Source organism: Erigeron canadensis, chromosome 2, assembly GCF_010389155.1.
Source record: "Erigeron canadensis isolate Cc75 chromosome 2, C_canadensis_v1, whole genome shotgun sequence".
In the NCBI taxonomy this organism is placed as follows: Eukaryota; Viridiplantae; Streptophyta; class Magnoliopsida; order Asterales; family Asteraceae; genus Erigeron; species Erigeron canadensis.
The window spans coordinates 10563964-10636052 of record NC_057762.1 but is presented as its reverse complement, the minus strand read 5'-3'; the positions used below and the strand labels follow the sequence as shown (position 1 = coordinate 10636052).

The window sequence follows — 72089 nt, the reverse complement described above, 5'->3', positions numbered from 1 at the left end:
TAAGTAATCCTTACGAGTATTTCCAAGTTGTTAGATCATTTGTATTTTCAAGCTTGTTTAGATATTACATTTGGGTGTTAATCTTTGTTCTGCAACAAACATTTGTATTTTGTTTAACATAATTAATAAAAAAACATTGGAAAAATACACAATGTCTCAATGCCACATACTTGATATATATATATATTGTATTTATATGGTTTCAGCACTTTACTTTCTTGCATTTACTTTCAGTTGTTTTATCCTAATCTGAATCGTCATTCTTAAGTGGTTACTTTACCAGATCTGAATTGTTTTCAAGTCATTGTTATTGATATTGAGGTATCTTTGGGTAACCCATCACTTTGGGACTTACACTTACATAAAACCAAACATCTTCACATATATTTCATATTTTACGAGTGTCATTTTTCATTAACTATACTATTTTATTATGTCAACTACATTTACATTAATTACCACACCATTAACGCCAACCACACCCGTCGGCGATGCCCTTGCCATCGTATTGCGTCGGGTACTCCTCGTGTGGAAAATGATATATCTATACCAATCTCTTATATACAAATAAAAGAAAATTGTATTAGCTATTATTATTTGTTTATTATATTAATTTTATTGGGTAAAAAGTATAAATTTGTGATGTAAAACAAAAAAGTGTAAATTAAAGTCAAAATTAAAAATAAAAGTCAACTTTAAGAAATTAGGAGTTGTGATTGGTCGATAAGTTATTAGAGCAACTGTATTTTTAATATAATAAAAGATTTAGTTAGTTAGTTTTTAATCATGTATCTACTATTAACCAAACTAAATGTGGTTAGAAATATTAAAATGACAACCGTATTTCACCATCATGGCTTTAGATAAGGTGATAGTATTACCAATATAATACATATTTGGAAAGATTAAGTTAACACATGTGACATAGCATTATTAAATATTATTTTCTTTATAATAAACCTATCGTATAATATATAGGTTAATATACATAATACGGAAATTACGACTAGTTTATCTATATAAAGTGATATATCCTTCTAAGGTCGGAACCAACCCACCTTGTCATGGGCTCGTCAAACCTAGTTGTGGGGGGAGGGGGATGGCATGACCTCATTATTAGGGTCGTGGGAGCCCTTGTCGTATACTTTTCGGGTGAGGAAGTGTGGGTACGTGTAGACCATCGCAAGCGTTTTTTTTCTTTGCTATATTATTACTATATAGATACACATATAGATATATAGATGGATATTTAGGCCCATTCATTTTTACTTAATAAACTTAATAGTTAAAAATAATAATTAAGTCAAATTATATATTTTTTTAATAATAATTAAGTCAAATTATATATTTTTTTAACTTAATAAATAAAAACTTAATAAATAAAAATAACCGTCAATAACCTTTCTTTTAAATAATACTTACATACATTATTTATTCATTCAGCCACTTAACACACTTAACACATACTCTTTCCGTCCCACTAGAAGTGTCATGTTTTGAATTTTCAAAGTCTAACATTTGTAACTTTGACCACAAATAATTTTATTTGTGTTAGATAATATTTGATAAAAGTTATATGAACTGATTGTATTCTAGACGTGTTTTTTAATGGTATAACTTTTATCAACTTTTATATAACACGATAAAATATATTTATAGTTAAAGTTTAAAAATAAAGACTTTAAATATTCAAAGTAGAACACTTTTAGTGGGAGGAGGTTTTAATAACTATAAAAAAAACGAGCCCTTAAAAGAATTATGAATGTTGAGGGATTAAAGAATTATGAGTGTTGAGGGATGGAATGGTTTCCATTCATTTATTTTTATTTTGTGTTTTTTTTGAAATTTTTTATTGAATGTTATACGAAATTTAAATTAGTTTTATAAATTTGTTTAATAAAATGCATGTTTTCTATTGTTTTATTTAACTTTTTTTAATAGTGTGTCTAACATATTATTTTATTTTGTTTTGAAATAAATATAGTTTTTCAATTTCCATGTCATTATTTATTTTGAATTAGTTTATTATAGATAGATATCCATGAATATTGGTAAATATACATATACATATGATTTAAAGATTTTTTTTTTTTTTTGAATTGTTTTTTGTGTGATTATTCGTGGTTGATATGCTTTCTTGTCATTATTTATTTTGGATTTTTATATAACTAGTAATTAATAATAAATAGTACACACTTTTGTCGACAGCCTAACATGAAAAATCGAGTTTCACTGTCTTAGATGGCATGCAACACTATAGTGATGAAAGCCAAGAAAAGCTAATAGAAAAGTTGATCATAATCTAATATTATTTCAATTTCAATTTAAATTCCGAATTTGTTTAGTTAAGATAATATATACAAACTTTGATATCGCTCGATTTAATAAGACATAAGAGATGATTATAATACACAAAGATAACAATACAATACTATAGAACAAGAATGGAGAGCGAATAAATGGACTCGATAAAAGGAAAGAAAGTTAAATTACGCCACATGTTTCATAAGTAGGTTGACATAATATTGCTAGATCAAGTCCTTATTCGCAAACTTAAAGACACCAACATTGCTCTTCTTGGCACGCGGTTAATGGTTATAGAGACACCGTGATGAAAATGTGGTGCTTTTGATAAGGTTATTGATACCTCCCATAACATGAAACGGAGTTTGGACCCACTTTCGATTCACCCCGCTCTCCTACAGGGGTTGTATGTTCAATTAGTAAGGATTTTGTGGCTGGAATGGGTTTAGGCAAAATTTTTAAAGTATTAATGGACAATGGGAGCTTCATCAGGTTCTGGATTGATATATTGGCCTGTAATGAACCACTTAAAGACCGCTTCAATACTCTCTCTTGTTCAAGTTGGAGAAGGAGAAAAAGTGTCGTGTAATGGACCAGTTTTCTCCTGTACTAAAAGATTTGGTGACAATTGTTATTGGGCTCGTAACCTGGCTTATAGTGAAGAGTTAGTTGAATGGGAAGATTTGATGAGTCTGATGGGGAATGTTGTTGTTGATAACAAGCAGGACAATGGGTTTAGAAAGGAGCGTAAGGATGCCATTTTTTATGTTAAAAATGTTAAGAATTTATAAGTTGTTCAATTGAATGTCAGTATGGTGTCTCAAATGCTAACTATTAATCAATAACTCGTTGTTTTTTTAAAAAAAGTAGCTTAGATTACAGTGATAGATTAGTGTTTAAATGGTCAAAACAGGTTATGAAGAAGTATAATATTTTTATGTCGGGAGTTTTTATGAATCGATTGCCTACCATGGATTCTCTCAAAGCAAAAAACTGCTCTTTTGAAAACAATGAATGGCTAGTTAAGTAATGGGGTCGAGGAGACTTTGGAATATCTTGTGCAATTCGGACCTAGCTTTATCAATTTGGTACAGAATTGGGAGTTGGTGCAAGGTACGATCTCTTTTCTTCTTTTTGGTTAAGGACTTGTGTAACAACCGTCTTAGAAATATAGTAAATAACTTTCTCAAATTTCATCTAAGTTCTTGACGTGCTTTAGACTTAAGATATGTGCTCACATGAAGGTCAATTTGATCTTAAACCTTGAATTATAAGACGAGTCTAGGATATAATACGATAAAATACTAGGTTTCAAGTCGAAAACGTTCGTATTTATGAAAGTTCTAGTCCTAAAATATTCACAAATAATCCCTAAACTTATTAAGATCATTTAATAATGGAAAACTATAAATAGAGGGTTAGAGAGAGAGAGCTTCATTCATCATCTTCTCCATCTTTCTTCACTCTCTCTCAAAAACACATAGTGCAACCACCATAAACACACTAAAATCATCTTTTGATTTTGAGTTGTTAAACCAAAATTTCTTGTACTTTTAGCATCCTTGTGATAATCAAAACATACTTCTAGTATCAGATTTCATGTAACAACAACAAATTTTGAGTTTTTGATCAAAATAAAAGTGTACTTTTTTTATGTTCTTGATGATTTGGTCCGATTTTGATATGAAAAACTTGTTAGTAACTAATGGGTTTGTGTCTAAATGTGTTTAGTAATCTTTTTGTGAACAAATTTGGGTCATAACATGCTTTAATCTACAAAACCCATTTTTGAAAATAAGGGAAAACTTGTTCTTGATGTGCCATACCTTAAACATGTTATAGATGGTCTTGAAATCTTTAAAAGTGTTAATGGTTAGTGTTATTATGTATATATGTACTAGTTTGATGTTCAAACAAGTCCCGAAATCGATCTAGATCTTCATGATAATTAAGTTCTTGTTTCAGCTCGTTTGGATGATGAAACGATCTCCCTGGGACGATCTTGTCAAGATCGTCCCGGGCAGCCCCCTTGATTTTTGGTTCTTGCTCGTTTGTTCTTGTGTGATGTTGTGGTGTGTTGGAACGTTTAATGGGTAACCGATCCTTTGGATTGGTTTAGCTCAAACACTTGATCGTGAATCGATCATGAGCCTTGTTCTTGCTCTTGAATCACTTAAAACGATCTTAAGTCCTGTGAACCTAAAACGATCTTGTGAGACGATCTTGGCTGGCAAATGGAACGATTTTGGCATTGAAATCCTAAGACGATCTTGTCCAAAATACTTAAAACGATCTTGAGCCTTTGTTCCCTTAAGACGATCTTGAAGTGCAACCAGGACGATCTTGACCTATTGTCTGCTAAAACGATCTTGCTAAAAGTCCAATGGGACGATCTTGTGTCAGCTAGGACGATCTGGTGCCTCTGAAACCCTAGGACGATCCTGATCAAAACATGATACGATCTTGAGTACTTCCAAACCCTAGAACGACCTTGTGCATTCATTAAACAACTTGTACTCGTTTTATATCATACCACACTTGATCCGTAATCATCAAATCATTTCATAACATCAATATCACACGATTTAATATCACCTAAGGCTATTTCCTAACCTCAAAGCTAGTTCATGAATCGATCTAAAACAACATTGTGCAAACCCTAATTGAGTTCTTAAAGCAAAGGACCATTAATAAAGATATGAAACAACTATTTAACATTTAAAGGTATATATGTGTGAGTTCATAGATGTCCAGTTCATATATTTAAAGTTCATTCAAACTCTTTTTGAGTCAAAACGTTCAAAGATCTTCAATGGACCAAATCATCAGTTCATCAAGGTTATTTCAATGATTAGTTAACCACATGAATTAATATGTGTATGATTTATATTTAGGTTTTCTTCAAGGTGTACTTGGAGTTTGATAGATAAAACCTATCTAGCTTGGTGTTTGTTCTATGTACTTATAAACCGTGCTTGTACCAGATCACTGTGAGTTTCGTAGCCCCTTTTTACTTATATATCAAAATTTGGGGTGAAAGGATACTCGTGCCTTTATGTCTATCATCATTTATGGCTATTTGACTGTACTGTATGATGTGCATCATGATACTTAATGCTTGATACTTGATACTTGATACTTGATGCTTGATACTTATGTTAGAGTTTGAGATGCTTGATACTTGATACTTATGGTGGAGATGGAGGCACCAGTTGAGATACTTGATACTTAATACTTGCACCGTTAGGCCTGGTATACCGTAAGTGCTGGTGGCATAGAGATACTTGATTCTTGCTATTATAAGTAAGTTGATAGCCATATTGCGGTGTGGATCTTGATGATATTTTGACATGGCACCATACTTGACACTTGTTTACAAAACCTACGAACTCACCAACCTTTGTGTTGACGCTTTTGAGTATTTCCTTTCAGGTGAACATGTGAATCGCATTAAAGGAGGTTAAGGAGCTTAGCATGATGTCCTGTAGCAGACCAGGCTAGGATTTTGGTGTTGCATGTGTACTTATGTGTTTGATGGCACATGCCTGACTTCTTCCCCTACGTGGGAGCTTATCTCGTACTTTATTTGATTACATCTAAAACTTAGGGTTGTACGCTATGTTTACTTGTTTGAACTATGTGTTTGTTTATCTCTGTTTAATCTATGCATACATTTAGTTATTTCTATGTAACATCCATGTGCGCGTGTACTTTATCTTGCATCCCGAGTTTTCCGCCTTAGTCGGGGTGTGACAGATTGGTATCAGAGCCGTGGTTATAGGGAATTAGGTGGTTTTGCCTAGACTATAACCTAAGAACCTCATGTAGCATGCATAATAGGAACTATGTGTGCATCTTGTTCATGTAAACTTTATGTGATTTCCTTATGTGACGTATGATGTGATGATTCATGTATTAAGTTGTATGATCTTGTGCATATTAGTACCATGCTACTTAGTCACTTAGGAATCACGGAATGCATTGCTATTTGTGGGAGTTCGTAGGTGTTCTTGTGCCGGTCGAAATCGTGGTTGGATCTTGTGTAGGAGCTGTTGGAGATGGTTACTTATTTATTATTCTTATGTCCCCAGCGAAATGAAGCGTGGTTAGTAACAAAGTATGGTAATATATCATCACAGAAAAGCCTGATCAACTTTTCGCGTGTGGTATATGGCCTATGGAGTTATTGGCAACATTGATCGCGCCCCGATGGTTAGAGTGTGGTAGCAATCCTGGGCTGCTTAATAGGTGTTGGAAGGGTGGAGGGTTAGCCGCTGGTACACCCTGTATACATATCTAACCAGTACCTAGAGAGCATACCAGTACCGTGATCAGACCTTGCATTAGATGTACTAGGGGTGTGGAGGGTTAGCCTCCAGTATACCCTGTATACATACACCGCTAGTGCAACGGATGTAGGTGTTAGATTCAGACCACACTTTAGCTGTTGCAATTTGATCAATGCATCTGATTTACCGGACATGTGGAGGGTTAGCCGCTGGTACACCCTGTATACATACATGAATGGTGGGTTGGATGTAGAGGTTAGATTCGACTTGCCCTTTCTGCTGTGTTAATTCAATGTTTAGTTGTGATGTACCCTTGTACTTCATGATTGACTCTGATGATATTGTTTATATTGGATTGTGATAATTGAATTGCATGCGATAATGAATACCTTAATGTATAGAATTCTAGAAAACTAACACGAGTGTGTTGAGAGTGCGTAAATGACGTCACGAACGACTATTCCCCTTTCTAACGCCGATCACGTCTTTTCCTAATATAGGAAATGGTGCGAACAAGAGCAAACCCAAATGCTGAGGCTCAAGGAGAACAGGGCGGTCGTGGTAATCCAAGAGGCGGCCGAGGAGGGAATCAAGGAAGAGGCCGTGGGAAGGGCCGTGGTGGCCGTGGGGGTCGAGGAGGTGCTAAGGGTCATGTTGAGATCCCTGACATAGCTACTATCTTTGCTGAGCAATTGACCGCTTCTATGCCAACCATTGTGTCACAAGTCACTGCTGCCATGGGTAAACCCCAGAACCCGCCTCAGGGAGGAGCACCAGAAGCTGTACAAGAACCCGTAGCGGTTGAACCAGAGGGAGCTAATCCGGAGTAGGCAGTTCATGAACAAGAAGATTACGATCCAGAGGTTGAGTTTGTTGGAGATGGTGTGTACATTGGTCCGAGACCAAGGAGGGTTGCTCGAGTTCAGGTTGATGATGAGGATGAGACAGTGAAAGGGTGTACTTATAGAGAATTTCGCCATTGTGGAATACAAGACTATGATGGTAAGGGCGGTGCTGTGAAGTTCATCCAGTGGTTGGAGAAAATGGAGTCTGTGATTGATATGAGTGAGTGTGCACCACACCAGAGGGTCAAGTATGTAGTTGGGTACCTCACTGATAAGGCACTGACTTGGTGGAACACTCAGTTGCAAGTTAGAGGAAGGACTGCTGTTGTAGCTATGCCATGGGAAGAGTTTAAGGGATTGATGTTGAAGAAGTTTTGTTCAGAAGTGGAAGTTAGTAGGTTGGAGAGGGAATTCGGAGAACTCAAGATGACTGGAGCTGAGCACGCCAAGTACACTAGCCAATTTGAGGAGTTGTCCCGGCTTGTCCCACATCTAGTGACACCCGACTCCAAGGGCATTCAGAAGTACATCGCAGGCCTGATCCCTTAGATTAGATTGACTATGGCAGGGACGACTCCCACTACCATGCATGAAGCGGCGTTGAGATCAGAAGCTATTACTGATGAGTTGGTTCAGAGTGGAGTTCTAAGTAAATCAAGTGAGAAGAGGAAAGATTTGGGGGAGACAAGCAAATGGTGGGGTGACAAGAAGGATAAGAGGGTCAAGACTGGGAAAGTTTATGCGGCGACTGAGATGGCTCAGAAGAGTTATGTGGGCCCGCACCCCCTATGTGGCAAGTGTAATCTGCACTATTTGCCAACATCACCATGCAAGACTTGTTTCAACTGTCAGAGGTTTGGTCATCTTGCTAGAGATTGTAGAGCACCACGAGCACAAGCAGCCCTACTGAATGTTGCACCGTTGAATGCCATCCCACTTAATGACAGGAATCTTCAAGGTAACCGAGGAACTTGTTATGAGTGTGGAAGTACTGACCACTATCGTAACACATGCCCCCGACTCAACCGACAGCCAGCCCCAGCAAAAGTGAACCATAACCAGCTGCAGATTGCCGGTCCACCTCCACCAAGAGCAAACCAAGATCAGCAAGCCAGAGGTCGAGTCTTTACCCTAAATGTTGTGGAAGCTGCGAATGATCCTAACGTCGTCACTCCTACATTAATTTCATAACAACTCCAAATAAAAAACATAATATCACCACATTTTAATACTACATTTCAGTTTCAACATAGTCAATCTAATATTCGTTGCACAGAACCTGAGGTAAAATGGGCTTTATAAGTGAAAATATTTAGAAAAAAAAGGGGGTAATTTTCCTTTTTTTAAACACAAAATTTATAATATCTAGAACGGCCTATATTAAAAACCAAAAAAACAACTCCAATATCAGAATACTAACGTATGACTTTGTGAAACACATAAGATGGTTCACACATATCTTCAGTTTATTATAAGTTTATAACATATTTAACGAAAATTTTAACATAATTAATTCTCATGATATTCTACTTTATACTTATAAAACAAATTTATAACTGCGCATCTTATATTCCACTATGACATAAAACAATCCCTTCTAATTATTTTCCTGTTGACAACAACTACCACTTACAACTCGGAATATACAATTTTTAATATATAAAAAAAGTAAAAGTGGGAAAAGTTGTACATCCAAGTTGTTTAATTAAACCACAATTAAGCCCAAACAAAACTTTTTCTAAGCCCAAATACTACTATTGTTAACCAGAAAGACGTCCCACATCAACAATTTTAATGACGCCATTACACAATATTGTAGCAATTTTTTTAAAATTTTTTTTTGATAATATGAGTTACCTTGGGCTCATAAATATGTCTATTATACACATTTTTAAACAGATTTAGACCCTAAAAAATTTTACTGTATAAACATCGGCAAGAAAATTGTAACAACTGTCATCTGAGCGTTTACCCTGAATTACCTTTCCGATCATTTTTAGTTGATTCGTTTATGTTCGTCGTTAGACTTTAAGACATATCATGGAATAAGTGGGTTTTTTGTTTTATTTGTGCTTTATGAGCCTTTAGACTTTAGAAAAATTGTACGTGGACTCGAGAATAGGAAGCATACTAGTTGTCTTGTGGAAATGCCAAATTTGATAAAATACCTTAAATTTAATTAAATAAAGATTAAATAAACAAATATAGACATGTTTATATCCGTTTAAAAGCTATTGAAAAGTTACATTTAAATATGTCGTCGAAATGATTTAACGGATATTGAGTTTTCTTAATTGGTCGAGTCAAACGAGTTGTTGGTAGAGTCAAAGGTGGGTTAATTTTCGGTCAAAGCTAGGGAAGAACTAACAAAACCCTAGTTTCTCCTAAACCTAATTTCATTTCCCACACTCCTCTCCCTCTTCTCTTTTCTCTCTTGGTCGTTTCCCCCCTCCCCCTTTTCTCCCTCTCTTTTTTTGCAGCCACGAACCACACGAAACACCACGAACCACCACCGATTTCTTGAATCTTCATATTTTCTTCATCTCTTATTCAAATTTTGGAAAGATTTGTTTAGATCTAAAGTGTAAATGGTCTTCTAACATTAAAAGGTCACGAAAATTTTACATATATACATATATAACTCGGATGTATATATGTATATGTATAATGAATCCAAAATCCTTACAAATATATATATTATAAATCGTTTTCCTTGAAGATTACATATATATATATACATATATTTTTGGTTGGTTTATGGTTATAGATCCGAGTTTCTTATCAAAATATTGTATAAATTCGAATGGTAGGTGACTTTTGTTTAATTATTGGTTAGATCTATCAAAAATCCGGGTTGTAAAAGTGATTGGATCGTAATTTGTGTTTGGATCTAGACTTGTTGATGATTTTTCGGTTCGGTCAAAGTCAGTCAAAGGGACAGATTTGCATTTTTGTCTATTTTGGACTTTTAGATGGTCAAAATTAGGGTTAGGGTATTATTTTGGGAATTTTAGTAAAATTAAAGGTGTTAAATAAATTAAATTATATCTTTTAAATTATTTGAATTTATGTTTAAAGTTAAATCCTATTTTCCATAAATAATTAAATATAAATATATAAAGACTAAATTAATTAGATATATATATATATATGTATACAAAGAATTAAATTGATACGGACATTGGACTTAAGTATATACATATATATACGGATTTATTAAGATGGACAGTTTTTTATATAAATTTATATATACATATATAAATACGAAAATTAATTTGAAACGAAAGGACTTTATAAATAATATATATAAATCATAAAGATTATATATAAATTATACAACTTTTTGAACTCAACACATCTTTATATTAATATTCCATATGAAAACATGACTGGATATAAACGATGTAAGGTGACATTATTAAACGGATTTTTCCCGTTGGACAATTTACAAGGACAACATGACTAATATATATTGATATTTGACGAGACATAATGACATTTCCTAAGATACTAGTATAGGACATAGACATGTACATCTAAGTAAGTGCTTACTGGGTGACTTGTGGACAATGTAGGACTTTTAGGCAGATATTGAGCGTGTTTCAGGTGTACTGACTGTTCCTGTTCTTGATCGTTGACTTAGGGTACTTATACTTGTGCTTCTCCCAGGTGAGTTTCGTAGCCCCTCTTTTTACAAGCTTTGGGGTGGAAAGTATACTTGTTCTTTTTAAACAGTTTAGTCGATTTCTGATTATGTTCAATATTGAGTCGGTGCGTATAGAGTTACTTGTGTCATTTGACGTGCTTCTGTCTTGTTGTATATGTGTGTTTATGTGTTTGTTGTTGTGTTTTATGGCGTGCTTATTTGACGTGTTTTTTGTGTGTATTGGAGACTTGAGACTTTGAGACTTTGGACTAAGGCAGGCACCGTAAGGCCGGATTTTGAGATATGGAGACAATTGGACTTATTATGGTGTAACCCTGCTCGTTATATATTGAACTATTACTTGTTTAGACTTAAAAGAATCGACAAAAGACTTATTTCTTTTATTAGACTATTGACATAAAACCTACGAACTCACCAACCTTTGTGTTGACACGTTTTAGTATACTTTTCAGGTGCTCAGGTTAATCAGGGATAAAGACTGCTATGCTAGGCTAGACTTCGGAGATTAGTACTCTTTATTAATTGTCAGAATTTAAAGTTGCATGCCTTGGATTATTTCTTTATAGACTTGGTTGTAATAAGCTATTTTAGCACTGTTATGACTTTGAACTCATGTTTTTGGGAATATATTTATTATATTCTATTTCATTTAGCAGTTTCTATGTAATTCCATGTCGTGTTGTACTTTTCATGACACCTCATGTTTCCGCCAACGGTGGGGTGTTACAAAAATGCATGCAAACAACGAATTTCACATTCGACGTGCGTAGCACGGGCTTTTGAGCCCTCGTCATTAGCTAAAGTGCATAACAACACTTAAAGCATTAAAATTGAATAAAGCAACACTTTATATTTTAAGAATGATAATGAAATATTTAGGCTCTATAAAATGTGCATTAAAAATATTATTTTTTTTCATATTAAAAGTTCATTTTTTAATGTGCATTAAAAAGTTACATTGTTTTCATATTAAAAGTTCGCTTTTGAATTTTATGATAAATATATAACTATTCAATTCATATTAATGAAAGCCTTAGTGCTCCCATTTAGCAAAACTCTTGTATTTTATACATTTATTTCAAGTGTATCAATATTGATCATATTAATTTATCTTCATTTTTTTGATGATAATAAAAATGTACGTATTTATATCGATTTTTAGTACTTAATTATTTGATATGTAGATACATTATTTATTGACACATAAGATATCATATGGTGTTTTTATCGTTATTGTTTTCGTCAAAGATCACCTAAGATAATCTACGTCGAAGACTTAGATTAATTAAGTAACCAAACTTTCGTTCGTGAGGTTGTGTGCTTGTAAAATGTGTTGAGTTGCAAAGATGCGTTGTTAAGAAAGACTTTTGACAATAGATTATATCGACTAAACAATAAAGAAGGTTAAGATAATCGCAAACTAATGTAAATGATGCAAAATGTGTTAAGATAAACAAGATATCAAGCAAGAATCAAATAAGTAATGCGTAAAATAAAGAGTAAAGAGCAATAACACCGATATTTGTTGACGAGGAAAAGCCCTTAATCCTTAGAGGATCACCGGCATAAAAACCCCGGGAGGAAACAATCGTTCCTGCCTTGTTCTTCATTGATTTGTATTGAAATGATTACAAAGGGTGGAAGTTGGTTGATCGATCTTTTTAAGTGTATAAGCAGCGAAGAAAGTAATATGCAGTATGTGTGAGTACAAGTGAATTATAGCAGATGATCGTAAGTGCCTAGGATTGATCAACCTCCTTCTATTTATAATGCGAGTGCTAAACTAACTATCCGATATTGTAGGGATCTTCCATATCTTCAGTTCTTGAACGTTGGTGAAGATCTTCCCTGTCAAGTGACCGTTATTGTATTTCTCCTCATGCAGAATTGTGACAATCGTCACCTGAGCGTTCGTCTGACTATACTTTTCCATTTGTAGAAGGTCATTAACTATCAATTTAAGTCTTTAGACGTGTGGCTATATGGATTATAGTATGAATAAGACAAGACATGTTTATTGAGTACTAGTGCCTTTAACTTTTTAAGACTTGGAGCAAATGATTGAGAAAGACTAGTTGCCTCATAGAAATGCCAAATAAAGTTAAAATGAACTTTCAAAACATTAAGCGAATCAACGGATATCAATTACCTTTGCCGTATATGGTGTCGTTTTAATTAATTAAACGAGTCGACAACAGAAAAACGTATTGATTTTGTTTTGGTCATAACTTTCAAACCGTAACTCCGTTTTTTACGATTCAAGCGGCCACGTTTTCGTAAAAGAGTATTTTCTAGATTTTGGTCGAGTTTGACCTGGTTGAGGTCGACTTGGTCGAGTTAGACCTGGTTGATTTCGACCATGGTTGAATTCCAACATATTCATGCCTATATATAGTTTGTTCTTTCATTCCATCAAAAGGTTTTACACACATAAGATTTCTCTCTAAGGTTATCTTTGAAAAACATTTTTATCACAAAAATCCAGATTTCATAGACAAGAAGAGAAAAGAGTTTGTCTTTCAAATCCTCTCTTAAATCATTTTCTCGATTTCGGTTCTAAACGCTTTCAATCAATCAAGGCTTCAACCTTTGATCAAGAAACAAGTGAATATCATCATTCTCTTCATCAAAAAATTGTGTAAGTTATGTTCTTAATCTCTCCATTTCGTTTTTATATGTATATATATGTTTACTCTTTCGGTTCTTATCAAAAGCTAAGCGAATCATGTCTTTGATTGTTGATTGTGCAATTTCGGTTACAATTGTGTGTAAGAAACGAATTGAACCTTGATTAAGGCTTTGATTTGATACATTATGCACTCATGTAATTTGGATTTTGTGCAACTACAAAAGTTGAAGATATCCTTTACTTGGCTAAAAGACTCTAAAACTAGTCGATTCCGTATCCAAGATTAAGGTTGTGCAATTGTCGATCACATGATGTATGAAATCGGTCGAACTTCAACCTTTTTGTACTGATTTGTGACACTTTTGTGCAATCAAGACTCATGGGTATGAATTGGCTAGCCTTAGATCTCGTTATTTTAACAAAATCGCGTCAAAATCGTTCGTTTTTGCTTAAATCGCGTATGAATCCGACCCTGGTTAGGCCTAGCTCGACCTAGGCTGGTCTAGCTCGACCTCTGGTGGTCTAGGTTGACCCTATGTTGACTTTTGTCGCTTAAACGTCACGTAAAGTTACTAGTTTGACCCGAAGTGACTTGTTTTAACTCTCGGACCCTTAAGTACTGAGAAGAACTCATTTTGACCTCTGTCCAGATCGAACTAGACATGCCATGGTCGAGTTCAACCACTTCCCAACTCATATAGTCGATTTCATTAGCCTTTCGTGTCCATACGCGCTTATTCGGTTCTTAAACTTGACTAGTTTTCTCAAAAGATGTAGTTTTGGTCCAATTGGCTAATGTATGATTAAAAGATTTTAAAATAACATATTTAGGCTTTAGTTGGTCGAGTTCAACCATTAGGTTGAGCTCAACCTCTACTCGTTTCATTTTCGTAAGCTTTTCGGTTAAAATCTTTGGTTTCGTCTAGTTTTGATTAAATTCGAGTAAAACTTATTTTGGGCTATGTAATGATTTCAAATCAGGTTGTATTGATAAAATAATGTATTTTAAACTTAAGAAAGGTCATTGGTGTCAAATCCAGACTCTTGTTCAGTTTATTCAAATTTTGTCAAATGTCGTTTTAAAAGTTAAATAAAGACATGTGCACTTAAAGGCATTTCTAATAGGCTAAGACTTAAGACCAAAGACTTTCATTGTGACTTGTCATGTATTATTGAAAGGTGTTGGTTGTCGTGGACTTTCATTGTGCTTGTCGTGCTCGTTCGTTATACTTTCATAACACTTTTCAGGTGGGTTTCATAGCCCCTCTTTTTACAAGTTTTGGGATGGAAAGTATACTTATGTTTCAAACAGTTTTGTCGATTTCTGTTTATGTTCAATACGGAGTCTGTGCTTATAGAGTTACATGTGCCATTTGCCGTGCTTGATTTTGTTTATATGTGTGCGATTTATGTGTTTATTGTTGTGATTTATGGTTTGGACGTGCTTATTGTATGAGTTTGAGACTTGGACATGAGACTTGAGACTTGGACTAAGGAAGGTACTGTCAGGCCAGACTTTGAGACATTGAGACTTTGAGACATTGGGTCTTCGAGACATTGAGTCTTTGAGACATCGAGACTTTGAGACATGAGACATGAGGCATGAGACTTTGGACATATTATGGCGTAACTCTGCTCATTATGTATTGAACTAATACTTGTTTAGACTTTAAAGAATCGACAAAAGACTTATTTCTTTGACTAGACTTTTTGACAAAAACCTACAAACTCACCAACCTTTGTGTTGACACGCTTTAGTATACTTTTCAGGTGCTCAAGCTATTCAGGGATAAGGATTTTCATGCTAGGACTGGACTTTGGAGACTAGAGCTCCTTTACTTTTGTCAGACTTTAAGGCTGCATGCCTTGGTTTATTCCTTTTATGGATGTACTTGTAATAAGCTTTCCTAGCATTGTCATGACTTTGAACTCATGTTTTGGGAATACATTCATTATATTCTATTTCATATAGCAGTATCTATGTAATTCCATGTTGTGTTGTACTTTTCATGACACCTCATGTTTCCGCCAACAGTGGGGTGTTACAGAATGGTATCAGAGCCGTGGTTGTAAAGAATTAGGTGGAAAAGCCTAGACTATAACCTAAGAACCCCGTATAGCATTTACGATAGGAATCATAGATGCATTCTAGACGTGTTAACGTCGCTTATATTTTGAGTTCATTTTCTATTGAGACTTATTATCCCTGTGCTTACGTGACTGTGATTGTCATTTAGTGACTATGTACTTTTGGTGACTATGTGCTTTTGGTGTTGTTGTGATTATTTATGTGTATTAGAGCGAAATGAAGTAATGACGCTAACTAGTACGGCATTGCGATATCATAGAAAAGCGTGATCAACTTTTCTATGATTATCGCCATGCTTTGAGACAGTTATTGACATCACAGATTGCACTTGTAGTGAGAGTGTGGTAGCAACCCTGGTCTGCTTAATGGGTGTTGGTTAGGTGGAGGGTTAGCCGCAGGTACACCCTGTATACATACCGAGCCTATAACTAGAGAGCATACCAGTACTGCGATCTGACCTTGCATTAGATGTACTAGGGGTGTGGAGGGTTAGCCGCTGGTACACCCTGTATACATACACCGCTAGTGCAACGAATGTAGGTGTTAGATTCGGACCACATTTTAACTGCGATATAGGATTAAATATTAGTATATATATATGTATATATGTATTGCATTGACATGGACTGCATGAGTAGTTTAAGTTTTAGATAGCATCCCTTAGACCATAAGAAGAGAGAGCTTGCTGAGTGTAACATGTGACATAGGCATTGACATTTTCGAGTGTTTCTTCGCGAATAACGTTCCAAAGATATACTAACATGTGCGGAATAACGGTGAGATGAGAGCTACTGCAAACGGAGACGATTGCCACAATTACTCAAGTCATCAATGATGTCCTGACACGAAATGCGACGAATGAAGGGATGACTTATAATGAAGCTGAGGATGCATAGTATGAGGAAGCAATGAATGAAGAGACTAGTGAATACTATGAAGATGCCGATGAGAGAATTCGTATAGGAAATGTACTAAGAGAGACTAGAAGTGGTGTCAGATGTTTTACTTACAAAATCATCAAGGAATGTGGCATGCAAGATTATGTGGCAGAGGTGGAGCAGAAATATTTATTCAATGATTAGATAGACGGAAGCTGTGATTGACATTAGTGAGTGTACACCTTGTCAAAGGTTCAGTTATAGGGCAATTTATTTACCTTGGATGCGTTATCTTGGTGGAATGGTCAATGTTGAGCCAGAAGCAGAGTAGTGGCCAAAGCGATGTCATGTTAAAATTTTAAGGAGTTGGCGAGAAAGTTCTGCAAGGCAACTGAACTGAAAAGATTATATCGAGAACTTTTGGAGTATAAGATGATTGGTGCTGATCATGTTCGTTACGCTACATGTTTGAGTGAGTTGTCAAGGATGGTTTCACAATTGTTTAATCCGAGAGCAAAGGCATCGAGGAGTATCTTCGTAGGCTGACCCCTTGGGTTAGGTCGATTATGGTTGTTGTTCATCCGCTTACTCTGGAAGAGGCTACATTGAGATACGAGGCTATGACTGATGAGTTGATTTAGTGTGGGACTCTTATGGTTGTTAGGACAAAGATGAAGGAAAGTTGTGGGGCAAGTAGTAGTGAGAAAGTTTGGCAATCTGTTGGTAAAAGGCATAATGGAGGCAAGGCAATGTCAGCAAAAAGCAATATGTGGGTCCTCGCCCTTAGTGTACAAAGTGTAATCTTAACACATGCGGAGAATCAATTTGCATGACATCTTTCAACTGCCATAAGACTAGGCATTTTGCAAGTTACGGTAGGGAATCAAGAATTCAGAGGGCACCGTTCAATGGGTTATCATTGAATCAGAGGAGACTACCCTGAACACATGGCCTCAGAGGCAATCAAGTTCTAGCTGCTAAAGGTCGTGCGTATGCAAAGAATGTGCGAAGACCGAGCAAGAAATGAGTTCAGAGGTCAACAGGGGTTTGAAAGCGAGAATCGAGGTTTTGGACCACACTCTCGATGCCACACAAGAAGAGCTTCGAGTTGCTAGAGAAGAGATGGCAAGAATGAGGCCTATTCTCGACGAGTTGAAGAGTATCAACCCTGATCTTTATTGGGAAATTCATCTGTAGGGATTTTCTATGGGCGATGAAGGATATAATGCAAAGGTCGGAGCCCATACCCTTTTAATATTAGTGATAGGAATCGTTAGGGGTAGTGCTTCGTAGAGAAACAATGTACTAGGAGGGGCGAGATTAATCCGGAGTGATCAATCACGGTTGTAAAAAATTGCTTTTGAGTAGTTTGATGTAAGTTTCTTTTTAAATGAACATTAGTCTTTTGATCCATTTTGATTTTTGTTTAAAAAAACAAAACTGTTAACGAGGGTAAAATAGTAAAATGAGTAATTAATATTACTGCAATGTTTGTCGGGTAATCATGATTTATGACTTACTAGACAATAAATTCAGTAAGTAGTCAAATCAACACAGTGATTAAAGATAAGATATATGCACCTTGTGTGAGCGATTAAGATCCCACTTTATGGCTATGATCTTTGCTTTGTAGTATGTTTAATAACTGTTGATTTCCACTTTTGCCTGCATTAAAATAATACATAGGTGTGGAATCGAATAAGATCTTGTTAGGAATTAAAATTAAGAAGGGACATTCCTAATTTTTAATTAATTTCGTAAGAACATTGTTGTTCAAGATATTAAGGGTGTCTTAACATCTTGAAATTACTTAAGAGGCGTGGTTAACCCATTTTGAATGTTCATTGGACAATGATGGCGTGGTTAGCCAAATCGGGAGATCAATGGTAACATTGATAACCAACAGAATTAATTTCGATGACCTTGAAATTTAACCTTTCAACCATCTAATTAATTTGTGTGACCCAGGCGATTTAAGAAAGGTGTATGCTTTTAACCAATAGTTGGCGTTAGAGCCGTCCAGTAGAAATTCCATAATGAAAAGGTGAAGACCTTTAACCAAATGTAGGCGTTAGAGCCGAACCTTGTCGCATGTTCTTGTACATATGATTGTTGATATAGATTCGTCTTGTTGAACCTATAAAAACCAAAGATTTATTTGAAAATGGCGTTAGCCTTTTGGCTAACGCTACTCCGACACTCAAGTCAGTATCATTATTTTGAAGAAAATAATATATGACAAGGAAATAGAAAACTCAAAGGTAAGGAAGCTTACTCAGCTTTGTCGAAAGACAAAGTAAACTACATATGATAAGTTTTGAGATGGGTAGCGTTCCATGCTCTTGGGACTAGTATACCTTTCAAAGTTTGAAGCCAATAGGATCCTTTCCCAGCTTCTCCTTCTATTAAATAAGGATCTTCCCATTTTGGGTTCAACTTACCATCAGGTTTAGTTAGAACCTTTTTGAGAACTAGATCTCCAATTTGAAATCTTCTAATTCTTATATTTTTATTATAAGACTTAGCGATTCGCTGTTGATAAGCTGCTATTCTTATCTTGGTTCTTTCTCGTAGTTCAGCTACAGCTTCAAGATCTTCAAGCAATAATTCCTTGTTTTTCTCATAAGTTAATAAGCTTACCCTTGCTGTAGGGAAATCCATTTCGGTGGGTAATACTGCTTCAGTTCCAAAGACAAGTGAAAATGGCGTTTGTGCAGTGGCCGTTTTCGAAGTGGTTCGATCAGCCCAGAAGACAAATGGAAGTTCTTCTGCCCATTTTCCTTTAGCTTGTCCCAGTCTTTTCTTGAGATTGTTCATGATGATCTTATTGCTTGACTTTGCTTGTCCGTTAGCTTGAGGATGTACAGGAGTAGAGGTGATCATTTTAATTCCCCAACTTTCGTAGAAATTAGTTCTCCTTTTGCCAATAAATTGTGATCCATTGTCACAGATTATCTCAGCGGGAACTCCAAATCGTGTTAATATGCTTTTCTTAATGAAAGATATAACATGAGCTTCTTGGATCTTGGCATATGCTTCTACTTCAATCCATTTAGAGAAGTAATCAGTCATGGCCAGAAAGTATTTCTTTTCTGCTGAAGATTCTGTCATTGGCCTGACAATATCGATTCCCCACTTCATGAATGGCCAATGTGAAAGAACTAAATACATATGTTCTGCCGGTTGATGATAAATGTTGCTATGTCGTTGGCATGCATCACATTTCTTCGAGTATTTTTCAGCATGTTGTTTCATAGTTGGCCAATAGTAACCTGTTCTCAAGATCTTGGAGTATAAAGATCTTCCTGCGGTATGGTTTCCACATTCACCTTCATGGATATCTTTGAGCACCTCAGTAGTCTCAGGATGTTCCAAACATCTAAGATATGGTACTGCAAGTGATCTTCTATACAAAGTACCATTTATCATAGAATAATGTGCAGTTTTCATGCGAAAATTCTTTGGGTGTTCATTCTTAGGGATTGTCCCAGTGTTTAGATATTCTATTATGGGTTTAGTCCAGGAATTTTGATTATTCTCAGGTTGGTCTACGTCTGTATCTTGAATAGCTAATATCTTTATTGATTCTGATCCTATAGCAGGTTGCAAAATGTGAACTATAGGAATTCTAGTTTCTGGAGACATCTTAAATGTAGATCCTAGATTAGCTAAGACATCAGCTTCAGTATTTTCCTCTCTAGGAACTTGTTCTATTTCAAATAAATTGAAATTTTCTGCCAATTTTTTGACAATTTCTAGATATTATACCAGCTTTTCACCTTTCGCAGCATATGTCCCATTGAAATGATTAGCTAAAAGCAATGAATCTACATATACTTTAAGATTTCTAATGCTCATATCTTTAGTCAATTGCATGCCACAGATTAAAGTCTCGTACTCTGCTTCATTATTAGTAGCTATAAAATGACAATTGACTGCCTGGGGTATGATATCCCCCTATGGCGATTTTAGTACGATACCTAACCCTATTCCTTTAATGTTAGCTGCACCATCAGTATGTAAAGTCCATTTTTCAGTGGATTCTTCTAGCATTTTGACTTCTAAGTCTACATCAGATTGCAAATCGGTACTAAAATCAGCCACAAAGTCTGCTAAGGCCTGTGACTTTATGTTAGTCCTAGGTTCATAGATTAAATTAAAAGCGCTTAATTTAACAGACCACTTAGCCATCCTACCAAATACTTCAGGCTTTCTTAAGACACATTTTATAGGGTAATTAGTCCTAACATGTATAGCATGTGTTTAAAAGTAATGCCTAAGCTTAGTGGATGCCATTACCAATGCAAGTATAAGTTTTTCGAGATGAGAGTACCTGGTTTCAGCATCAATTAAACTTTTGCTTACGTAATAAATAGGATTTTGTTGACCTTCTGTTTCCTTTACCAGTACTACACTGACTGAAGTTGAAGATACTGCCATATAAAGAAATAAAGGCTCTCCATCTTCAGGCTTTACCAATAGTGGAGGAGTAGAAAGATATTTCTTCAATTCCTGGAAGGCTTATTCCGGTTTTTCTCCCCACTCGAACCTTTTGTTTTTCCTTAGAATATCATAAAATTCTTTGCATCTGTCTGAAGATCTTGAAATGAATCTATTCAACGCTGCCAATCTTCCCGTCAATATTTGAACATCCTTGGCATTCGAAGGAGACTTCAAATTTAGAATGGCTTTGATCTACTCTGGACTTGCTTCGATTCCTCTCTTGGCCGGTGACCATATATCCTAGAAGTTTTCCAGCACCAACTCCAAAGTTGCATTTTGCAGGGTTTAGCTTCATATTATATTTGTCTAGGATGTCGAAGGCCACTTCAAGAAACATAATTCAACTTATTCTTTAAAAAGAACAGCAAGTATACAATCAAAAGACTATCACAGCCTATTTATATTCTAGACTAACGAAAAGGTGCAAGACATATATTTATCATGACAAAATCCCGGTTTTACCTTGATTGTAAGTCAGAACCTAAAATTATTCAAGTCTACAAATCTCAGACTTGATTGACCCAATTCAAACCAAAACTCAAGTGAGTTTTCAAGTTCAAAATTAGTACAAGTCTAGATCTAAACTTAAATAAAATTACAAGTTCCTTACAAAAACAAAACCTTAAATTGTTCAAATTTACAAGTCGCTAACTTGATTGACATAACTTGAACCAAAACCCAAGTGAGTTTTTCAAGTTCAAAATTAATACAAGTCGAGACCTAAATTCGTCCAATTTTTCAAGTTTTGTATATATCATAAAAAAAAACAACATTTCAAAGTCACAAGCATTTCGGTATAAATAATTCAGACTCATGAGAACCCATTCCATCTAAAACACCTGATGTTCAAATATTGCACCTACACATATAAACCATCATCATGGAGGTTCATAGGCGATCGAGTTTAACAAAACTCATCAGACCGAATCAAAATGGGTCGATATGGAGTGAAACAAAAAATTTTACAAATAGTGAGGTCGAGCTCGATTTCATACAAAACCCTAATGAAGGTCAAACTCATGTACTTGCAAAACCCTAAAGAAGGTCAAGGTCGTGTACTATCTAAACCCTAAACCGGGTCGAGAAGAGAACATTCAAACGTTGACAAGATAGGAGGTCAAGATCCATTAACCAAAAACTAGGTCGAACTCGAGTAGTTCCTAAGTCGAGCTCGAGTGAAACCTAAATCCTAATCACAGGGGCGAGTTTCACTCCATATTCAAAAACCCTATCTAGGTCGAGCTCCATTTAAACACAAGCTAGGTCGAGCTCCAGTAAACAAATAAGTATTATGGTTGAATTTGATCGAGCTCAGGTCGAGCTCGAGTGATTAGGCAGTATGTCGAGTTTAGATAACCAAAACCCTAACATGGTCGAGCTCGAGTGAAGCCATAATACGAGCGGAGGTCGAGCTCTAATATTCACGGGCTAGGTCGAGCATGAGTAAAACTAGAACACTATTCATCATCTTCAACCTCAAGAATCCAAGAATAAAAGAAAAAGGAATACTTACTTGATGAAGGATCGAAAAGAAAACAAAAGCAAAGCAATATTAAGTCGAGTCCAACCCAAATCCGTGTTGAACAACCCCGATCCAAGCAAGTTCAACCCCAAACAATCCGTCAATCTCGAATTTGTGTGTGTGTATTCGTGAGGTCGAGCTCCAAAAAAAAACCGTAAAGGGTTGTATGGTTTAAGTGTTTAGTGAGAGCGTGTGGGTTTTAAAGGATTTTAAAGGTTTATAATATGGAAACTAAGATCAAACCGGCCCATTTAGGTCATACAAACCCGTTCAAGCCCAAAAACAATCCACATTCGAAAGTGTGTGTGTGTGAGGTCGAATGTGTGTGTGTGGTCGAATGTGTGTGTGTGTTCGAATGTGTGTGTGGTCGAGTCTGTGTGTGTGGTGTCGAGTGTGTGTATGTGTGTACAGGTGTGTGTTTGTGTGTGTGTGTGTGTGTGTGTTGATGGTCGAGAGTGTGTGTGTGTGAGTTTGATGTCGAGCTCATGTGTGTGTTTACGTTAGGTCGAGCTCGAAGAAGAAAGAAGGAAGGTGAAAATGTAATTGTTTTTAGGTTTTTCTAAAAAATGTTTAAGGTAACTTAGGTTAAATTGGCCCAATTAGATCAAACTGGCCCATTCAAGCCCAAAAGTAGCCCAACCCTAGACCAAGGTCGAGCTCGAGTCACTCGAGCTCCTGACCAACCCGTGACTCCAAATTTTCTTTCATATGCACGAACTCATTTAACTTTTAAAAATTAAATTAAGATTTAACCCATATAGTGATTTTCAAGTTGTTAGACAAATAAATTTCAAAACTAATTAAAAAGATTAATTAAAAACCTTTTAAATGTTCAAGTTTTTCAGAAATATAAAAAAAATACTAATTTCAAAACTAATTAAAAAGTTCAATTAAAAACCTTTTAATTTGACAAGTTTTTCAGAAATTTAAAAAGAATACGAATTTCAAAACTAATTAAAAAGTTTAATTAAAAACCTTTTAATTTGACAAGTTTTTCAGAAATTTAAAAAGAATACTAATTTCAAAACTAATTAAAAAGTTTAATTAAAAACCTTTTAATTTGACAAGTTTTTCAGAAATTAATTTTTCTTAACATACAATTTTAAAAAGACTCTAAAATAACCCAATAAAAGATTATTTAGACAAAATCAGTCTTTCAATACAGATATAATATATCTTACCTTTTTCTTAGCACCGAATGATGTTCATCCGTAACGAGCATTCTCAGCATAAGAAACACCAATATATCTTTTATTATTTTACGATAAATAAATAAACAAGCACAAACAAATAAACGAATTTAGGTGAGAGTTACTACGAAAACAATCAAATTAGCACTTTAAGCCAAGTTTGCACAGAGAAATACAATTCTCTTTGTTATTATTAGTATGACCAATAATCCAAGACGATTACCAATATGTTTATCCTCTTAAACACTCGGCACTTCCAGCCCCCACGGTCACTTTCGATATACCTTGGCCAAGGATCTACCCATGTAACCAAGGTAACTTACTAATGACCAAATTATTATTTGCGTACTCGTGTGTCCCACAACCAGATATACCCTCACAATCTAGGGATGAGTTCGAATTTCCATATTAAAAGAATATATGAGTATTACATCCTTGCAACGGAAGACATCCTTAATAATTAAAGCACTTACTTTAATTAAGGTCAGAGTAGTACACCAACTTAGTCAAGCGCTGAAGCAGTGCTGGTTGCCAAAGACAGAGGTGAACAGGTCGAGGCATCACACCCCGCAGAGAGACATAACTTTGACAGTGCTCCTTTAGTGAAACCCAGCACTACTCCAGAAGGATTGCACGAATGCTCACACATCACTACTCCTTCATAAATGTAAAAGCACGAGCCCTGAGAGAGAGCATAGGCGAGTACACCCCCGGATGGCCCATATACCCAAGTAACACAAAAATCAAACTCAATCTATTTCGTAAGAATTAAGGACCAGTCTCGCTTTATGAGCTGGCATTCTAGGCCATATACCTAGCATGTTCCGCACAAGTACATTGGTAAATTCGAACGATTTCAATTGAGTGGAAAACTTTGGTGCTTTGTGCCTACTGATACATCATTTAATGAAGTCATTGGTCAAATCAACTCAAAATTTAATTATTAAGGTGCAAACCAGCCGCTAATATCTCGTCATCTTGTTCTCACAAACAGTAGTAACCCCTTATTTGTTTTTTTTTTTTTGCTCTGATACCACTTGTAAGTCCCTATGCCATCGAATCTAACAAGATTAAGTATCTAATGTATAAGTGCGGAAAATCTTATACAAAAGCAATCAACAACAATATATCAATACGAACACGAATATGAATAATTTGGAACCGTATATTACTTCAGTAAATGCAATTACAAGTAAATACCAAGTTCCTAAGTGCAAGAGTATGAGAGAAAACAAAACTAGAAGATTAATGAGTTGCAACTCAAACTCTCTCCTTCTCTCTCTTGATTATAGTATTATACACATTCTCAGCTTCAGTGAAAAAGTTGATCAAAACACCTACCGTCTCACTTTTTAAATCTAAAAAGTTGATCACATTTTTCTTCGATGCCAAAGAACTGAACCGGACTCAGAAGCTTTAGATAACAGACATGTAGCATCCATATCTGGATCGTCAACACTCATATCCATGATGTAAGTGTCTTTTACCCGTGGTGCTCGCATAACTATCCAATCTTCAGGTATCACAAATCCCGGTTTGAGTACCATTGCTTCAGTCACATTAAAATGTACCGCATTTCCTTTATCACAAATTTGAGAGACACTCATCAAATTGTGATTGAGTTGCTCAACAAAGTTCGCTTTTTCCAACGTAATCTTGCCATTAGAAACATTCCCTATCCCAGTAATGTTGCCACCGTTTTCTCCGGCAAATTTCACATGACCACCCTTAATTGTTACAAATTTACACAGTAACCCCCTTTCCCCTGTCATGTGCCAAGAACAGCCACTATCTACATACCACTTACTGATAGCCTTCTTTAGCTGTTCCTGCACAATCAAACAAAGGATCACTTCTTATTGGGGACCCAAGCCACTATGTTCCTACACAATCTCCCTCAGTTCCCCATCATATTGACTCGGAACAGAAGATCTTGTAACAGAATGTGTATTCGATCCTGAAGGCCTCCAAACTGAAGGATTTACTGGCCTTCGCAAAGGTGGACCGGTATCTATACGCAATTCAGGGACATAATTAGTAGAAGTTCTTAAGTCACTAAGTTGACTTCTAATTTGATGAGGCAAAGGGGCACTTGTCACATAATGATTCACGGGAGGTCGATTCTGAACCATTGTTGGAGGACGAACTTGTTGAGAAGTTCTCCCCCTTAACGGTGTTATAGATCTGCTTATGCTAGGTCCAACTGACACATTACTCTTAATAGAAACTTGCGGCTGATTTTTTAATAGTGACTCCATTATTCAAAATTTTACCCAAACCATTAGTGAACCCCTCTGTCTTCCTTTTGGATTCAACTTTCGCAGAGTGTGAAACATTCACGTATTGGTCTGATGGGTCACTACTTTTCTTCTAAGGACAAATACTTGCAACATGTCCTTTCTCACGACACTTAAAACAAATCATTTGCTCAACTGGTTTCTTTTGAGTAATCTTTGGCTCATCAGTTGAGTCAGACGATGAAGAGTTCGATGTCTCAAGATTTTCAATGTGTGTAACTTTGTTACAACTTTCATCAAAATGTACCTTTCTAGGTAATTTTGACGGCAGAGTTAAGTACAAAACATCATTTTCTTCAACACACCATACCTTATCAATTTTGTCAGGTCTAAAACTATCCAAACTGAATTCTTTTTCAGTAAACACATGAGACTTTCCTTTTAAAGTAAAAACTGTTATCATTTTAGGTTTTTCTAAATTTGAAAACGAACTCTTCACAGTCTCATGAATTTCACTTGGGATTGAGTGAGATTTAACCAGCTTGTCATCTTCATTTGACTTATCACCTATTGGATTTGTCTCTCCCAGAACCACTGTTGTTGACTCATCAGACATAACTTCCTCAGAAGTCGGAACCTCAGGAAGTTCGATAGGTCTAACTATCTTAGAAAACTCGTCAGACTTAACTTCCTCGGAAGTCGGAACCTCAGGAAGTTCGGTAGGTCTAACTATCTTAGAAAACTCATCAGGCTTAACTGGATTCAACTCAATTTCATCAGTTTTAAGAAAAGAATATTTGTTATTAAAAGGAGGTTCCACTTCACCATAACCCAACCCATTCTTCCCCTTTTTGTTAGGAAATGGTTCAAAAGCATCTATCCTCTTTTGTTTCAAATGAAGATCATCTATTTTAAGTTTTAAAGCAGTAATTTGAGCATTCGCCTCAACTAATTCCTTTTGAGCTGTGCTCAATTCTTTAACTTTGTTTTTAAAAGTTGTCGTAGCCAGGTCAATGATTTGACCCTGCTCACAAACTTTAGCTTTCAAAACAGTACGATCATTTTCATCTTCTCTCATTTTCGACTTTAAATCTTTAATTCTTTCTCGAAAAATAGAGTTCTCTTCTTGTAAATTATGAATAGCTTGCATTCCTAAAGCATATTCATCATTGAGTCTAGTCAAGCCCTCATTTCTTTTAGACAAATTAACATACATGGCACAGATATCAGCAATAAAGTTAAAGTTGAAAGATACCTTTTGGTCTTCTGGAGCAGAAACTCGAGCCATATAGCCAATGGCTTCTTCAATTTTTAATCCCTCAGCAATATTGAGCTTAAAGACTTCTTCTCCACCATTCTTTTCACTAGTACTTCCAATAGCTTTATTTTCAGGAGAGGATTCTGACTCTGGCGACTTAGGTGCCTCTTCTTCAGCCGATGTCACATGATCAACAATCTCGGCCATAAAAGCGTTGGCTGAGTTTCCTGATTCATCTACAAAAGTACTCCAATCAAATTTCTCACTCTTTTCTTGCGCAACCAAAGCTTTAGATCCAGTAGAGGACCCAGAATTTTGATTTCCGGTTATTTGATTTGGTTTGGAGAAACTAGTGGTTGCCTCTTGTTTCGGTCGATGACATTCTCTAGCAAAGTGACCGAATCCATTGCAATTATAGCATTTAACCTTAGTTTTGTCAAACTTTACCTTTCCGGGTCTATCAGTTTTCCAGAAACCAATGCCTCGTAGGATGTCATAAAAGCAGCCAATAAACTAACAAGACTTTCAGCGGATTTGATACTTAGAGGCATAGACTTTAGAGTCCTTTGAGAACTGCCGACTAAATCTGATGAACCGTGATTTTTCTCCGTCGTAGCAGTGACAAAGCAATAACTATTCTCGTCTCCCAACATCTCAGTTTGCTTAGCAGAATGGAAAAGAAAGCACTTGCTCTTGACCCAGATGGTTCAACCGTATTTGGCTTCTTTGCTCGATAAATCTCCGGATTTTGTATGACATCAGTTTGGGTTTCATGTTTCTTAATATTCAAATCAAACCCCCTCAAATGCGCTATTACCGTATCGAGAGTCATTTGAGCATATGTAGGATCACGTTTGATCAAAACTGAATAAAAATTCCACTGTGATGGTAGGGCATCCAGAAATTTCTCATTCTTTTCAGCATTTGTTAGAGTCACTGTATGATTTCTCATCTCCGTCATGAGATGGTAATACCTATTTACCAGCTCATCAAGTGTCTCATTCTTCATTGCTTTGAAAACTAAGTGTTGAGCTTTCAGAAGTTCTTGTTTTCCCTTCTTCACTACGTCATCTCCTTCATACCTATTAGCCAAGGCATCCCATAGTTCCTTTGACGTAGAGTATGATTCTTGCTCAAAGGTGTGCAGAATATCCTCTGGCAGACACATAGTAGTACAACCATATGCCTTGTGTTCGGCCTCAAACATCCTTTTGTCATCATCCGAAAGAGCAGTCCATTTAGCCTTTTCTTTAACATCTACAAAACTTACAGTTGCTTGATTGAAGCCATCCTTAATGCAGATCAGCATTCGAACATCCGTCCAACTTAAATAGTTCTCAAATCGAGTTTTCCAAGATGGATATTCCTCAATCCTTAACAGTTTCGGAGGAGATGTGGATTTACCCACAACATGTTCCATCTCCATTAAACGACTCAACAAGTTTTGATCCATAATAGAGATTAATGAACCTAAAATTGCTCAAGTTTTCAGATCCAAAATTTGAATTACAGAAATTGAACCAAAACTTCCAAGAAAGTTTTCAAGTTTAAAGATCAAACAATTTCAGACCAAAAGTTAAGCAAGATTACAAGTTCAAAAGATCGTATTCAAGAACCAAAGATTATCCAAGCTTACAAGTTCAAAAACTTGATTAACGGAAACCAAACTTAAACTCAAGAGAGTCACAAGTTCAATATTCAAACAAGTTTCAAACCAAAACCTAAACAAAATTTCAAGTTCTTAAAAAAAATAACAATGAGTAAAAGATAAGAATCCAAACTTGATTACGATTACAAGTCCAAAACTTGTACAACCAAAATCAAACTTAAACTCAAGAGAGTTATGTGTTCAAACTTCAGCCAATTCCAGACTTAAAAGTAAGCAAGTTGCCAATTCTTCAAAAGAGGGTTTTTTTTTTAAACAAGAGAGACGAGTATATATAGGCTCACCCCTTCAAAACTATCAAAAATTAGAAGATGGGATCGACTGAAGATAGGTCAGGTCGAGGTTAGCTAGAACGAGGTCGAGCTAGTACGGTCGAGCTCGACCTAGGAGGCTTGTCGAGGTGGAGGTCGAGCTTAGGATGAGGTCAAGCTCGAGCTAGGAGGCTGGTCGAGGAGGAGGTCGAGCTTAAGATGAGGTCAACCTCGAGCTAGGAGGCTGGTCGAGGTGGAGGTCGAGCTTAAGAGGAGGTCGAGCTCGACCTGGTCGAGCTTAGCTTGCTTGGTCGAGCTTGGCTTGATCTGGACGAGCTTGACAGGAGCCTATGATGCTTGATTGTTCCGTATAATTAATTGTGGTTGAAACCTTAATCCCAAACCAATAGAATACCTCCAGAGGCTCTGATACCACTTGTAAGTCCCTTTGCCACCGGATCTAACAAGATTAAGTATCTAATGTATAAGTGCGGAAAATCTTATACAAAAGCAATCAACAACAATATATCAATACGAACACGAATATGAATAAACTGAAACCGTATATTACTTCAGTAAATGCAATTACAAGTAAATACCAAGTTCCTAAGTGCAAGAGTATGAGAGAAAACAAAACTAGAAGATTAACCTTAAACATAAGGTTAATCTCTATTTATACTAAACATAATAGACTTAAACAGACCTCGAACTTCACGGACCCAAGCCCAATCTCGACCTCAAGCTCGACCTGGTCAATGGTCAAGGTTGACTTAGTCAATGGTCGAGTTTGACTGGTCAAAGGTCTAGGTTGACTGGTCAAAGTTCGAGGTTGACTTTATTATACGCGAAAACTTAACGTTCGACTTTATTATATTAACTAAAGACTCAAAACTACATTTCACAAATGCTGTTGTCACTAGGAAATGCACCAACACTGAATAACTGGTTCCACAAACTTCCAACCCACCAGAAATAGTGTTAATTACTTTAGCATTTGTTGGTGGAGAATCCACTTTTTGGGCAGGTTTCGGCTTGGTGAGATCCATGCCTTCAACGTCTTTAGCCTTCTTTCTTCCCATCAACTTTGTCAAATACCCTTTGGATAAGAGTATGCAAATTTCTCTTCATAGCATTTTGCAATCTTCAGTGATGTGACCAAAGTCTTCGTGGTAGGCACACCATTGGCTGGTATCCTTCTTCTTGAAGTAGCCATCATTATTTTTCTTTTGTGGCCATCTGACCTTATCTCTAAGGTTTCTCAAGGCCATTATCAAGCCAGGTATGCCAACAGTGAAGCAATATGTTGATAGTGCAGGGTACTCAACCCCTTCTTCTTCTTCTTCAACAGCACCAATTTGATTCTGAACATGTCTTGTATATGGTTTATGCCTTGGCTTGAAGACTGGAGTCTCAGTCTTGCGATTCGGTCGATCATAAGACAAAGCTTCCAGTTTTGCTGTTGGCAGTTCCTTTTCTTCAAGTCTGATGAACCTTGCTGCTCTTGCTTTTGCTTCATCCAAGTTTCTGCATGGTGTCATGATGAGATCCTCTCTGCAAAGCTTGAATAGCAGTTAACATATCTAACTTAGGAATATTAAGAAATTCTTTAGTAAACCTAGTCATAAAATCTCTAAGTGATTCATGCTGTTTTTGAGTAATTTTATATAAGTCGTCAGTTAATTTCTCAAAAGTTGTACTGCACTGTAAAATAAATTAGTTAAATCAGCAAAAGAGTTTATGGATCGAGGGGGCAAACTCTGCAGCCATTTTAAGGCTGAGCCAGATAATGTGGAACTAAAGCTTCTGCACAAGCATGTTTCCTTCAGGTTGTAGGGAATGGGCACAGTCTTCATTTTCTCCAAATACAATGCGATATGTTCCTGTGGATCAGCAGTTCCATCATATGGCTTCATGTTTGGTACTTGGAATTTCTTTGGAATTTCCACATTCGCAATCCTATCTCCATATCTATTGATAAGATACGAAGCAGGATTGACTTCTGGAATTGGATTGCAAAATCCAGGAACACTTGAGATCATTTCCTTAATTTTCAGAAATTTTCTTGCGATATATTAATTTGTTCCTTGTTCCTGCAATGGATTAGTATAACCGAATGATCTAGTAAAATTATTCTCATTAGGTAAACCTGATCCTGCATTAGCAGATGTCCCAGCAGCTTGCGTATTTTGTGGGATATTACTCCCAAAATTTCGGGGATGCAGCTGGGATCGTTGTGCTGAATGGCGCAAATCCAGAGAGTGCAGATGATACTGGAGTTGCAAACAAATTTCTTGAAGTTATAGGGGACCCATTTTCTGTGATCCTGGACTCCAATGTTTTAAATTGTGCTTGAGTAAATTCCTGATTTGCTTCAACCGTTTTAGTAAGTTTCTGCAAAATTTCAAACAAGTTAGGTGTTTCTTCAGCACTAGTATCTCTGGCGTTCTCTTTAGATCCAATATTAAAGGCATCTGAATAGGCTTGTTCAAAGTCTGATCGTTCCGCTCGCCCTGTTTCATTGTTTTGAGTATCTGCTGGAGTTTCGTCAATAATGCGAAATTCATTCGTTTGATCAGCAGGTGCCTTATCCTTGCTTTGATTAGGACAAGTCGTGTTGTCCTTGCTTTTCCGATGGTAATTGATTCCTGAAGCAATACCAGTCATAGAAGAAGAAATAGCAGGAGTAGTTTGCGAAAAGTTAGTTAGCTAGGTCGACATTATCGGAATTAATTTGAGAAAAATAGTTTTTCTAAATTGTAGATCTGGGATTTTAAATAACTGAAAGCACCTTTTGCCCCACGGTGGGCGCTAAATTGTTTTGGTCAAAAATCACCTAAGATAATCTACGTCGAAGACTTAGATTAATTAAGTAACCAAACTTTCGTTCGTGAGGTTGTGTGCTTGTAAAATGTGTTGAGTTGCAAAGACGCGTTGTTAAGAAAGACTTTTGACAATAGATTATGTCGACTAAACAATAAAGAAGGTTAAGATAATCACAAACTAATGTAAATGATGCAAAATATGTTAAGATAAACAAGATATCAAGCAAGAATCAAATAAGTAATGCGTAAAATAAAGAGTAAAGAGCAATAACACCGATATTTGTTGACGAGGAAAAGCCCTTAATCCTTAGAGGATCGCCGACATAAAAACCCCGAGAGGAAACAATCGTTCTTGCCTTGTTCTTTATTGATTTGTATTGAAATGATTACAATGGGTGGAAGTTGGTTGATTGATCTTTCTAAGTGTATAAGCAGCGAAGAAAGTAATATGCAGTGTGTGTGAGTACAAGTGAATTACACAGATGATCGTAAGTGCCTAGGATCGATCAACCTCCTTCTATTTATAATGCGAGTGCTAAACTAACTATCCATTATTGTAGGGATCTTCCATATCGTCAGTTCTTGAACGTTGGTGAAGATCTTCCTTGGTCAAGTGACCATTACTGTATTTCTCCTCATGCAGAATTCTACTTGAAGTCCGATTATGTTGGAGGACTAAGTCTTTTTTGCGTGTTGAAGAGATTCTTTGCGTGTATGCTTGATTTTTTTACCGTTAGTGGTATTTCCCATGTATGATATTGATTATCATTGATCCTGCATGTTTGACTTAAGAGGAAATAATAATAACATGTGTAACAATACGTTAGTATATCTTCCGAATGTTCCACTGTGTCAAGATCCTGAGATGTCAAGATCATGGGTTTTCAAGATATTGGTACTTGAAATTTCAGGCATAACAGTTATCATTTTAAAAATATTATTATTATATTCGCATGGCTTATAACAAAATTTTATATATGTTGGTTTGAATATAGTGGTTACAATTGTTAGATGAGCAAATAACTCAATTGTACAAAGTATCTCACACAAGTCTTTCAATTATGTAAGACTCAGGTTCGAGTCTTGTGGAGAGGGTGGAGTTTTATCCCAATTAAATGTTATGCCTTTAGGCAGTTTAATTGAGAGGTTTTCCTCCTATAAGATATTGAGGGTGAGGGCCTCTCTAGTGTGAACCCGATTAAAACTACGTAAGCTAAATTTTCTGTTGCAAGCAAATAATCCACTCTTAGAAAATAAAAAAAAATATACGTGTACATGTGTGATTGTTAAGTTTTTTTTAACGATCATGCACATATATCACTACTAGAAAAAGGGCTATTCTTGACTCGCAATGCGCTTCATAAAAGGGTCAGATGACGCGCAAATGCCCGTCAAGGATGGACCAGTCATAAATTTTCTTGACTCGCATTTGGGCGGCATCCTTTTATGACACGCACTTATGACCCTCACTTATGACCCTTTGTTTATGACCCTCTTTTCTAGACATTCGTTTTTGCGCGTCATACACTTATTTTTTTATAAAAAAAATTAATTTTTTTTCAGTTCCTAATTTTCTATTAAATGACAATTAAAAAACCTGATAATACAAAAATAAAAACACAAATATCAAAATAACGCATTTAATATTTATTAAAACAACGCATTTAATTCAAATACAAACTCATTTACAATTCTAATGTTAACCATTCCACATCTAAATAACGTTATTTAGATTTGAAACAAACTGCACAAGACAAGTAACAGCTTAACAGTTGGAAACACCCAAATTTATAGGAAGTGGCATATGATCTTGTAACAGGGCCTGCAAAGGCTTCAAGGCACAAAATCCAAGAACATGGTCACGGCATTGAGGGGAGTCTCCCGTAATATTGCCAAGGGCCCAAACAGCCTACATACAAGACAAATAGTATTCATGGAATACAAGATTATTTAGCAGGCGTTAGGTGACATAAGTAAATGCTTAACAATGTAATGCCCCAAGACAATGGATGGTCACAAAACAAACTGAACTGCAATAGTATCGACATAAAACAAGATTTGGACACAAACATTGTCATAGGGCCTCATTTAGCCGAAGTTGTCACTAGCGAAGGGTGTTATCAAATAGTCATATGTATTTTATAATCTCTAGAAAAGGTTCGATACACATTAAGTGGGAACAGATGGACAATTCAACATCATGTTGTTGGTGCCCTTATATATGTTTTACATACTAATAAACTATAAAGTAGATGGAATAATGTATATACCTGCTCATAAACATCAGAAGTGGCGGAGAAAAAAAGCTTTACAAGTATTGGTATGGCACCACTATCGATTACAGCTTGAGTTTGTTGAGTTGTCCCGGAAGCAATGTTAGTTAGAGACCAAGCTGCCTGAAGCTACCACAACAGATAGGGGACATTTTTATATATGGTGTATAAGGTCACAAACAATGACCAAAAGAACAAAAAAGCAAAAAATATAAGCACTTGCAATTTAGGGGACAAATCGACACTGGGAAGAAACTCGACAAGACGATCAAGTGTCTTTGATTGAACAACTTGTTCAATGGGAGGGTTGTCATCTAATTACAAGAACTAACATATAAATTATTAGACAATATATATACATATACATACCTATAGATATACATATACATACCTATAGATAAAAGGGTACAAATATGAGTATTGGCATCAAGTTGGGTAACGGAGTCATCAGACAATATATCCGCAATTATCGCATTTAGGTTCTGCGGTATCTCCTTCTGAACCCAAAAGTATCACAACACAAAATTGCTATCATCATATAATAATAAATAGTAATAATAATCATTTGGAAATCATATTATATCGATTGAAAACGAATAAATCATAGACAATAATAATGTAACAAATTACTACCTCAAGAGTGGAAGCATTGATATTGATGAAGCCTTTCTTTTTGGGCAAACGCTCTTCCTGAAGCCACAACTTTAACCTAAGTTCAACCGCATTGGAAGAGTGATCTCTCAGACAAGGATCACGATAAAATATCCATATAATAATCACACAATGCCTAAATCCACCATTAATATCAATATAATAATCACACAATGCCTAAATCCAAAAATTCACTCCCAACTTCTTCAGTTCTTGTATACAAACACTTCCACTACGACCACGATATATATATATATATATATATATATATATATATATATAGCGGTTATAATCAGATTTAGATAAAAAAAACATAAAAAAACTTAAATCAGATTTTGAAGAAATTGAAATCAAACTAAATTGCACCTAAATTAAGTAACAAACTTAAATAAAAAAAGAGAATTTACTGAAATCAGATCTCGAAGAAACCCTTCCAATCATCAGTATCGATTGGAGAGGAATTTGTTTAGATTTAGGGCTTTTTTGGGGAGCGGAGTTTGTGTAGATTTTGGGGATCGGAATTTGAACCTTCAATCGATCGATTTTGGAGCAGATTTTGGCAATCGATCGATCGTCATTAAATGGGTTTTCTTTTTGGGTTTTTTTTTATTATCAGTACTAAGGTTTTTTTTGGCTTTTTTTCTGCCAAGCGAGAAGCTTTTGTGGAAACAAAATAATAAGACCACAATTAGAAACTGTAGCTCCCTGTTACCTTACCTTTTTTTATGACACTGAAAAAATGTGTGTCATAAACCCTTCAGACTTTACAAATTATGACTTCTCACTTTGCACGTCATCTATTAGCGTGGGTCATAAAAAACGGGTCAAGGATAGCCCTGTTTCTAGTAGTGTATATACATTATTTTATCGGATGTTCGTAAATTTAGAACTATGATGATATCTGAGGTAAATAACTAAATATATATTTGGAAACAAATGTTGTTGCTTTAATAGACGATCGACACCATGTGTTATTATTATATTTGTATTATTATAATTATAATGATTCTCAGGGTTTATTCGACTATTCATATAAAGTATAAGTATTAATCTCGTTATTTAAAAAACATAAAATAATTAAATTTGATCTAATGGTTATAATATGGAGTTCATCCAAAGATTGTTAGTTGTTTAGGAATGAATTTAGGGCTTTGTTATATATATAGAGGTTGGATATTGTAAAACAAGTATTAAAGTAAAATAAATAAGACAAGATCTTGACCCTTAGATCATGATTAAATTGATGCACGAAGATTCACGAAGCAATTGATGCACGATGATTTTCATGATGCACGATGATTTTCAACGAAGCAAGACCTATTATTTTATTTGTTTTACTTTAATAGTTGTTTTATTTTACCTAAAACATATATATATATATATATATATTGTATAGTCCTAGTGGTGTAACAAAATACCAAGGTATAATGTACACAAATAGTTGTAGAGGGGGGGTGAATACAACTTTTCGTTTTTTCCTTAGCTAGACTTTAACAAAATAGTTTTAGAGATTCAGATATATATATATATATATATATAACATAATATATAAATAAATTAGGAATCAATAAAACAGTAAAGCAGAAATAAACATTCTTAGACACAGATTGCGTTTTTCAAATGTAATCCTTTATTAAGAAATAATCTATACAAAGAATTACAGGGTTGTTGTGGAAACAAGATAACCTACAATATCTAAACAACCCTTTGAAATGACAAACAACAATCAATAAGTTCTTGCTCAAGAGAAGCAGCCCAAGCTGTCTTCTCACAAGCTAAGCTGTGTGTAAGAGCAGAGAGAACTTTTGTGAAGAATGATTCAAAGGAATGTCACACATATGCCTTCAAGGATTGTAGCTTTTATAGGCGAAAGCTTCAGTCTCTCTTGGTGTCCAAATAAGCCACGTATAAGAATTTTGTTAGACGATCAAAGGAAAATTAGAACGTGCCTTCATCGTACTTGTGGTCCCCAAACCTGCAGCACGATATTTTGATCGGCCAATGAGAGTATGGACACGCATTTGTAAATAAACCACCAACCTAGATTTTAGGAATCTTCCTTGTCACGCCATACGTCTTTATCAACAAATCCAGGTTGTAACCTTCACTTGATTGTCAGACACAGATTGCTCGTTTGTCAAGAGCAAATATGTCTAAGTGTTTCCAAGCTGACTGCTAATCCCAAACTGTCTTCCACCAACAACTTGATCTTTTATCTTCAATCCTCCTCTTCGACTTGGATTGAATGCCGTTACCAATTTGATGCAGCTTGAACAAAACTTGCTTCCATAAGATATTACAATTACAAAGTATGAAGCGTCATCTGGGTCAGTTACAGATCGCAAGCTGTGTCAGCTTAGTCTGACCCAGATTACAATACAAGAACCAAAAGATTTACAAGTGTTTTCATACAGATTTGTCATCATTAAATTTACCGCATTCATTGGGACTCGCCAATCTCCCCCTATTTGATGATGACAAAACCCTACACACTTATCTAACTATTAGCTTACAGAGAATCAAAGTGAAATATGACTATTAGTTTCTGACCCTTTGAATCTTTTGGGTTCTTTAATCTGATAACAACTTTTTACAACAAAACTGATCTTATATATGCATGAAGTGTTACAATTAGGAGTCATATAGACATTTTGCAGATCAGACCTATTGACCTCCTAAAATATCAACAGTTTCTTGCTTTACTTCAAATGAAGGGGCAACAGTAACATCAATCTTTCTATCTAGTCCTTCATCAATCAGAAACTGCTCATACCCTTTACCTTGCTCACCAAAATTGACACAAAATCTATACAAGGTAAAGAGATGCATTGTAAGTACCTGCCTGATCTCTGCAGTTCTCTGAAAGACTAGTTGCCCTCTTGTATTTGCAAAATACATCCCATGTTCAAGCTCAGTGATGTGTAAATATTGGAGTTTTTGAGGCAGTGACACCATAGTCTTGAAGTTGAAATTGCATCCACAAAACTTGTGAACAACAACTTCCTGCAGCAACATATTCAGCCTCTGCAGTGGAGATAGAAACTGAATGTTGCTTCTTACTAGACCAGCTTACAAGTCTGTTGCCAAGCAATTGACAAGCTCCAGAAGTACTTTTTCTATCAATCTTGCATCCTGCAAAGTCAAAATCTGAATAGCAATTAGATCAAATCCAGAGTCTTTGGGATACCAAATACCTAGATTGGGACTACCTTTAAGGTATCTAAAGATTCTCTTCACAGCTTTAAGATGTGATTCTTTGGGATTAGCCTGATATCTTGCACATAAACATGTAGCAAACATAATATCTGGTCTACTGGCAGTCAAATAAAGTAGAGAGCCTATCATACCCATATAAGCAGTGACATCAGTGGGTTTTCCACTTTTATCTTCACTAAGCTTATCACCAGTTCCCATAGGAGTTTTCATAGGTGAGCAATCACTAAAACCAAATTTGTTCAGTAAATCTTTAACATATTTTCCTTGATTTATAAAAATACCATTTTTGGTTTGTTTAACTTGTAAACCAAGAAAATAGTTAAGTTCTCCCATCATGCTCATCTCATACTTTTTAGACATTAATTCAGAAAACTTTTTGCAAAGTCTTTCACTGCTAGAACCAAAAATTATGTCATCTACATAAATTTGTACAAGTAGAATATCACCATTATATTTTCTCACAAATAAGGTCTTGTCAACATTACCTCTTTTGAATTTATTTTCAAGTAGAAATTTGGACAGAGTATCATACCATGCTCTTGGAGCTTGTTTGAGACCATAGAGGGCCTTGTCAAGCTTAAACACATGATTAGGAAACTTTGAACTTTCAAAACCTGGAGGTTGTTCAACATAGACTTCTTCTTCCAATTTCCCATTTAGAAATGCACTTTTCACATCCATTTGATAAACCTTAAATCCCTTGTGTGCAGAATAAGCCAAAAACATTTTGATGGCTTCCAGTCTTGCTACAGGAGCAAAGGTTTCATTATAATCAATTCCATCTTCTTGTCTATATCCAAGAGCTACTAATCTTGCTTTGTTTCTAGTCACAACTCCTCTTTCATCCATCTTATTTATGTAGACCCACTTGGTTCCAATCACAGTCTTAGAATGATGAGGTCTTGGAACAAGTTCCCAAACCTTGTTTCTCTCAAACTGTGTTAGTTCATCTTGCATTGCATTTACCCAAGAGGGATCTGACAGAGCCTCAACAACATCAGTTGGCTCCATTTACTAACAAAATTGACAAACATGAAGAAATTGCTTGTTACCTTTCTTCTTATTTTTACACCAGATAATGGATTACCAATGATTTGGTTGATTGGATGACTCCTTGTCCATTTAGTAACATGATGGGTATTAGTTGATTCTTGGACAATGGGCTGACTCACATTAGTCTTTCCAGCTTGATCATTTCGAGGAATCAAATGATCAGCTTGGATTGAAGTTGATGGAACAGAGTCAGCTTGGGAGTTATTCACTGGAATAATTTCTTGAGGAGAAGGATTCGCTTGCACATTTTCAAAAATTGGTAACTCTTCTTCTTCAAATATTTGCTCCCTTGAGTTTGAGCATTCTTATCTTCAACTGGTGGATTAGAGGGAGGCTCATTTTCAGGAACAACCAGTTCTTCAAAATCAATATTGTCATCTTCAAGTGGAGAGCAGTCTGGCTTGGAGCAACCTTCATCAATTGTCACATTTACAGAGTTTTCAATAGTTTTGGTTCTATTATTGTACACTTTGTCGGCCTTCATCATTGTGGCATATCCAAGTAGGATACTTTCATCTACTTTCTCATCAAAATTTTCCAAGATGGTCTTTTTGATTTAAAATAAAGCAAGGACTTCCAAACATTCTTAGGAAACCAATCTCTGGTTTTCCCCCCCTAAGAAGTTCATATGAAGTTATCTGGTGTCTTTTCACAATGAGAGATCTGTTTTGAGTGAAGCAAGCTGTGTGAATTGCTTCAGCCCAAAAATGAGCTTTGACATTGTTTTGTGTCATCATGGATCTGGCAGCTTCAATGAGAGTTCTGTTTCTTCTTTCTGCAACACCATTCTGTTGAGGAGTTCTTGCTGCTGAGTAAACTTGTGAAATACCTTTCTCACTGCAAAATGAATTAAGTGTGACATTTTTAAATTCAGTTCCATTGTCACTTCTTAACTGCCTAACAGGCCTTTTGTAGAGTATTTCAGCTTGCTTAATGAAATGAATAATACTATCAGCAACATCACTTTTGTGCTTTAGAAAGAAAACCCAGGTATATCTTGAATATTTATCAACAATGACCAACGTATATCTCATTCCAGTGAATGAGGGAGTACTTATTGGTCCAAACAGATCCATATGTAGCAAATCCAAACAACTATCAATGGTTGAGCAAGTTTTTGATTTGAATGAAGCTTTGTGTTGCTTTCCTTTCTCACAAGGACCACACAGCTTGTCCTTCTTTTACGTAATCACAGGAAGACCAGACACCAACTCTTTCTTACACAACTTGTTGATGTCTTTGAAATTCATATGAGACAGCCTCTTATGCCACAACCAATTTAGCTCATCTTGAGTCTTTGACATGAAACAGACTTCTTTTGTGACAGTTGGATTTCTCATGTTAAATGAATATAAAGACTCATCTCTGTTTGCAATTAACACCACATTGCCTTCTAAATCGAAAACTATACCCTTATCAGAACGAAATCTTGCTTCATAGCCAGCATCACTCAATTGACTCACACTTATTAAATTGTGCTTCAGACCGTTCACATAAGACACCCTTCTGAAGGTAAGGGGACCATTTGAAAGAATACCAAATCCTTCTATTCTTCCTTGGGAATTATCTCCAAATGTAACACTAGGACCAACGCTTGTCCTAAAGTTACATAGCAGGGACTTACATCCGGTCATATGCTTGGAACACCCGATGTCCAAGTGCCAGGTATGTGCATCATGATAACCCTGCATTTTCAATAAGATATTAGTTCATTTTGGGAACCCATCCAAGGATGGGTTCACCAGAGTTGACCACATGGTCTGACTCAGATTGGGAAACAGAACCAATATTCTTATCACATTTAGAAACCCATTGTTGCGTAAGCTGACCCTTGCCAGATTTGAAATTCTATCTTGCAACATTTAGAGTTTCCTTTTGGACAAAACCTTTGCCTATTCCAGATTTCTTACATTCAGACCTTAATTTACTTTGATCAACAATATTTGGATTAGACACACTTGTAAGTAAATTAGTATCATTTGAAATCTTATCTTTTCTGGACTCAACATATTTAGAAATTATTTTGTCAGAGTCAGATTTGAGGTGGTTTGGATTAGACACAGATTCGGTTGGTAAAACATTTCCATTTGAAACAGACTTCTCATTCTTCAGAATTTTGCTCTTTTCTTTTGGAGCAATATGATCTCTAATTTTCCTCTTGTTTCTTTTTGATTCACCATTGTTTGACTTAAATTTTGAATTTGACACAGATTGGGTAATTGACCATTTTGATAAATCAAGAGTTTCCTCAGGTTTTAATTCAATTACCCTATCAGATTCAGACACAGCTTCAACAATGGTTTGACCAACTTTCTCAGGATCATTAAACCCAATACCAGACTTCTGAACCAATATAATTGGTTTAGAGTTCTTTCCCTTGGTTTGTATCTTGGGTGGTGAAGGAGGCTGATAACAAGGTTCCATGGCACAGACTTCACTGATAGCAATAGCTCTATCATAGTCACCATCAAAAATAGCTTGAACTTGATGAGGAACTTGCACATTAACACATTTAGCAACTCTTTTAGAACCAGTACACCATGATTCAGTTATGTGCTTGATTTTCAAAAACTTTTCTTCTGAAGTTTTAACTTCAGTGACCAAAATCGCATTTAATTGTTTTTGAGCCTTTATTTCAGATTCAAGTTTTTCAATGGTGAAATTCTTTGAGCTGACTTCTTGTTTCAAAATTGAGATTTCCTTTTTCAGTTCTTGATTAAAATGTTTTTGCAAAAGAACCTCATCACTAAGTCTATTTAACCTTGACAACTTTTCATTATTACACAGATTAGAAAAAATATTTACCTCAGGTGGAGCAGTCTGACTTGAAGAAGCCTTGTGAGCAGATTGCTGTTGAATTTTGACAAGGTCTTCAGCAAATTTTTGAGTAGCTTCTTTAGCCATAAAGCATTTGGCATCCTTGTATTTTTCATCATCAGAGGATGTAGCACTTTCAGCCCAATCTTTGGCTATCAGACTCTTCTCATCTTTTTCAACTTTCTTACTCAACTCAGCCACTTGTGCTTTCAAGGCCTTGTATTTGGTCTTGAGCTTTGAGTATTTTTCATTTCTTCCACCTTTGGATGGCACAACTTGAGAAAACTCCTTTGATCTGCAATCACCAGCCATGTGTCCAGGCTTACCACACTTGTAGCAAGTGACCTTGGACAAGTCAAATGGCTTCTTGGTCTTTTCAGCTTGCCCACTTCTGTCTTTTCCTTTGAATTTGTTGAACGATCTCCTTTTTATCAGCTAACAAAGCCACTTCATTGGCTAAGTCTTCACCATCAAATTCATCACAATCAGACTCAAAACAGACAGAATTAGTGTTAGAAATCACATGTACAGATTCATTAATGAATGGAATGATCTCATTAGAAATTGAACTAGGGTGTTCAGTCATAGATGCAACAAGTGCACTAGCAGGCTGACTATAAGAATCACCCATAGCAATTAGTTTCTCAGCTTCTGAACATTCTTGATTATGAAGTAAACCAAAAAGTCCAGGGAGATCAAGATCTTTATACACAGAACTTGGTTTCACAGAAGAAATATAACTATTCCACTTAGGTGGTAATGAATCAAGAAATTTACTCTTCAACACATCAGTTTTCTTGGTAATTCCAACAGCAGCTAAATCATTTACTAAAGCATTAAAGCGAGTATGGGTGTCAGTCAAGGATTCATTTCTCAATGAGAAAAATCTCTCATACCTCCTAGTGAGAGTAGTAATGGTAGATTCCATGGAGGTAGAGCAACCCTCAAACATGACAGTCAATGTACCCCACATTTTCTTTGTTGTAGAACACATTTTAATTGAATGGTAAATGTCTTCAGGCACAGCTTGGACAATGAAATTTTGTGCTTTCACATCCAAGTTGGCTAATCTCCTATCCTCATCCCCCTAATCTGCCTTGTCATTAACTATGGATTTAACTGTGGCAGGAATGGTTGGGTGACCTTCCCTGACCACAGCATCAACCACAACAGTCGATGTAGGAAATAAGGACCATCCACAAGGATGTCAGACATATTGTTGTCAATGGATTCAAGGAACAAAGACATACGACCTTTCCACCCACTGAAATCATCTTTATCAAACATGGGTGGTCGGGTAGATGAACCATTATCTACAACTGATGACATTATGCTTTACTCTTAAGGAAAATAATCAAGGATCAAGTCAAGTTAATTCTTAACCCCTGCTCTGATACCACTTGTATAGTCCCAGAGGTGTAACAAAATACCAAGGTATAATGTACACAAATAGTTGTAGAGGGGGGGGGGGTGAATACAAATTTTCGTTTTTCCTTAGCTAGATTTTAAGAAAATAGTTTTAGAGATTCAGATATATATATATATATATAACATAATATAGAAAGTAGGAATCAATAAAACAGTAAAGCAGAAATAAACATTCTTAGACACAGATTGCGTTTTTCAAATGTAATCCTTTATTAAGAAATAATCTATACAAAGAATTACAAGGTTGTTGCGGAAACAAGATAACCTACAATATCTAAACAACCCTTTGAAATGACAAACAACAATCATTAAGTTCTTGCTCAAGAGAAGCAACCCAAGCTGTCTTCTCACAGGCTAAGTTGTATGTAAGAGCAAAGAGAACTTTTGTGAAGAATGATTCAAAGGAATGTCACACATATGCCTTCAAGGATTGTAGCTTTTATAGGCGAAAGCTTCAGTCTCTCTTGGTGTCCAAATAAGCCACGTATAAGAATTTTGTTGGACGATCAAAGGAAAATTAGAACGTGCCTTCATCGTACTTGTGGTCCCCAAACCTGCAACATGATATTTTGATCGTCCAATGAGAGTATGGACACGCATATGTAAATAAACCACCAACCTAGATTTTAGGAATCTTCCTTGTCACGTCATACATCTTTATCAACAAATCCAGGTTGTAACCTTCACTTGATTGTCAGACACAGATTGCTCGTTTGTCAAGAGCAAATCTGTCTAAGTGTTCCCAAGCTGACTGCTAATCCCAAGCTGTCTTCCACCAACAACTTGATCTTCTATCTTCAATCCTCCTCTTCGACTTGGATTGAATGTTGTTACCAATTTGATGCAGCTTGAACAACACTTGCTTCCATAAGATATTACAATTACAAAGTATGAAGCGTAATCTGGGTCTGTTACAGATCGTAAGCTGTGTCAGCTTAGTCTGACCCAGATTACAATACAAGAACCAAAAGATTTACAAGTGTTTTCATACAGATTTGTCATCATTAAATTTACAGCATCTATTGGGACTCAACATATATATATTTATACTATATTATAAAGCAAAAAGTGTGTGTCTAAATTTTAAGTTTGAACATTTACTTTCTCAAAATACCCCTTTATCTATTCTATATTTACCTAAAATAACTACAATACCCTTTCTCTTTCCTCAAATCTCAACCAATCATTTTTCTCTCTCATCCATAAATCATTTATTTCTCCAATTCATTCAAAATCTTTTACCTCAAAAACCGTACATCGATATATTATAAAAATTATATGGATGTTCTTAAAATTTCATGCTCTTTCATTAGAGATGTCATTCGATATACTTTCGATGAATTTTTAAAATCTGATAACGGAGCCCGTACGGATAAGAAATTTGGCTATTATACTCTATGACCTATCACCTCTTATGACCTATCATACTCTATGACTTATCACTCCCACCATCTCACCGCCGCAACGTGCGGGTACTTGCTCTCGTATATTATAAAGCAAAAAGTCCATGTCTAAATTTAAGTTTCAACATTTACTTCTCCAAAATGCCCCCTATATATTATATAAACTAAAATAACTATATTACCCTTTCTCTCTCCTCAAATCTCAACCAATCATTTTTTCTTTGTCCTACATAAATCATTTATTCTCCCAATTCATTCAAAATCTTTTATCTCAACAATTGTATATCGATAAATCATAAAAATTATATAGGTGTTCTTAAAATTTCATTCTCTTTCATCAGAGATGTCATTCGATATACTTTCAACGAATTTTTAAATCTAAGGGCGGAGCCCGTACGGCTAAGGCATTTGGCTATTACACTCTATGACCTATTACATTCTATGACCTATCACACTTTATGACCTAGCACCCCACCATCTCACGGCCGCAACGCACGGGTACTTGTTCTCGTATATATATATTGGTAGATTGGTAGATTTTAAAGTATGTATTCAAGTATAAAATTTCCTCTTTAAAGAAAATTATTTGTAATTTTTAGTTATAAAGATTCGTTAAATTAACTTTAAAGGCTTATAAGAAAAAGTTATAGATAATGGGCCCATATGAAGCCTAAATCCAACCCATTTGAATCCTAAAATATAAACAGCTAAAAGGGTTTATGTCGAGTATTCGTTGACCCAAACTCATTCATTCATTCATTCATTCATTCATATTCGTTACGATTAATAATATCTCTTCTAAACTTCCCAAGGGGAAGAAAAACAGAAACAAACCCTAGAAACCCTTTTGGAGTATTTTTCTTCTGCCATAAAAAAGAGAGGAAATTTCGAATTAAATTGACGAAGGGAGTAGATGGGGAAGAAGAAGAAGAGAGTGACGTCATCAGATATATGGTGTTATTATTGTGAAAGAGAATTTGATGATGAAAAGATATTGGTTCAACATCAAAAAGCCAAACATTTTAAATGTCATGTTTGTCATAAGAAACTTTCTACTGCTGGTGGTATGTCTATTCATGTTCTTCAGGTTCATAAAGAAACCGTCACTAAGTAAGTTTCTTTCTTTCTTTCTTTCATTCTTTTTGTTTTATATTAAAAAGAATTGTTTTCATTATTATATATGTAGTTTAAGTTTTGTTACTCACATTGTGATATAATGCACTATATTGATGATAATCTTGATAATTAGGATATTGTTATCGGTTTACGTGTCAATAAGAATGAATGTTATACGGGTAGCAATGTTAGGACAAAAACCCTGTATCTATTATGTATGGAATTTCGTGTAGCTGGTTTGTTTTGTTGAGGTTACCTGGGGTGGGCGAGTCTTTTGACTACTTGGCCACTTAATTGGGTGTCCCTGTGGCCATCCCCGAACGCTTTTTCTAGCTATACCCAATATGTTTACCTTGGAATGTTTATATCTGGGATCTCTTGTGAGGACACCGGGACGACTGACCATGATGCCACGTTTGTGGTGGTACCTGTCATTTAGCTCTGGTGTTCCTAATTATCAAAGGTGAAGAAGAAGAGAGGTGACGATAAGATGTTTTATTTGGCGGTGACTTGTGCTTATAATAACAACTGTTATTCTTTTTTAATTCTGCTATTTCTTATCAAAAAGCTTAGTTCTATAATGAGGACTAAATGAAGAAAGATGTACAATGAATGCAACCATTGTTTGGAACAATTGAATTTTTTATAGTGCTTATGTATCACCCTTTTTGCTATGCAGAATCAAAAAGCTTTTTATAAAGACTACAGTAGGATGTCGGTGCCTTATGTATTTGAACAAAATCAGTTGAAATAAATCTTTTTGATGTTTTGCTACAAGATCTTATTAAGTAGTAACCCACATGACATTAACATACTGCCTGCTACAGTCATGGACACCTTTTTTCTCGCAATGTGATTCCTTGCGTGATTATGCATGCAAAACACACCTTGTAAGCACTAAGCAGTATAAGTAATAAATTTAACTAGACACTCGTCTTTGCATCAGACTTTATGAAGTTCTGATGACTTGAATTTTATGGAAAGTATTCGTTTTCGCTTTCTGATTAACGACTTCTCCATCTTGAGTAATTGGGCGATGCTGCTAAGTGTTAAAGAAGTCCACCATGAATCTTCTGCCTCACAGTTTTTTAAAATTATTACTAATATCCGGCAGAGTAACTATGATAATTCATTTGTTTGAGTTCCCTAATGAGTTTACGTCTTAGTAGTAGCCTACTATTTTGAATTTTAGGCGACATATCTCTTAGATATAGTAGTCCGTATACCAGACCCGAGACTATAGTTTCCACCCAAATTAGTATTCATGTAAATATGTAATTGCAGGTATCTAAAACTGATTTTGAACTTCAGATATATGACCAGTTTAAACTCTAGATTCTGCTTGTGGTTAGACAACGATGGAAGACAGACCTCTACTGTAGATGCAACCTTTTCTTCTTTTCAAACATAAAATGTTGGTTAATTAACATGAATCTGCTCACTTACAAACGTAGGTGGGTGGGTTTATATTTCACAGCATGAGAAAGCCATTTAATAAAACATCTTGTAGACTGTCTTTGTTGGTTCCCCCCTGGTCTGTCACAGGCAGTGGCAGAAACAGTTTCTTGTAAAGATTTTTGTATATAAGTTTGTTACATTTTGTTTTCCAGAATTCAGAGGTTTTAAAAGCTATACATAGTTATCTCAGCTCATACCTTGTAAATTGTCATCAGTTCATTAGGCGAGTTTTTAGGTTTTGGTGAAAACTTCATGGTGGAGATCTGTATATACCACAGTATGAGAAAGCCATTTCATAAAACATCTTGTAGGCTGTTTTTGTTGGTTCAAGCTGGTCTGTCAGTGTCAGAGGCAGTGGCAAACACAAGTTCTTGCAAAGGGTGTAAAAAGTTATATTTGATTCATTTTTTTGGTATACAAGTCTGTCATCTTTTATTTTAAAAGATATACAGAGTTATCTCATTCCACACCTTGTTAGCTGTTATCAGTCGATTAGGTGTGCTGGAAGGGGACTTTAAAAGAGAAGAAGGTCAAAAGGGGGGAGCTTTTGGTTTTGCTGAATACATAATGGTGGAGATCAATTTTTGGAATATATGGTGTTGATTGAAATAGTCAAGCTCCATAAAATTTAAGATATCCACTCAAAGAGTAGTGGGATCCGATACTACCGTGGTTCATATATAGCAAGATTAAAAAATATGGACCCTAAAGAGATACAGTAACAATTGGCATACCCCTTTAGTATTGTGCAACATGTCAATTCATATAACCAATCCCTTTTGCTAAAAATTTCCTCATTGGATCTTAGTTATGTACTTCATAGCTTTCTAGTAATTTGAGTAACCCACATTGTATGCAATTAGGAGACCCAATTCTGATTCATGCACCTGAGATTCCTAGCAAGCAATACTAAAACTGCTACCCACCACCTGTACAAAAGAGATGAATGAACTAAGTTGAAAATAAAGATATGTGGCATTTTATTGTCGAGAAATAGTTGTTTCTGCTCAAAGACTTCAATCCTATGATCCTATCTAAATAATATCCATCCTATGACAGTTTCCCTAGAAGAATCATAATCCATTACGATTCCAGACATATCAAACTCATTCTGAACATGAGATACTTGGCCAAATCATGATGTAGGATGTGGCTTGTGATCATACAAAGACCTTACTCGAGATACAACTTTGTCTGAAACCATATAAATCTCCCTTTAAGAATTCTCTTCGGAATTGCATCATCTAGTATGCAAACTAAGGATTGATGCACATAGCTAGAGTGATACCAAATTGAATGGACATTTTCAAAGAGACAAGAAGTCTTCTCTGAACTAATTACCCAAGCTCTAGTATAACTTTTAGCAGTTTTCATGGTTAAATCTTGCAAAACGAGAGCAAATACTTTCTAGAAGAGTTTCTGGTTCCTACTACTGCACTTTATTGTTTTTTTTTTTTTTTTTATAAATTTCTTTACATGTTAATTGTTTCTTTTGAATTTTACAATCCTGGTTTGTGATCAATTGATGCAGTTCTGTCTTAGTAAGCTGTTGCTTGTTAGTCAGATTGTGTATAACTTAACGTGGTCTTCCTTTGATGATGTGTAATTTGATAGTCTCTGAACTTGAGTCTTTTGTTTTCCCTTCCTTATTTCTTGTGAGTTTGTCGGCAGTTTCAAAAATTTATAGAATAATGATATCTCTTGCAGGGTGCCAAATGCTAAAGAAGGCAGAGAATCTACAGATGTTGAAGTTTATGGGATGCAGGGGATCCCAGCTGCTGTGTTAGCTGCTCATTATGGAGATGAAGGTATTGCATTTTTTTTTTAATTTCTCATGCATTATTCATTTTTCTTATTCTCCGTTGAGATGCATTGGATTCAAATTTTTGTTAGAAATATCAAAGATTGATAGATATCTATTACCCTCTCTTCAGACTTCTTATAGATATGGTTTTCTTTGAATCTAAGGGTGATTATAAAGACCAAAAAACTGACTCGTAACCCAAATAACCAAACTGGATCATATCATTAACCACTGGTTCAGTATAGTTATAACGAAATCGAATAACTTGGTTCGGTTTTTGTAACACCATAAACACCAACCACCATTAACCAAACCACTCTTAACCGAATCACCAATTATAAGCTTCATAGGCTATTACTGTTTTTAGGATTTCCAATTTTCAAGTTTACAATCTTTCACTAAGGACTTCTAATTTTGTGTATTCTCTTTGCATACACTTTAGCTCCCTTCCAATTGGGGTTATTTTTTGTAATTTATTATTACAAATATTAATACTTATCTTCATTCTTCACAAAACTCCCAAGTCCTAACGGTAACACGGGCGACGCATCAGGAACAAACTACACCACGAGATTAGGACCATCCTTCTAACACATTCATATATTGCTTGTTTTATTGAATTTCTGATCGTGTTTTCTCAGACATATCCATTTATTTCCTTATCTACGAATTCTTTTATGGTTTTGATGATTGAAACGTTGGCACTACTAGATATCCCGTATTTTCAGTTTCTTTGATTTTTCATTTTTCTCATCTTTGATAGTTGAAAGATGGTGGTTAATTGATTTAACACGAAAAATACCAAAGAACGACCTAACTGAAAGTCTGAAACTGACTTTAAGCGAAACCAATCCGTTTTGATTTCTCATTAACTGAAGTTTTGGTTTTGGATTCGGTTTGGGCCATAATTGATCCAAATCGACTCATACTTGCCTTTAAAATAGACGCACATTTGCCAGGTCGTAAGGTAGTAAGGTGCAGGTCTAATTATAATCTGATGTGTATGCAATTTTGGTTGGTGGGAGTTTTATAATTTTTGGAGTATTTAAGTTTCTTCTTAGGTTAGTCTAGTTAAGTAGTTTGAGCTACATGATTTCAAATTATCACATTAACCATTTTCTTTTGCGGTTCCTTTTTAGAATATTTATTGGTCGATTAAATTGGTTATTGAATTAGTATACTTGTCTATACCAGTCTCTGTTTACTATGGCTGTCACTAGCGTTTATTTTGTAAGTAATTCTATAATTGCTTCTACTATGTATCCGAAGGGATTGTTCTTTTATATAGGGATTAGTTTCCTGGAATGTAAGAAACTTTGAACGAATGTCTATAATAGGAAATAACTAAAGTTGTGTGTCTTGTATGTAAACAACTCGAAACCCGAATGTAACCAACTATGACTCAATGGTTATGTAATGTAGTGACCTTTCAAATTGGCTATCTGATGTAAGTACCTTTCATTTTTGTTCTTTTAATGTATCGTGCCGGGTAACATCCTATTTGTAATCGGTAATGCCACGTTGGACCTAAAAAATAATAGGTAGGGATTAAGGCACCGGAGTGTAACCAACTATGAGTGAATGACTATGTAATGTAGTAACCTACGAAAGTGTTAAAATTGATGTAAGAACCTCTCTGTTTTGTTCACTCGATGTATCATACCGGGTTACTCCGACGACTTTATACTCTGGTGATCTTCTCCGGCTAATTTTCGAAACTATCTTCGGGAACAAGTTTTTTCCGGATAGCAAATGTGAAACTGTAACTAAATGTCTAACTTCAATCTCGAACACAAATCAACACTAGATATAGATAAATGCATATATACATCTATTGATTTCAGAACACGATTCAATAATAATCATACTCAAACCCTAATCCCTAAATCGGATTGTGTTATGATCACCCCATCATCGTTAACTATAAAGATCCGGTAATCCCATACCCACGACAATCAAGATCCAACAACTTTTGTTTACAACGGGGTAAAAGGGGGAGATTTTGACAGAGAATGACGACGGTGGTTGTCTGGGTGGCAGCTGACAATTATTTATTTTATTGGTGGCAATCAGCGGTGACACTTGTTCGGATGTGGAGACAGTGGAGAGATGGACGCACCTCTTAAATGGAAGTAAAAATGAGACCGAGACCACCCACTACAACCACGTCAGAGTCTAAGACCATCCACTATCCATTTCGTCGGAGCTCATAACCCACAACCGTAACCATGACCGTACAACAGGTCAACCGGTATATGAAAAGTACAAAAATGAGAGGTTCTTACATCAGATAGCCTTTTTTAAAGATAACTACATAACATAACCATTCAGTCATAGTTGGTTACACTCTAGTGCCATAATACCAAAGTAAAACTAACATTGTTACAGGCTACCAGTACAACAGGTCAACCGATACATTAAAAAAACAAAAATGAAAGGTACTTACATCAGATAGCCAATTTGAAAGGTCACTACATCAAATAACCATTGAGTTATAGTTGGTTACACTCCAGTGCCATAATCCCTAATGTTTATTGTATGTAAGAATTTCGTTTCAACCAATTAAAATCTGACAAGTGGCACCTGTATATGGTTGCCACGTATGTTTTCTTACGTATAATAAACATTTTTTCGAGTTGCTTACATACAGTACACACAACTTTAGTTTTTTCCTACTATAGACATTCGGTCAAAGATAGTTACATTCCAGGAAACTAATCCCTTTTATATATATTGATTTCTCGCAAATCTTAGCTTTAACTGTTTCATTGCTCAACCTTCCCATTCTTGATGCACCATTAATCTACCGTGGTATATTTTTTTTTAGTTTTGTCCAACATTTCTAGCCTATTGTAAATCAAATTGCTGCTTTTTTTTTTTATTTATTAATCTAGCCGTGATTGAAATCCTAATATATGCTTTTCTTCTGATAATGGAATAACGGATGAACGATTGTAGTTAATTTTCTCTGAATTTGCTTTCTTAAGAAAGTGATATAACTGCAGTCATTTGTTTATTATTTTTGTAAGAAGTTATTGCAGCGAATTTTTTTTTTTTCAATTTTGCAGACAATGACAATCCATCAAAAGCTGGAAAGTTGGAGATTCCTTCTCAAGCTGGCATGGTACCTGGTCCATTAGGATATCCTCCAACGATGCCGCCCATGTAAGTAACATCATGTTTTTTTTTGGGCAAACTAACGTGCCTTTCAGAATTTGAATTGCATGTTTATTGCAGTTTATTGATGTAGTTGAAAATATATAAGTTGACTGACGGTATGTTTTCAGTACAAAAATTGATAAATGTTAATGATTCCAGTATATATTAACGTTGTCATGCATTCTTTTGTATTTGAAGTAGGTACAATCCTGGTTTGGCTATCCCTCGTCCTGGTTGGCCGGCTCCACCTCGTCCACAGCCATGGTTCACCCAGAATCCTGTTGGCTCAGTTCCTCCTCCTGCACCTATAGGAATGATTCAGCAGCCTTTATTCCCGGTTCAGACCATGCGGCCTCCTATCCCATCAACTGCACCACCAGGGCTTCAAACCTCATTTCCAGCTGCTCCTCCAGGATTGTCTGCATCAACACCTTCTGTTATGGTATCTCAGCCGTTATTTCCTGTTATTGCTAGTAATGGCATGCCTTCTCAAAGCTCAGCGTATTCTGCTCCGACACTTTCTACAAGCATTCCATTAAGCTCCCCTTTAGACATGCCAAGAGGTTATCTTAACCCTGGGTTTCAAGGTTTGAGTCTTCCCTGACTTCTTTCAATTTGGCTTTTCTGCAAAGTGGTTTGAATTTGATTGCTATTTTGACCCATCTGCCTATAAACGGGTTGATTTTGCATGTGTTGTTATGTCTCAAATTGGTCAAGTGAAAAAAATATCCACAAGGGTATCAGGTCATGCGTGTCATAGAGTCTACTCTTAATGCATGCAACTTCCCAAGTCATCTTATTTAATGACTTTTTAAAAGTTTTATTAAGTCTAAAGAAGTGGTTGTTGAACCCATACTAAAGGTGATACACATATCAAAGCAAACCTTTTATGACCTGTAACTGAACCTCCAACCTACCATCTTGCCACGTCTACCTGTAATGCTATGTGTTATAATAATGTTGCAGTAAAAACTTATTTTGCTATGAACAACAGATTACTCCCTTTTCGAAATGTATGGAGCATTTGCTATTTGTCCAGTTCCATATTGAATGAACAAAATAAAAGTGGATGAACAGGTACTTGATTGGTGGAAAACCAATGTACATAAAATCCAGTTTGAAATAAAAAAAGAATTCTATAATTAGATCTGTTATTTAATCACATTAGTTTTCTAAAATTCATTTGCATCTCATTAGGCTTTATGTAGTTTCCGTTCTGTTTGTATATGTCACCCTCGACTACATGTTTATATTCATCACTTATCATGATCCATTTTAACATGTCACATGGATTGAATGTATGCAGGTGGAGTAGCAGTTAGTTCTCATTCCTATGCTTCTGGGCCCAATACTGGTGGTCCTTCAATTGGACCACCTCCTGTAATTGCAAATAAAGCACCTGCTGTTCAGCCAGCAACAAATGAGGTCTACTTAGTTTGGGATGATGAGGCCATGTCTATGGTTTGTATTTCTTTTTCTTGTCTACATGTCTCTGTGTTTCATCATTTTCTTCTTGATGCTGTTTATCTAAGCATTATTATATATATTTATCATCAGGAGGAAAGAAGAATGTCTTTACCAAAGTATCAGGTGCATGATGAAACTAGCCAGGTAAGTTCTACCTTGTACCATACTCGTTTATATGGGTCACGTGTTACAATTTTCAGATTTCAGTTTATACATTGTTCCATAAATGTCAAAAGGTATTTCAGTAATCCTTCATCCCTTTAATTGCGTGTTTTAAAATAATAGTAATAATGTGTGGAGAAGAGTTATTTTGAGCATTTTGCTCATGCTTCTTCTGTTTTTGGCCATTCTCCGCTTGGCAAGCAATCCACCAATTTACTGAGCATCAAAGTTCAAGTAGGTATTTACATATTATTATATTTAGTTAGTAGTTATAATCATCTATTTCTGCTGAGGTTGCTGCAACCAACATGACGACTCTCCAGCCAGTGTATGTATTTGCGTTTTAGAGTTATTATACGTTTAATTCTACATGTTCTCCGATGCTTTATTGTGAAGTGTTGGATATGGGTGGACAAACAACTCATTACGAATTAGTTTTATGACCGAACAATCGATACATACTTGGCCCAGGTCAGCATCTTCTGGAAAATTCGGATTCTTTGCATAGATGCAAAGCTGCAGTTCTGATTATATGGTTATTTTGACCGTTAATGATAGTTTTTGTTGATATCGTCTGATTCCAGTGGTTCTAATGACATGTGTTGTGGATCTGTCTTTTTTCAGATGAGTTCGATTGATGCTGCCATTGATAGGAGGATATCGGAAGGCAGGCTTGCAGGTCGCATGGCTTTCTAGAAGTTGATTGAAGAAGTGTGGCAATTTTTGAATCGTTGACTGATGGAGTTTGCAAACGTCCTTTGTTCTTCATGAGGTGCTTCTAAAGAAATATAAAGTTTGCTTCCTGTCATGTGGAATTGATTGTGTTAGTTGATTAAAACTAGTGGCACATCGCATTTGAGGTTTTAATTAATCTTTTAATGTTAATCAGTAGTGATGAGTCAAAAGAGAACGTGTAATTTACAGATTTTTTAATTGGTCCTTACAACAATTCAGTCGGCATAGAAAAAATCATGTTATCTTCAAGACACTTAGATTAACGACATTGAATGTCTTGTAATATTTATGCGAGATGTGCGCATCTGACTTCTAAGTGTTGCTGTAAACATGTGTAGAGATACATTCGGGAATGATGTCTGTTCCTTATGATTTAATGGCATGTTATCTTTTGTAATCGCTTAAGTGTTGATTAGCATACTTGGCATAATCATCTCATGAAACAGTTTATTACAATATGGAAATTTTGACCTTGTGGCTCATGAAAGAGTTTTCAGGGTTTAGCCCTATGCGAATTCTTATGAGATTTGGACACAATTCGATACATGGATTTGAGACAAATATTCTTTATTTATAGAAGTGTACAGACATATTGATTGTTCCGATCCATTTTATGCCAACTTTTGTCAATTTGATGGTGTTGGGCTCGAGGTGATGGTTCATTTCTTCATTAGAACTTTAGAAGCCTTTTTGGTCATCACCACTTTGGTTCATTTCTTCACCACTTACGTTATTGTCAACGGTTTCGAGGGGATTTCTGCTATTAAAGGTTGTCAACTGGCTCATAGGATTAGCGAATGATTTGTCATTGATCAGTACTAATTCTACATTTTGAAAGCTTATGAAAAATTAGTTGAACATGTGTTTTATAAGGAAAATGGTTGAAAATTGTTTGTATTAAATTAGCGCATACAAAGCAAAAAAACAAGTTGTCTATAAATCAAGGGTAAATTACAAAAATCATACCTGAGGTTTGTTCGAAACTATACTTGTCATACCTACAATTTAAAAATTACGCGAGGCATACCTGTCATTTGCAAAAACCCACACTGATCATGCCTAACCTTAACGAAGCTTGACGAGCTGTTAAGTTTGGTCACATGCCACACATGTGAGGGGATTAAATAGTCTTTTCTCCACCCATATCTATTCTTCGTCATGATCATCGTCTCATTCTTCTTCTTTTTTTTCCCAGATTTCAATAACATCAACAAATATGATCCCAAAATTTTATATCAAAAATCACAAACAACTATCAAATTAAAATCACAATCACTACAATTATCATCAAAATTTAACACTTTCTAAAAATTCACATCGAAAATCCACAACAAAAACCATCTTCTTCTATATTCAATTCCATCAATAATAATAGTTATTACAATAACAGCTTTATAGATATAATGGAAACAAAGAAAAGAAAAAAAAAAGATTTTAATTACCAAATAAATAGCATTGTATATGGCTAAGAAATAAAACAAGATCTGCATATTCCGACCTCCAAGATGGTGTTGGCATATTTCGATCAGATCTACTACAGTGATAGCAAGATGTTTAGGTCTTTTCAAGTACTAAGTCGGATTCAAGTATCTCCATTGGATCGATGACATCTATCTGCTTCTTGCTGATTTTATATTTATTTATCAATTATACAATATATAGTGTGTGTGTCGATATATTACATATATATATATTGTGTGTGTGTGTGTGTGTGTCGATATATAAATATGATGATGATGATGATACAACAAAAGTGAGATTTTAAGTTAAAATAAAGTAGGATAAGATTGCTTTGTCAATGTGGTGATTGTTATGTCTTTTGATTTTGGAGATATTCTGTGTCTTTTTACTACTTGTTTAGCCATCTTAGGTTTGTTCAAATGATTATCAGGTAGTGGTGTTTGTAAGTTGTGGTTTTTGATATAAATATATTTTAACTTAAAACTAAAAGAAGTATAATGAATCTGGGGGTCAACTTGGGAAAGAAGAAGGGAGAAGGGGGGGGGGGGGGGGTAAATATGGGGGCAAAAGAGTCTTTTACGCATTCATGTGATTGGCATGTGACCGAACTTAATAGTCCGTCAAGCTCCGTTAGGGTTAGGTATGATAAGTGTTGGTTTTTGCAAATGATATGTATGTCTCGCGTAATTTTTAAATTGTAGGTATGACGAGTGTAGTTTTGAACAAACCTCAGATATGATTTTTGTAATTTACCCTAAATCAAACTAACAATCTATAATCAACAAAGGTGTTCATTTTCGGCTAATTTCTCATCTTTTCATGTAAAACATTTATTCTCAATTTCTCATGAGCGTGGTGTAAATCAATATCCATTATTAAAACTCAAAAGTTACTTCTTCAAATTTAAGAGAAGATTTCTTAGTGTACATGTAATTTTAAAATAAGTACTACTATTATAGTACCGAAACCGATATCGTTCAAAATCAAGAACCGATACCAATACCGAATCCTCATCGGTACCGGTTCGGTTTTATGCCATACTAAAGGTGAATATTTTCTCCACATTGACCATAAAAAGTCAAATCTTAAGACACTTAACTCAAATCAAACTAATTGACTTCTATTGTGATTGCAAATCGATAGTGTGCCAGTTGTATCTGGAATTATTTTTAGTAACATTGCTTTTAAATAATTAGATAAGGTTTCTATCTGGAATTATCTTTTGTAATCGCTCAAGTGTTGATTAGCATACTTGGCATAATCATCTCATGAAACAGTTTATTACAATATGGAAATTTTGACCTTGTGGCTCATGAAAGAGTTTTCAGGGTTTTAACCCTATGCGAATTCTTATGAGATTAGGACACAATTAATTCGATACATGGATTTGAGACACATATTATTTATTTATAGAAGTATTTTTTGTACAGACATGTTGATTGTTCCGATCCATTTTATGCCAACTTTTGTCAATTGGATGGTGTTGGGCTCGAGGTGATGGTTCATTTCTTCATTAGAAGCCTTTTTGGCCATCACCACTTTGGTTCATTTCTTCACCACTTACGTTATTGTCAACGGTTTCGAGGGGATTTCTGCTATTAAAGGTTGTCAACTGGCTCATAGGATTAGGAGTGATTTGTCATTGATCAGTCTTGGTTATCTTTTACTAATTCTACATTTTGAAAGCTCATGAAAAATTAGTTGAACATGTGTTTTATAAGGAAAATGGTTGAAAATTGTTTGTATTTAATTAGCGCATACAAAGCAAAAAAAACAAGTTGTCTATAAATCAAACTAACAATCTATAATCAGCAAATGTATTCATTTTCGGCTAATTTCTCATCTTTTCATGTAAAAACATTTATTCTCAATTTCTCATGAGCGTGGTGTAAATCAATATCCATTATTAAAACTCAAAAGTTACTTCAAATTTAAGAAAAGATTTCTTAGTGTACATGTAATTTTAAAATAAGTACTACTATATATTATAGTACCGAAACGGAAATCGTTCCAAATCAAGAACCGATACCAAATCCTCATCGTACACCGGTACCGGTTTGGTTTGGTTTCGGTTTTTTTGGATTTTTGCTCATGCCTACTACTATAAATGATGAGAGAACAAATCAAAAAGTAATGAAAGTTCCTTGATAATGTTGTTCATTTTAAACAAATCTTCAAAATCTTTTTACAGCCTATGTCCTGTAGGGTAGAGGGCATATAATCCGTATTTATTTTCTTCCTAGCTACGCTCATGCTACAATATTCAAATTCATATATATCTAGCTAAGCAAATAAAAGTACATAAAAAGGATAGATAAAAGATTACATCATATGCAATATTCTCATTCTTGAGGCACATTCCATCATTAGATTCATTTTGATCGATTACATAATTAACCCTAGAAAACAAACAAACAAACTAGACGGTACATACAACTTTAATATAAAAGATAGATATAGCTATAGCTAGATCATATATTATATAGTAGTACACTAAAACGGATTTAAAGTAGTCAACTGATCAAGTAGTCCAGTTACAGGTGTAGCAAGCCTAGGGTCATAAGCAAAACCATTCAACTCACCACCGCTGCCGCTGGCACCACCACCGCCCAGATAAGGGCACGGCGGAATCCAAACCCATCTTTTCTTACTAAAATCAAACAACAACGCCTTCTCCGCGGACCCCCCCACAATCATAACCACCACAAACTCTCCATTTCCAACACAAGTAAAGCCTCTCCCGCCCTCCAACTCAGCAAACTGCACATACAACTGCTGCGGCATTCTCTCGATTTCGACCCATGTGGTCCCACAGTTTTGTAAACCCCACATCCTTAAACTCCTAGGAACATTCAGCTTACTTTTCTCCACTGCTGCAATTAGCACTAGCTTGCCTTTACTCTCAACTAAACTTGGAGACCTAAGAAACCTCCTCATGGGTGCTTGTATTTTTGACCATTCGTTTCGAACCATATCGTAACCCAACACACTAAAAGGACTATAGTTCATGCAGTAAAATTTGCCAGGTGAGTTGTTATTTTGAACATAGACCATTTTTCCAGATTCCAAGCTACATAATCTTGGTAAAGATGATGTGGTCCCCCAAATGGAATAAAATCCACCAACATCAATGTGAAAGCTTTCAGTTGTCAAGTTTTTGACTGCATATGGGGAAATTAAATCATCACCAGCTACCATTACATCAATTGAAGAGTTTGAGATTGTTAGCCCTATTGATGGGAATAATCTAGGTCTTAGGGTTGATGGAAGTGGGGTGACTAAAGATGGAAAAAGTGGGTTCGAAAGTAACAGACCTTTCGAACCCGCTTCATCCGACACCCAACATATGAGCCCACCAGAGGAACACGTGGGTGAAAACCCTGGTGGGATCAGTGGGAACACGAAACGGTTCCAAGAAAGGGTTTTTGGGTCCAAAAGATAACCTTCATGTGGGACCATGTTATCGGTAGGGGTGTGAGTGGTGTTTGTGGTTTTCAAGATAGTTGTAGTGGTGGTGGTTTTAGGGTTTTGTGGCTTTTGTTTAAAGAAAATGAAATAGTAGGATTTGTGATTGATATGGAGGTACATTTGAAGGAAAGTGTGAGAGAACAAGAGAGAATACCATCTCTTGCACACGGACCGGGCACGAAAGAAGGCCGGCGGAGGAAGGAAAGCGATAACTCGGTCGACGAGTCGTTGAGGGAGTCTACTCCAAATCCTGGAGTCCATCCAAGAAGGATTAGTAGTGATGGAAGTGTTTGTTGTTATGGTGGCAGTAGAAGGGATAGGAAAAGGGAAAGAAAAGGGAAAGGTGTTAACAAAATGGGAATGATCAAAAGCTTCCATTTAAAAAAGATAAGGTTATAATGTATTAGGAAAGTTAAGGTTGTTTTTCAAGTGGTGTTATGGTCTCTCAAATTCAGTGGAGATTGTATGTGTGTATATATAGAGAGAGTAATAATACAAGTAGTAAGATAGGGAAGGGATGGAAATTACATACAAAAGGGGGGTTGGGGTTGGGTCTAATTTCCAATGTGTTATATGATGCAAAAGGGGTATATATATAGGGCCACCTGAACAGATGTAAATATACAGGAGTAGAAGTGAAAAGGGAGGGTGTTGTCAGATTTGGGAGGTGTGAGTCTGATATGATGGATGCATCTATCAATTCAATTTCGATCAGTATTTTCTTGTCAATCGCCTAGGAAGAGAAAGAGCAAGTACTACACATAGACAGTAAACACACGTCGGCTCTAGACAATTAATATACTTAATTAATTCTTCCTTATACACTACAATGTCAGCAGAGACTTAATTATGCTAGAATTTGTTTCACTAAGTAATCAAATCAAGTGTTTTATTAGATTAATATTGTAATTAAAATCTTTTTTAACCATGTAAAAATACATTTTTTTGTTATGTACTAAAGAAAACAAAATAATAACACTTGAATAATAATTTTCTTTCTTCCTTTCGGCTTTCGCAAACAATATTATTGCCTCCATCATAGGAGGCTTAACAATACTATTGGGTTAAATGGTTTGTTTAAGGCCCCACATGTTAAACACTTCAAGTTTTTTAAGTTTTTGGGTTTAGGTTTATTCAGTTTTGGCCTTTTATTTACGTTTTGGGTTATAACTTAGAAGTTTGCTTTTAAAATAACTAGTAAAATAAACTATATATAAATATTTTGAACTTTTTCGGCATATATAAGAAGTAGACTTTTTTACACTCCTTTATTTATATTATTTTTAATTTTTTTTCCGTGCGATTAGTGTAAATTTTTATGAAGACTTTAAATAAAGGTCCCTAAATTTTTTCCGTTTAAGATAATCAAAAAGTTTAACCGACGCTGCTTCTCATATCATACTTGAACAAGTATGCATTTGGATTGCTATATTATACTTAAATCTTGTTTGATACTCATCAATCCTCTTCAATTTTTTTTGTCTCAATTGTTGCTAGTCCTATATATATTAGAATTAAAATTCAAAATTTACGTCATGAATAATAAAATTGAAATGCCAAGCCCCTAAATACATGATTCTTAAAAGACAGACAAGTTTTTTAATGACAAGCTAGCTAGCTTCTCTCATGCGTTTATAAAACTATATGATATCTGGACATGTATATATATACACAAATACTAACACGGTACCCGTACAATACAGAAGTAGTGGCCGCGACGATGGTCTAGTGATGTTGCCGATGGGTATTGATGGCGGCTACTATAGATGACGGCGACGGTGACGGTGACGGTGTCGAAAGAATGTATTTGTTGTATATAAATATTATGCATTTATACATTGAAATTTATCAACTTAAATTTATCTATATTACATTTAAAATTACAGTGTTTTAATAATTTAATATGAATTTAAATCTAGTCATCATTTATATAAAGTTATACTAGAGAATGATGTATTTGTTGTATATAAATATTTTGTTTTAAGTAGATATGAAGAACTAAAATGACAAAACACACCTTGACAATATTGACAATAGACAATCTGGCTATTAATTCTTCCTTAGACACTTTAATGTCAGGATACTTATGCTAGATTTTGTTTTGGAAAGGAACATATTTATGCCCAATAGGTGCACAGAGTAAACATTGAAAACTCAAGTCAAATGAGAGATGGACATGAAAAAGCTACAAAGAAAGTACAAGTGAGAATCTAATGAGTATTTTGCAAAATCTGAAGACTGAAACTTCAATCCAAATATGGAGGTTTCTTCAAGGGCTGGATTTGTTTCTTTCCGTTTTTGAACTTCTACAAAAAAGCACTTCATTATTACTCACCGTAAAGGGAAACCCTGCACCACTATCATACAGATCAATTCACACTAAAGTTAATTTTATTTTCTTATAAAACATCCCAACAAGATCATACGCTTCATAAAAAATTAAAGGATTTGCAATAATGTACTTTAGTATATTCATAGCTTTATTTGGAAGGTGTGTATCATTAATTTGTTCACAACCGAGATCTAGCTTATGTTGTTTTAACCGAATCCACGCTAAAGAGCTTCCTCACCCTCAATACCTAGTAGGAGGAGAAACTCTCAATTAAACCGTCCGAAGACACGACATTTAATTGGGATAAAATTCTGACCCCTCTGCAGGACTCAAACCTGTTTCACTAGAGGATTTTATTGTGAAATTCTTTTAAATGTCATTCTCAGGTCTCGAACTCGAGACTTCCAGCATGGAAAGCTAATGGTCAATCACTGAACTATAATGAGAAGTATTAGTATATTCAAAGCTAACAAATAGGGTTTAAATCAATTCAGTAACATCTTTAAGAAAAAAGACAAAAAAAAATTAATTAATTAATTAACTGTTCGTTAAATAAGATGGTCAAATAAGTTAAATACATCTTATTTTTGAAAACAAAGATAAAAGGTCGATCCTCGTTGTTATTAAACGAAATGGGTACCCGCGCAATGCGGCGGCGGTAACGGCAATGGGTGGTGCTAGTGGCGGTAGTGGTAACGATGTGGTTATTAATATAAAAGTAATTGACGTAAATGGTAGTGTAGTTATTTTATGGTTAAAAGATATGTATATTTTATAAATAAATTTCTTAAGATTATTATAATTATTAGGTGGAAATATTTAAACTAATTAATGAAGAAGATAGATAGATAGTTTAGATAAATATGAGTGTAAAATATTTTAGGGATTTATTGGGTAGATTTAATGTGTGAGTTAAAAATGTGTTGAAAATTAAGGGTATTTTGAGTATTTTAAAGGTAGAGAGTTGAAAAGGGGGGAGAGTAATTTGTTTATTAATACGAGAGTAAGTATCCGCGCGTTGCGGCAGTGAGATGGTGGGGGTAATACTTAGGTCATAGAGTGTGATAGGTTATAGAAGTTGATATGTCATAGAGTATGATAATCAAATGTCTTAATCGTATGGGCTCCGCTCTCGGATTTAAAAATTTGTTGAAAGTATATCGAATGACATCTCTAATGAAAGAGCATGAAATTTTAAGAACACCCATACAATTTTTATAATTTATCGATATATTGTTTTTGAAATAAAGATTTTGAATGAATTGTATGAATAAATAATTTATGGATGAGAGAGAAAAAAATATTAATGGTTGAGATTTGGGGAGAGAAAAATGATATTATAGTTATTTTATGTAAATATAGAATAGATAGGAGAGACATTTTGGAAAAGTACTTAAAATCAATATTGAAAATTTAAGTTTAATGTTGAAAATTTAAAAGAAATCTGCTTTATAATATAGTATAAACTAGATTTTAGACCCGTGTCCAACATTGGACACTGGATTTACGATATTATCATTATTAGATCTTCATATATTTAAGTCATAAAAGCTTTATAATTTTGAAAATATATGGTTCCAAGTGTTATACTTTGCAAGTTGTAGTATAATAATCACAGGTTCGTCACTGTTATTATTAGTTAAGACATACTGATGGAATTGCTTGCCGTAGTAATTCCACAATTCACATGTTACAATAATTCATTTATTATAAAATTATTTGTAACCAGTTGTATTCATAATGTGATATTATTATAAAAGATAATTAAAAATTAAAAATATAAACATATTGTGATTCTGTAATTGACATTCAAGTATATGTCTTTAATCATGATGCGAGCTCATTACACGAAAAAGTTTATTATTAATCACATGTCCTATGATAATTAGATAACAATTACTATTGTTTTCATGTTCTTTGATAACAATTAATACTCTTTAATACGCAAAACTAATATATAAAAGCAAGAAAATTATTAATAGTTAAAAATAAATATAAATTAAGTATTCAGGGCTAAAAAGTGTAAATTATTGATGGAAAACAAAAAAGTGTAAATTAATGAGATTTTTTTCCATAAATATTAATATAATAATAAATCTGGATAATGATTATTAGGATTTTTTTAATATAATAAATTAAATGATGACATAAGTGAAAGTTAATTTGAGAAAATTGAACGATTTGATTGGTTAATAAGTCATTAGTTCAACTATCTTATAGTATATATTAAGATTAAGATAAGATTAAGATTGTATAGATAGATAGATGGTGGGGAATTTCTTAAAGTTATCTCTCTTGCTAGTCTTGTATATGAAATTATACATAAGAGCTAAATAATCTTATTTCCTTATACGAGATTAAGTAATTATTCTCGTTTATTGTTGGAGTAAAGAACTTTATTTGTAAACTTACTTTAACATATTTAAAATAAAAACATAAAATGAAAAATATATAACACACCTTCCGTAAGATGGCTATTTTATTTTATTATTATATTATATTGTTTCTTTGATGTATTGGTTTGTTAATCAAAACAACTGTACCACACACGTATTTGTACTTTTTACTTGCTTTTCTTGGTGGAGCTTTTTCCATCATCATGATGGCTAAGTTGTAGCTTCCAAAAAAAAATTGTATATTTTTTACATAATGAATAATTATTTGTTGAAAAATATATAATCTTATTCTCAAAATGTTATTTTTATGATGTATAGCTTATTGTATGATTAGTTATTTCAGGTTATACATTGCTGGAAGTACTTAAAGATTTCTGGACTGCAAATGCAAGTTATTTTACTTTCAAAGACTGAAGCTGTACATGAAGGAAAGAGAAAAATACAAGGGTTGCTTATGACTTTTTTGAAAGTCATTGAGTATATATAGATGGTTATAACCCGGTTTAGGGTTAAGTATCAATCATATTATTTTGCATCTATATTTTCTGTTTCTCTCTTTCGTTTTATTCGATTCATCTTCTTAGTTTACAATTGAAATTGTAATAGAACACTCAATATTGTAGTTAAGTAAATCCATACCTGAATAACAGTGGTGGATATTTGGTGATTGGATAATATAATCAATTTAGATTGATTATTATTTCTGTTTATTTGGTGATTTAATTGATGATTAATTCATAGATTTAGTTTTTGTTCATGGTGTCAGAAGAATAATCGAATTAATTTTGATAAATAATAATAACTATGATTCTAGATCTCCGATTTAGGGTTTCATTATATTTGGGGATTTTGCTCTTTGATCTGGTATTGTTAACGGCGTATGATCCTTTGATCACCGTTACGATTTCTAGATTCGATTGTTTCAGGAAATCCTAATTTCTTCAAATTAGGGTTTGGGTTTCCATTGTTCATCAACTAAGAGAATCAATTGAATAAGTTTGGCTCTTCTTCTTGATTCTATTATTCATCGACTAAGTGAATCGATTGAATAATAGAGTTGTTCCTTTATTTCATCCGATAGCACTGTTTGTCTTCTATTCCCTTATCTCTTTATTATTTTTTGATTAAAAAACTGTTTTCTATCTTATTCTCATTCAAAACATTGGTGTTAAACTTAACCTATCTTTTGAAAGGCAAGAAATCCTGTCCCTGACACCTTTGGGAGGATAAGTTTTATTTTCAAATATATATATATATATATTTTTTTGTTCTACTTGTGTGATTGTTAAATTGAGATTAATTGTTTAGTTGTTTGTTCTTATTGATTGATTCTAAGTGTTACTTGCTTTGCAAATTGAGATTAATTGCTGTGTGATTTAATTGTATACAATGGATGATGATAATGTTAATCATGGTTATGAATATGAATATGAATATGAAGAATCTGAAATAAGTGATAATAATATTACTAAAATAAGTAAACTGGATTTGAGTAGTCCTCTACATTTGCATCCTAATGATTCTTCAACTCTGTCTATTGTGTCTATTAACCTTAAACGTACTAAAAATTATCAAATCTGGAGTTGTGCTATGATTTTGGTTTTAGAAGCAAAAAATAAAATTGGATTTGTTGATGGTACTTGTATAAGATCTAATACTGATGAAGTACTAGGTAAACAATGGGATAGATGCAATGCTGTTGTTTTGTCTTAGATTCTGAACTCTATTTAGGGCAAATTTTTAGTGGAAGAGCTAGTCTTGTTTGGAAAGAATTAAAGGAAACCTATGACAAAGTATGGCTCAAATTATAACTAGCCGTAAAAATGAGCCGTAATTTGCTCCCGAATTTTTTTTCTTCTCTGAAACAAAGTAACTCAAAAATACAAGGACCGTAAATTTATGGTCCTAGGCCATAAATTTACTGTCAGGTCTGCAGAAAAACATTTTGACTCAAATTTGATTCAAACTCTTTCCAAAGCTCAAATGCTCAAACCAAAACACTAAAAAGAGTAAAATTACATATTACAACGTAATGGATGCATCCAAAACCTTAACCATTAAAATTTACATTAAAACGACCACACGGGTCGCATTACCCACTATGACACTTTTCAAGTCAATAACATGATTATGACCATAAAACCTTACATGCTTTATATTTGCATAATTCTACCAACAAATTACTTTACGAAAAAGACCAAGTGCATCATGAGCTCTATGAGGTAGGATAACTAAGTGTCTAAACAAAAGATCCATTCTTTTATGAATGGACAATACCTCCAAGTCTTCTAACCAGCCTTTCTTCTACTAACTTCAAATCACCAATACTTGTTCCTTCTTCCGGAACCACCTATAAAGTGGTAAAAAGCTAAAAGGATAAGCTAATGCTTAGTGAATATACTTGCATACATTTATGAACATGAAGGAGAGCAACGCACAAAAGACTATTATATGTAACCTATGACACCGTCCTGCCATACTTACATACTCACATTTGTACTTTAACACTATACATGGATCCATATAAGCAAATCAATACAATCAATATCACATACTTCGGATTCTTAGGCCCCCCATTCACAAGAGGTTCTTAGGCCTCATACACAAGGGGTTCTTAGGCCCCATAAATCACATATCAAGAGATTCTTAGGTCTCATTTATCACAATATCCAACATGGGCTTTAACGCCAAATCGATTTTCATACATGAAATCCATCATCATATGGAAAATTGACTCAACATATACATAAAGGTATGCAAATATACTCACCTCCTCCGTGGCTCGAACAACAACTTGATACAATGTCAATGCACATATTACAAGCTTTCAACGTATAATCACATCAAAATATGCATATAATCTAACATTCACGATCTTGACTAACTCAACTTAGTCATTCTTTACATTCGCTAGCATTCCTAACTCAAAATCATCACACTTTATCCTTGAGTTGCTTTTCATCCAACACTTGCTTAGTAAAAACAATTCATCATCATCATCCACTTTTATCATCATTAGTCTAACTAGTGATAATCACCCTTTTCTCAAAATCAATAGTTTTCATGCCAACTTTTTTATTCTTAGATAAATACATTAAGCAACTCAATAATAAACTTAAATGAATAAGAATGTAGGAAAAAACTATATAAAAATTCAATTTTTAACAAAATCCCCAATTTTGATGTCTCAAGAACCCTAATTCAATTAAAAAAATAATAATAAAATATAAAAAAAGAAGCTTAAAACTAGGTTAAGAAAATCAATACCTCGATAATGGAAGATAAAAGATTAAGGTTTTCAATTACAATTCCTTCCCCTTTCTTCCTTCTAAATTTCGGCCACCACCTCCACCACACAAGCCTTCAATTTCTAATATGATTATTATTATTAATTCACTGGGAGAGTTGTTTGATTGATTAAGAGATTGATTTTTGAGATAAAGGGTGGAATTAGTCAAGAAGATTCAAGAAATAAGAAGTATGTTAATGGAATGGTGAGTACTAGCTTAGAATAATGGCTGGCACTCTATGGGGTTGCCACGCCTTATCTAAATTTTGGTGAGAAAAATATCCGCTATCCGCTAAAGTTCCAACTAAATTAATTCCTTAACCAAAAATAAAATACTAAAAAATTAATTTAATGTCAAAACTATAAAAATGGATTAATTTCTTTACCTTAAAAATATTTGGATGTTACAAGTTCAATGGGCAACCATGTAAATAAGGGAAAGTACATTGTTCATCTAGTGACTTAACCCTTATTAAAATTAATAACTGAAATCAGTTAACCGCTTGTTGCACCTCTAGTGTAAAGTAAAAAAATGTAAAATGTAACTGAAAAAACGAGAAAATTATGGAAGCTATCGATTAAATAAAAGTTGACAAATGTTTAATTTGATGGACTTGGGCTGCAAATTCAAGTATAAGCTATGATGCACCGAAACTCAAAACAGTTAGTCGTACATGTTTCTAAAACTCCATGGAAATTTTTTCGCGTACGAAACACATATGGAATCCACAACTACCGTCGTATTATACAAGTATCATGCTAATAAAATACTAAATTGTTCCCCGTGTTATTATAATAAAAAAATGATCAAAAATTAGTTGACAGCAAATCGCAAATAACTTGTAATTAAAGAACGAGAGCAAGTACCCGCGCATTGCGGCGGTAAAATGATGAGGGTGATGGGCCATAAAGTGTGATAGGTCATAAGAGATTATATGTCATAGAGTGTCATAACCAAATGTCTTAGTCGTACGGGCTCAACCCTCGGATTTAAAAATTCGTCGAAAGTATATCGAATGACATCTCTAATGAAAGAGCATGAAATTTTAAGAACACCCATATAATTTTTATAATTTATCGATGTACGGTTTTTGAGAGAAAAGATTTTGAAAGAATTAAAGTAATAAAATAATTTCTGGAGTAAAGGGAAAGTTGTATACATTAAAGTATGGTACATCATGCATTAAATATGTGTATATTGTTGAAATTGAATGTTGAAAGTTGAAAAGTGAATTTGTTTTATAATATAATATAGATTTTACAAAAAGATATATGGCCATTAGAAGATTGGATCTAGAGAAAAACTAATATAAAACATATAAATAACTTTTACTCTATTCATCTCATTTTATTGTCTAAGTTTGATAATTTTAGGATTTTTTTTCAAGTTTGACTGTAAATAATTTTATTTGTGTTTATATCATTTAATTTAAGTTATATAGAATAGATTGAGTCTTTAATATATTTTTTATTAATATAAATTTTATCTAACTATTATAAAATATAATGAAAATATTTATAGTTAAAATTTAAAAATTATGAATTTCAAACGTTAAAATATAATATTTAAATGGGATGGAAGGAGTAGATGTCATTAGAAGTTTGAACTTGAACTTATTTAGATTGACTCGTAGGCTCGTAGCACTAGACCAACCTATTTCATTTCTTAATCTTCATTGTTCATTTACGGTTAATTAACGATATTGAGAAAAAATAATAAAAAGTAGTCCATGTGTATGATTGATGCGATAATAAGAAAAGAACTACTCCGTAGAAAATAGTTGCACGTAACCCGATAATAACTAATACGAGTAAGTAAAGAATTTAAAAATATATATGACCATTTGAGGACTGAATTTACTAATTTAGATATGAAAGATTGAATCTAGAGTGAAGGATAGATCCGTAGGAAATTTTTATACTGCATCGGGCGCGAATACCATTGTACGGATTTAGAATATATACTAACTAGTGTTATACCCAGCCGTTGGCCGAGGATAACGATCGAACACAGATTTGAATCCGGGTTATTAATTTTAACATATCAACTGTTACCTATTAAAAAAAAGTACATGCTTAAACAATACGTAAATCTTAATATATAAATTATCAATGACGAAACAAAAAATTATAAAGTATCTTGAAAGATAAAAATTAGAAACTTTGGTAAAAATAAAAAAGGCTAAAGTTAAGTACCATTAATTATCAAACATAAAACTTTATGAGTTAAATTTAAAGTGTTAAAGAATTTAATCTATAAATCCTTATAAACAGAATAAGGTTAAAGAATTTAAGCATTTTTTAAAATATACCTAAATTACCCCTAACGATAAAATAAGTAACACACGTTTATTTCACACTACTTCTTTGACTCACTTTATTTCATACTACCACTTTTCAGTGTGACAGTGTCCATCATCACCGACACCCTGACTATCGCCTTCCGAATTCATCATCATCACACTTAACTATCGTTTTTTAAATAGTATCACTGCAACGCACGAACACTCATCTAGTAGTTAAAATGTGAAAGACTAAAACGTATCACCCTAAAAATAATGCTATAATTAAAAATAAACCCAAAAAGAAGTTATATCTACTCATTAAGTTAATAAATAAATAAATAAATAAATTCTAAACAGGCAGTCAACAAGCTAACTTTAATGTTCACGCCAAGACATCAACGAAAACATTTTATATCGGTTATAATAATTACATCATAATATTTAGTATCTACTGTAAAATAATCTGTACATATCTAAAACACTAAATTCGAGATATTTCATTCTAAAATAATATTGATTTTGAGATCTCAACGTTATTGAAGTATATATTAATTAAAATAATATTATATAATGTATGATGATATAATCTGGATGCATGACCTCTCATGTTTAATTAAATGTTGACACGTACATGCTTTTATAATTTGTAAGTTGTAAAATCATGGAGATCCAGAAAACCGCGATAAATAATCGAAAAACACTTCTAACTTGTCATCCTATAATTAATACTGTTAGATAATATGAAAATCCTGAAATGATTTCTTTTTCTCAGGCAAAAACCTCCTTACTCCGTCACGCTTCTAAAGAATTTTAACGAACAAGCTTCCCCCGGTTGATACCGCTCGACCCTTCTAAATATCACATGGACCCAACGAAACTCTTTCAATATATAATTCCCATATAATTTCATTCGGTGTTAAGTTTCTTTTACAGGTAGTTAGATTTTATGTCCGTATATTACACGAGTTTTATAACATTATATATATAAAAGTTAGTATATGCAAAAAAATATCGATGTTAATGTAAAGTGATGGTCCACGAATGCACAACTTATGTTATATTTAAATTATACAAGAAAGTAAATAAGCAGGTAAATAACAAGAACAATAACAAGTTCAATTATAATAAATCAATGCAAGGATAATCATATGTATCATTAATTAAACGATGAATACATGGTTGATCTTACACACTTGACTTACAAGAATACAAAAGAACATAGGTAATTGCTAAGTCTAGACACACTAAAAACTTGAACAATTACAAGTGATACACACTTTCAAGGTGACTAACACACTTGATACAATGCGGCTGTGTTGTCTTTTATAGAGAAGGATTAGGGCAACACAGCCTTCTTTGATGGTGACTTGATGGTGGTTGTCGACATCCCATTGGCTCATGGTACTTGAATCATGTGCCTATGTCTTCTTTACCAAATCGGGTATGAGAGAGAGAACCCTTGCTTTGGTCCCAACATGTACCTTTGCCATTCAAGGCAAATTACAGTTGGTTAACCACCATGTGACTTCTTGTCTTCATTTGATTTGAATTCTTCCCGCCATGACCAACATGTTGGAGCATTCAACTTGATGAAGAGGTCACTTTACCTGCTGATGACTTGCTGAATACTTGCTGACGACACACGTTAGCGAGCAAGTCTTCTTCAGCGAATCCCAGACTTAACAATCTCCCCCTATTTGCTGAGGAGACTTGCTGAATGAACAGTACTTAAGACATACAAATGAGGGAAGAGAAAAATGTCTTTATTTCACATTAAAAAAAATGTTACAAGCAATATACATTAAATATTAAAGATATTTGAGGCCATTGCTGCTTCTATTTCAAAAGCTTTTTCTTGCTTGGCTATCCTCAGCACCGGATCATCTCTTCTATGAGGCTTAGTCAGCTCCTCATCTATCATGCTGATGACCGATCTGGCACTCGACACTTTGACAAACCTTTTCCT

General features: G+C 34.7%; 3 protein-coding genes across 4 annotated transcripts; 1 reads left to right on the top strand and 2 right to left on the bottom strand.

Annotated features, from left to right (window-relative positions):
• Window positions 1-33774: 33774 nt before the first annotated feature.
• Window positions 33775-39139, bottom strand: LOC122587688. The gene is made up of 10 exons (XM_043759854.1): window positions 38959-39139; window positions 38823-38904; window positions 38422-38513; window positions 38148-38206; window positions 37913-38077; window positions 35057-35251; window positions 34815-34920; window positions 34643-34737; window positions 34421-34552; window positions 33775-34059 (listed from the first exon to the last, which is right to left on the bottom strand). The coding sequence occupies exons 1-10, from the start codon at window positions 39137-39139 to the stop codon at window positions 33916-33918; spliced, it is 1251 nt and encodes a 416-aa protein (XP_043615789.1). The 3' UTR covers window positions 33775-33915.
• A 6596-nt stretch (window positions 39140-45735) lies between these two features.
• LOC122586893 (protein SUPPRESSOR OF FRI 4) lies at window positions 45736-55289 on the top strand. Of its 2 annotated transcripts, none has more exons than XM_043758913.1 (7): window positions 45736-46101; window positions 49273-49373; window positions 52438-52534; window positions 52730-53115; window positions 53835-53989; window positions 54086-54139; window positions 54782-55289. In XM_043758913.1, the coding sequence occupies exons 1-7, from the start codon at window positions 45905-45907 to the stop codon at window positions 54851-54853; spliced, it is 1062 nt and encodes a 353-aa protein (XP_043614848.1). In that variant the 5' UTR covers window positions 45736-45904; the 3' UTR covers window positions 54854-55289. The 2 variants fall into 2 exon arrangements, with proteins under 2 accessions (XP_043614848.1, XP_043614847.1); XM_043758912.1 differs by having other exon boundaries at window positions 52727-53115.
• Window positions 55290-58709: 3420 nt separating this feature from the next.
• Window positions 58710-60199, bottom strand: LOC122590121 (protein UNUSUAL FLORAL ORGANS). Its single transcript, XM_043762457.1, has one exon. It carries the CDS (start codon window positions 60197-60199, stop codon window positions 58847-58849), a length of 1353 nt encoding a protein of 450 aa, XP_043618392.1. The 3' UTR covers window positions 58710-58846.
• Between the last annotated feature and the right edge of the window lie 11890 nt (window positions 60200-72089).

Coding starts and splice junctions, on each gene's coding strand:
- LOC122590121 (XM_043762457.1), bottom strand. CDS start 60,199: ATGGAAGCTTTTGATCATTCCCATTTTGTTAACACCTTTCCCTTTTCT.
- LOC122587688 (XM_043759854.1), bottom strand. CDS start 39,139: ATGGATGAAAGAGGAGTTGTGACTAGAAACAAAGCAAGATTAGTAGCT. Junction 38,078..38,147: donor AATTGCTTGGCAACAGACTT/GTAAGCTGGTCT, acceptor ATGTTGCTGCAG/GAAGTTGTTGTTCACAAGTT. Junction 34,738..34,814: donor TTGTACCCTTTTATCTATAG/GTATGTATATGT, acceptor TCTTGTAATTAG/ATGACAACCCTCCCATTGAA.
- LOC122586893 (XM_043758912.1), top strand. CDS start 45,905: ATGGGGAAGAAGAAGAAGAGAGTGACGTCATCAGATATATGGTGTTAT. Junction 49,374..52,437: donor TGCTCATTATGGAGATGAAG/GTATTGCATTTT, acceptor TCAATTTTGCAG/ACAATGACAATCCATCAAAA. Junction 53,116..53,834: donor TCTTAACCCTGGGTTTCAAG/GTTTGAGTCTTC, acceptor GAATGTATGCAG/GTGGAGTAGCAGTTAGTTCT.